This window comes from Hordeum vulgare, chromosome 6H (genome assembly GCF_904849725.1).
Source record: "Hordeum vulgare subsp. vulgare chromosome 6H, MorexV3_pseudomolecules_assembly, whole genome shotgun sequence".
NCBI lineage: Eukaryota > Viridiplantae > Streptophyta > Magnoliopsida > Poales > Poaceae > Hordeum > Hordeum vulgare.
In genome coordinates, this window is record NC_058523.1 from 228,496,862 (window position 1) to 228,568,950 (window position 72,089).

Genomic DNA, 72,089 nt, shown 5'->3' on the forward strand with positions numbered 1-72,089 from the left:
AGTGTAAGGCTGAAAATATGGTGTGGAGTAGACCCTCGGGGCCATAGTGTTCACTAGAGGCTTCACTCAAAATAGCAAGTGTTACGGTGGGCGAACAAATTAGTGCCGAGCAATTAATAGAACCGCGCAAAGTCATGACGACATCTAATGCAATGATCATACATATAGGCATCACGTCTGAGACAAGTAGACCGATACTTTCTGCATCTACTACTATTACTCCACACATCGACCGCTATCCAGCAAGCATCTAGTGTATTGATTTCATGATGAACAGAGTAACGCTTTAAGCAAGATGACATGATGTAGAGGGAAAATCTCAAACCAATGATGAAAACCCCATCTTTTTACCCTTCATGGCAACAACATGATGCGTGGCTCGCTACCCCTTCTGTCACTGGGTGAGGTCACCGCACGGTATGAACCCAAAACCAAGCACTTCTCCCATTACAAGAATCATAGATCTAGTTGGCCAGACAGAACCCACAACTCGAAGAGAATTGCAAGGATATGAAATCATGCATAAGAGAGATCACAAGAAACTCAAATAGGATTCATAGATAATCTGATCATAAATCCACAATTCATCGGATCTCGACAAACACACCGCAAAAGAAGATTACATCGGATAGATCTCCATGAACATCATGGAGAACTTTGTATTGAAGTTCCAAATGAGAGAAGAAGCCATCTAGTTACTAACTATGGACCCGTTGGTCTATGGTGAACTACTCATGCAACATCGGAGAGGTCATGGTGTTGATGGAGAAGCCCTCCGTGTCCGAATCCCCCCTCTGGCACGGCACGAGAACGTGCCCCAGATGGGATCTTGCGGAGACAGAAGCTTGCGGCGGCGGAAAAGCACGTTTGATGATCTCCTGATTTTTTCTGGAATTTATGGGAATATATAGGCGAAAGACCTAGGGCAAAGGGCGTCCAGGGGGCCCACAAGCCTGGATGGTGCGACCTCCCCCCTGGCCGCGGGGTGGGGGCTTGTGGGGCCCCTGAGGCTTCCCTGCCTTGGCTCCCAAGCTTCCCAATCTTCTTCCGTTCCAGAAAAAATGTTTTCGAGGATTTTCTTCCATTTGGACTCCGTTTCAAAATCTCCTGTGAAAGGGGTCAAAAACATGGAAAAAACAGGGACTGGCACTTGGCACTGAGTTAATAAGTTAGTCCCGAAAAATATAGAAAAGGCATACAAAACATCCAAAGTTTGACAAGATAATAGCATGAAACCATCAAAAATTATAGATACGTTGGAGACATATCGAGCATCCCCAAGCTTAACTCCTGCTCATCCTCGAGTAGGGAAGTGATAAAGAATGAATTTTTGATGTGGAATGCTACCTAGCATAGTTGTCCTTTGCAACTTCTTTCACGTGACATGAATGTTCAGATCCGTAAGATTCAAAACAATAGTTTGCTATCGACAAGAAAACAGTAATACTTCAAGCAAACTAGCAAAGCAATCTTGAACTTTCAAAATAAAAAGGCCAAAGAAAGTTATCCCTACAAAATCATATAGTCTGGCTATGCTCCATCATCCTCACACAACTAATGTAAATCATGCACAACCCCGGAATTGGCCAAGTAATTGTTTTCGCACTCTTACTTTCTCAAACTTTTTATAACTATCACGCAATACATGAGCGCAAGCCATGCACTACTGGAATCCAGTTCTTTGCTGTCAGCCGTGTCTTTGCCGTCTGCTGGCTTATGGCAAAGAAGCTCTTTGCCGTCAGTTGGCACAAGGCGGACGACAAAGGGCTGACTGATGGCAAAAATACTATTTGCCATGTGTCGGGCCTTTGCCGTCTGCCAGCGGACGGCAAAGGGACCAAGGGCAGACGGCAAGGAGCATGGGTGGGTCCCATGCCTGCCGTGTTCGACGGAAGGCTAACTTTGCCATGGGTCGGCCTTTGCCGTCTGCCGTGGGGCCCTTTGCCGTTGGGGGCGGACGACAAAGGGGTCGACCGTGTAACGGTCGTCTTCTCCCCCTCGCGCTCACTGTCTGTCTCTCCCCCCCCCCATAGTACTGTCTCTCTCTCCCCCTCGCGCTCACTGTTAGTCGCCGCCGCCCCGCCTTGCTCCCACCGGCGACCCCCTCCCCGCGGCGCTCCCCTCCCCACGGCGACCCCCTCCCCGCGGCGACCCCCTCCCCGCTGCCACCCCGGACCCTCTCCGCGGCCACCCCCTCCCCGCAGCTACACCCCACCCCACGGCGACCCCTCCCTGCGGCCACCCCCTCCCCGCGGCCACACCCCTCCCTGCGGCCACCCCCTCCCCGCGGTCACACCCCTCCCAGCGACCCCTCCCTGCGGCCACCCCCTCCCCGCAGCCACACCCCTCCCAGCGGCCACACCCCTACCTACGGCCACCCCCTCCCCGCGGCCACACCCCTCCCAGCGGCCACACCCCTACCTGCGGCCACCCCCTCCCCGCGGTCACACCCCTCCCGCGGCAACTTCCCTGGTGAGTTCATTTTCTTTCTTTTCTTTTTATTTTTTCATTTCAGTGCATCTGTTAGTTTAGGTTACTCTAAGTGTTAATTAGGTTAATGTTAGTTTAGGTTAATTAGGTTACTATTAGTTTAATGTTAATTATGTTATTGTTAGTTGAGGTTAATTACGTTACTATTAGTTTAGTGTTAATTAGGTTACTGTTAGAAGAGGAGGAGGAGGAGGAGAAAGAAGAAGAAGAAGAAGAAGAAGAAGAAGAAGAAGAAGAAGAGGAAGAGGAAGAGGAAGAGGAAGAGGAAGAGGAAGAGGAGAGAAGAAGAAGAAGAAGAAGAAGAAGAAAAAGAGGAGAGAGGAGAAGAAGAAAGAAAAGGACCCCGACCCCCGACCCCCCGCCCACGACCCCCGATGCCCGACGCCACGAACCCCCGAGGCCGGACGCCACCAACCCTGGACCCTCGACCCCCGACGCCACTAACACCCGACTCCCGACCCCCGACACGCGACACCACTGATCCCCGACACCCGACTCCAGACCCCCGACGCCCGACGCCACCAACCCTCGACGACCGACGCCACCAACCCCTGACACTCGACCCCCGAACCCCGACGCCACTGACACCCGACTCCCGACCCCCGACCCCCGACGCCCGATACCACTGACCCCCGACCCCCAACTCCCGACGCCCGACACCACTGACCCCCGACCCCCGACCCCCGACCCCCAACTCCTGACCCCCGACGCTCGACACCACTGACCCCCGACCCCCGACCCCCGACCCTCGACGCCACTGACCCTCAACCCCCGACCCCCGACCCCCTACCCCCGACCCCCGACGCCACTAACCCCCAACCCCGGGCCCCCGACACCTGTTTGGCCTCTTGTTGATCGAAAAGACCCCTACCCCCGACGCTAGTGACCCTCGACCCCCGACGACACTGACCCCCGACCATCGATGCATTTAACCCGACTCCCGACCACCGGCACCCGACACCACCGACCCTCAATGGCACTGACTCCCGACGCCACTAAGCCCCGACCCCCGACACCTCTTCTGCCTTCTTTTGAACGAGAAGGTGCTTTTCGGCCTTCCAGAGGCCCACAAGGTCATAGTTTTGTAAATTATGAGTTAGGTCACATATTTTCCGATTATGTTAATTATAAGAACATCGTATTTGTGTTGATCGTGTGAATTTCAATCTGCAGTTGTTCGATCACCTCCACGTGCGTTGGACGAGCTCCGCCCTTGCGTTTGTTGGTGAGCACAAATGACTTCTCCTCCTACCCCCTTAATTTGCTCTGTCCCGATCTTCGTGCCGATGAAACTTGCTAGCTATAGGTTTCTTCAATCATGAGTATGCGTGACCAGTATGCGTCTCCTGTTCGAAAGGGCGACATATATAAATATGCATTTCTTTGCATATTTATAACCGCATCCTTTCGAATTGTCCAACATTATCCATGGACAGCCCAAGTATGTGTAGATTGGGTTTGTTTTCCCATATGCTGTGCTCCGGATCCGATGCGGAATTTCGTCAGTGCCTCCCATGTTGTTCTCCGGGTACACATCCTCTCTGCTTATTGACGAGACGTGTATGAGGAGAACAGCGGGGAGGTGCTGCCGAAATTCTGCGTCGCATCTGGAGCAGAGCGTGGGAAAACGAACCCAGTCTACACATACTCGGGTGGGATTACGACCTATCTTTACCTATTAGCGTGTAGGTTGCATAGATGTAATAAAACTGACAAACTTGATTAGCGTATGAATATAGATGATGAATTATATATTTATTTCTTGTGCCCCCATAGGTAGCTAGAAAACATGAGTGATCGTGCTTGGATGTACACTGGTCACCCTAGTCAGAAAGACATGACCCATGAATGGTTAACAAAAACCAGGGGTTTTGTGAGAGCCGCATTTGCAAATGGCCAGCAAAAAACATGGTGCCCCTGTCCCAACTGTGACAACTGGAAAAAGAAGACAGAGTTTCAAATGGGTAAGCAACTACAGAAGTGGGGTTTTACGCCTAATTATACGGTGTGGACTTTTCATGGTGAGTCTGACCAACGTGCCAGAGCTGAGGTGATTCGTCGTCGCACCGACAAGCATGGTACCGCGATTGAAGAAATGGTGCAAGACTTTGATGATGCTCGGGATTCGGATGATGAGATGGAGGAATCTGCAAAGGCCTTCTATGAAATGTTGGAGTCTTCAAAACGTCCTCTCCACGAGCAGACTGAGCTTTGTCAGCTGGATGCCATCGTGCAAGTAATGGCTCTGAAGGCTCAATTCAACCTAGGCAGAGAATGCTACGACGTGATGATGACGATATTTGGATGATTTCTACCCAAAGGCAATGTACTGCCTGCAAACCTGTACCAATCAGAGAAAATCCTTCGTGTACTTAAGATGCCCTATGAGAAGATACATGCCTGTGAGAATGGATGTGCCTTATTTAGGCCTGAGTATGCGGCCTTGAACTATTGCCCCATTTGCAATTCTTCCAGGTATATTGTGGTAGACAACGGAATGGGTGAGAAGAATCACACCAAAATCCCCATTAGTGTTCTTCGGTATCTGCCAATCGTACCAAGACATCAACGTCTTTTCATGGTCGAAGAGACGGCCAGACAGATGACATGGCACAAATTGGGCAAAAGAACCGAACTAGATGCGAATGGGAACAAGATGCTGGTACACACTTCAGATGGTTTTGCGTGGAGGCACTTCGATGCATTACATAAGGATAAATCGGAAGACCCAAGGCAACCTAGAGTTGCCATCAGCACGGATGGGTTCAATGTGTATGGTATGACAACAGCACAATACAGTTGTTGGCCTGTATTTGTCATTCCACTAAATTTGCCACCCGGAGAGATTATGAAAAGAAAGAACATTTTCCTGACGTTGATAATTCCAGGGCCCAACTATCCGGGGAAGAATATGAATGTGTACATGGAGCCTCTTAAGGATGAGTTGCAAGAAGCCTGGGATAATGGGATCAAGACCTACGACGTGGCTACCGAAACAAATTTCAAAATGCATGTGTGGTACATGTACTCGACGCATGATTATCCGGCGTTTGCGCTATTCGCTGGCTGGTGTGTGCATGGAAGGTTCTCGTGCACCACATGCAAGGCAGCTCGTCAGTTCCGTTGGCTGCAGGCTGGTCGCAAGTATTCTTGCTTCGACATGCATAGACAATTCCTGGATCCTGACCATAAGTTCAGAAAAGACAAGAAGAATTTTATCAAAGGTAGAGTTGTCAAAAACACTACACCAGCTGCGTTGACAGGCCAATAGACCCTTGATCAGTTAAAAACTCTCGAGCCTGATCCTTTGCGTCCAGGATACTTCAAAGGGTATAATACGGAACACGCCTGGACTCTCAAGTCATGCTTATGGGATCTACCTTACTTCAAAGACCTCCTTTGCCCACACAACATTGACGTGATGCACACCAAAAAGAATATTGCAGAGGCCATTTTTGGTACATTGTTCGGCATAGAGGGGAAGTCAAAAGATAATCCTAAGGCTAGAATCGACCTGGAGGCTCTATGTGATAGACCGTTGCAAAACTTGCGACAACGGAAAGGAAAGCAAAGCATAGTGAAGCCAAAGGCATGGTTCAATCTTGAAAGGCTAGCTATGAGGGAAATGCTATTGTGTGTGAAAATGCGGTTGATGTTGCCCGATGGTTATGTTGCGAATCTAAAGAGGGGAGCGAGTCTTGAGAAATTGAAAATATTTGCGCTCAAGAGTCATGATTGGCACATATGGATTGAGTGGGTAATGTCGGTGATGTTGCGTGGCTTTATCCCTGAGGATGAATGTCTAGTACTGGCAGAGCTGAGCTATTTCTTCCATTCTCTTTGTGCGAAAGAACTATCGCCTGGCGTGCTAGATGAAATGGAAGAGTTGGCGCCGGAGTTGATCTGCAAATTAGAAAAGATCTTTCCACCGGGCTTCTTTAATCCAATGCAAAATTTGATTTTGCATCTCCCGACCGAGGCAAGAATGGGGGGGCCGTTCAAAATCAATGGTGCTACTCAACTGAGAGGATGCAGAAGACGCTTCGAGCTAAGTGTAAAAATAAACGTAGAATTGAAGCATCGATGGCCGAGGCATTCATTACTGAGGAGGCGGCAAACTTCGTGACAACACACTACGAAGCCAAAAATCATCATCTGCATAACCCGAAGCCTCGGTACAATGATGGCGATCGAAAAAAAGTTCGATCCAACCTCAACCTATTCAAAGGTAATCTCGCACCATCCGGTGCTTCGAAAGGGAAATCGTTGGATGTCGAAGAATGGCTGACCATTTCATTGTATATCTTCACCAACCTAACAGAAGTGCGGCCGTTCATCGAGTAAGTTCTCCGTAATTTATTGTTCCACAACTTCTAATTGCTTTGAACTACTCTTATTCCCGGATATTTGATATAGTCGATACGTCGCCGAATTCTCGGATGGATCGGTCATCGAAAAGGATTCCGTCGAAGAGTATGAGCTTCTCGCAAAGCATGGAGGCGACTATCCCGGTTTCATCTCTTGGTTCAAACAAAGGGTAATTAATTACCATTAAGGGCCCATTTGATTTCTTGGTCTAATTTGCATCTAATGCATCCATTATTTCATATTAAACTTGTAGGCTGATGCAGAGTCTATGGACGCCGAGTTGAGACAAGTCGCTAATGGTTTTGACTATAAGGTCCGTTCATTTGACAAATACAACATCAACGGGTATCACTTTCGTACCTTTGGTAAAGAGCTATCTATGCCCGACCTAAAGTCTACAAATTGTTCTGTCTCTGCTATCGGCGAAGGAGACACCGAGTATTATGGAAGAGTTGAAGCAATTTATGAACTTCTATTCTATGGTGAAAACCCACCGACCGTCGTAGTCTTCAAATGTTATTGGTTTGAGCCGAGGGAGACTAGGAGGACTTATGAACATATAGGACTAGTCGAAATCAACCAAAACACCCACTTAGATGTTCCCTATGTCTATATTACGGCTCAACAGGCGACACAAGTTTTCTACCTACCGTGGGCCTGCCAAACTGATCCAAATCTCAAAGGTTGGGATGTCATTTATGAAGTGCCACCACATTTTATACCACCTACCCTCAATGAAGAGGATTACAAACTTCACATTAACCCAGACACATATGAAGGAGAATTCTTCCAAGAAACACGTATGTCCAAGAAACGTTTCAAGAACCGCTCTAGTTCACCCCAGAACATTGAAGTAGATAGCGACAGTGAATCCGTCTTAACCCCTGAGCCCGAACAGGAAGAGCTGGAACAAGAAGAGGTTACTGCTGCGGATGACTTGTCACTTCTTGACCGATTACATAATGGTGGCCTTCCACATGTTCTTCGTGATAGTGATGATGATGATGCATTTATTGATGATAGTGACAATCATGATGCATTTATTGACCCCAAAGCATATATAGATGAGCACGATTGTTATTAGTTCATGTCAGGTATTCAACTATTATACTATATATAAATTTGAGTTCATGTTAGGTATTCAATTTTTATTAGTCATGTTGGTATTTATGACGATGATACACTTAAATTATATACATTTTATTAGTCCTGTTGGTATTTATGTTGTAGTACTTTCATTTACTCTTTGTCATGATAGGTGTTGAAAGATGGTGGGAAAGGGTCGAAAGCACTCCGCGGCTCCTTCTTCGTCGGCGGGTGATGGGATGGGTACTTCCATTCCTGCCTCGCGTCTTCGGAGAGTGTTTCTCTCTACTATGCAAGGAGTGCCCTCCGTGAGAGGAGGTCGAGCCCCCGCGAAGCCGAGAGGCACTAAAGGTACACGTTGTATTCATGTTGTACTCATGTTGTATGCATATTGGTATTTATATACATTTTATTACTCATGTTGGTATTTATGTTGTACTAAAGGTACACGTGGCCGCGGGAGAGGTTGGGCGGTGGCTGCCACGCCTTCTGAGGTGGCGGCTACACGGTCTCCACCACCACACCAAGCTGATTCACCTCAGCACATGACTTCTACGGTGGATTCGTCTGAGGTGGAGGCTACACGGTCTCCGGTTCACGAGCCTCGGGTCGACGAGCCTCAGGTCGACGAGCCTTCGACCCACGAGACTCGTGTCCCAGAGGCTTCCTTCCACGCGACTCCAGAGCAAAGCAGGGATGAGGGTACGTCCCAAGAGACCCAGTGGGATGCTGGTAGCGACAAGGAGCTGGGCGAGGGGGCTACTGTCTACCAGCGTGGTAGTTCGGGGCTCCCGCTCGTGTCAGCGACCCCCGAGAAGAGGTGGTCGATTAGGCCAAATGGGGACAAGTAAGTTAATTTACTCTTATTTAACCTTTTCCCTTCGCGTTTTCTCAAATATCTGATGTTTTGGCTTTAATTTGTCATACTGTAGGGGTTGGATTGTTGCCAAGGGTGTCCGCAAGCCCAACAGCGTCCTTGGTGTTCTTTGCCGTAAAAACTTCCCAGGGTTTGTTACGTTGCCCGGTCGGGAGCGAGAGGTAGGAATGACCTGGGAGCACTACTTGGGTGCCCCGGCCCCGCCGGAGGTGGAGATCGACGGTGTTTTGTGCGACACGAGGGTGGACATGGTGATCCGAAAGTTCTGGGTAATTTCTCCTTCACACAATTATAAATCAACCATATCTATTTATTGTATTAATCGGTGTTGTCTCGTTTGCAGACCTACTACAGGTGTGAGGAGGGATACGAGGAGGACGCGGCAAAGGTTATCGAAACCAAATGTCGCCGCCTACTTCAAAACTTTCGGCACGAGGCTCGGGTGCAGGTTGTTTGAGACTACTATGCCACGCGGCGTATTAGGATTGACAAGGCGAAGTGCCGTGATGCTAAGATGTGGAAGGAGCATTACATGAAGGTAATTACATATTATTAAGACTTTGTAGTTAGTTTCCTTTATTTGGTTCTTACGCGCTCAAATTTCTCTTTATTAACTTAGGTGCCCCTAAGATGGTGTGTGGATAAGATGGATTGTTGGGAGGCCTTGGTGGATCAGTGGTGCTCCGAAACGTGGGAGGCCAGCCACAACAACGCCAAGGAGAGGCGTGGCAAAATGGTTGGCGTGCCACACCATCAAGGGAGCGTCAACTTAATCCAATTTTGCGAGAACTGGGTATGTGGTTTGCTTCATGCCTCATGCAATTCATTCTTAATGCTATCTTGATCCCTTTAATAATACAATTTTCTTCTCTCTGTCTTTTAGGCGCGTCACAATAAGACGGAGGTGCCACAGATGTACGACCTGTATGCGATGGCCCATACTGCCTCGTACAAGAAGGTCAAGGCATTCTAAGAGTCTGACCTCGAGCATCCAGAAAACTTCACCAACATCTCCTCCCACCACAAGCTCGTGAAGTACAGAGATCACGGGAAGGTGAGGAAAGGGGAGGACTTTAACTCGAGCGAGGGGCCTATTGATCCAGAGCTGGTGATGATAGCTGGCAACGGGAGGCCCCATGGCTCGACCACCATTGGAGATGGGCTTATACGTTGTCCTAGCACTCTCCGGCAGATAAAGGCACGCCAAACGAGCTCTTGTCCGGAGATAACACGTTGTCCATGGCCAGTCGAGCTCGCCATCGAGGTTAGTTTAATGGACTCAGCTATCTTTCCGCATTATGTTGTGCGTTGGAACCAATATGATTACATTGCTAACAATGAGTTGTGTTGCAGGCTCCTATTCAGAAAGAGAGAGAGATGCAATGCAGGCGGCTATGGCGGAGAAGGATAAGGAAATTAGGGAGCTGGAGGAGAGGACGACTGCATTGGTGGAGGCGGAGAGGGCACGGAATGATGCGTCTAACAGGGCCATATACGAGCTCTTCGTGGTAAGTTTCTTCTTCATGTTATTTCAAATCTTGCATTTGAATGTCCGTTTCATTAATAAATAAAAAGTTTGACTTGTCGAAACTAATGTACAGTCTATGTGCGAGAAGAGCGGCCAAGTCCCTCCGCCGATGCCAGTCATTAACGTGGCGGGGACGGTGAGTTTCATTTCAGTGCAGTGATCTTAAGAGTGTCCTCATGCTAACTACACATTGCAAACGATGTTTCGTGCAGAATATCTCCCGAAACGCATCGCACGACCCTTCTACCGTCGAGCCTTCTCTAGGGCAGCCTTCTCTAGGTGAAACAAGCCAGAGCCACCGTGCTTCACCGCTGTGATGACGATAATGGTATGTTATTTCTAGTGTTTTTATAAAAAATAGCTAGACTTCCATCTAAATGACATAATTAGCTTAGTTAGCTCCAAGAAAGGCTAAATTGGCTAATTATCCTACAAAATGATATAATTAGCTTAGTTAGCTCCAAAATGACCTATTTAATAAAAAAATGACCTATAGTTAGCTAAGTTCTCTCCTAAATGACATAATAAGGCTTGCGTAGCTGCAAGATGACCTATTCCCCCTAACTTAGGTATTAAATGGCCTATAATTAGCCTAGCTAGATCCAAAATGGCTTAATAAGCATAGTTTGCTCCGGAATGACCTATTTTACCCAAGTTAGCTCCGAAACGACGTATAGTTAGCTAGGGTTCCACCTAGATGACATAATTAGCTTAGTTAGCTCCTAAATGGTCTATTTAATAAAACATGACCTATACTTAGCTAATTATCCTCGAAATGACATAATTAGCTCCAAAAAGGCATTCTTAGCCAATTTAGCCCGAAGAAGGGGACAAGAGGAGAAGAAAGAGGAAAAATGAAAGGAAGGAAGAAGAAGAAGAAGAGAAGAAGAAGACAAGAAGAAGAAGGAGAAGGAGGAGGATAAGAAGAAGGAGAAGAAGGAGGAGAAGAAGGAGAAGGAGCTCCTCCTTCTCCTTCTTCTTCCTCCTTCTTCCTCCTTCTCCTTCTCCTTATTATTTTCTTCTTCTCCTCCTCTTCCTTCTCCTTTTCCTCCTCCTCCTCCTCCTCCTCCTCCTTCTTTTACTTCTTCTTCTCTTTCTCTTCTTCTACGTAGCTTAGACTCATCCAAGAAAGGCTAAATTGGCTAATTATCCTAGGAAATGAAATAATTAGCTTAGTTAGCTCCAAAATGACCTATTTAATAAAAAATGACCTACAGTTAGCTAAGTTCTCTCCTAAATGACATAATAAGGCTTACGTAGCTGCAAGATGACCTATTCCCCCTAACTTAGGTATTAAATGGCCTATAATTAGCCTAGCTAGATCCAAAATGGCTTAATAAGCATAGTTTGCTCCGGAATGACCTATTTTACCCAAGTTACCTCCGAAACAACGTATAGTTAGCTAGGGTTCCACCTAAATGACATAATTAGCTTAGTTAGCTCCTAAATGGTCTATTTAATAAAACATGACATATACTTAGCTAATTATCCTCGAAATGACATAATTAGCTCCAAAAAGGCATTCTTAGCCAATTGAGCCCGAAGAAGGGGACAAGAGGAGAAGAAATAGGAAAAATGAAAGGAAGGAAGAAGAAGAAGAAGAGAAGAAGAAGAAAGAGAAGGATAAGAAGAAGGAGAAGAAGGAGGAGAAGAAGGAGAAGGAGCTCCTCCTTCTCCTTCTTCTTCCTCCTTCTCCTTCTCCTTCTTCTTTTCTTCTTCTTATCCTCTTCCTTCTCCTTCTCCTCCTCCTCCTCCTCCTTCTTTTACTTCTTCTTCTCTTTCTCTTCTTCTACGTAGCTTAGACTCATCCAAGAAAGGCTAAATTGGCTAATTATCCTACGAAATGGCATAATTAGCTTAGTTAGCTCCAAAATGACCTATTTAATAAAAAATGACCTACAATTAGCTAAGTTCTCTCCTAAATGACATAATAAGGCTTACGTAGCTGCAAGATGACCTATTCCCCCTAACTTAGGTATAAAATGGCCTATTATTAGCCTAGCTAGATCCAAAATGGCTTAATAAGCATAGTTTGCTCCGGAATGACCTAATTTACCCAAGTTAGCTCCGAAACGACCTATAGTTAGCTAGGGTTCCATCTAAATGACATAATTAGCTTAGTTATCTCCTAAATGGTCTATACTCAGCTAATTTCTCTCCGAAATAACCTATATATACACTTCTTCATCTAGTATTATTCTTCTAACTTTCTTATTTTCATTTTGCAGATTACCTTCACTTCACGGGAAGCTTGGATTATATTGATGGAATGCTTGAAGATGATTTCTTGTACCATGGCTTGTATTGAAACTATTGTAGTATATGGATATATATGAAACTTTGTATGCATGTGGATGAAACTGGTGTAATATATGGTTTGGTACGGATGCAACTTGCATAATATGTATGCACGATGGATAAGAGTTATTTTAATATGGTTATGAGTACAGAAAGAAATTTATTTATGTCAAATATATATATATATATTGATTATTGTTAAAAATGCTCGATATAATTAAAAATAAATTAAAATGGGGCTGGTTCCCCCCTTTGCCGTCTGCCCCCACATGGCAAAGGGGGGTGGCAGACGGCAAAGGGGGGAATCTGCCCCCTCTCTCTCCCCTCTTTGCCGTCTGCCCCCACATGGCAAAGGGGTGTAGGCAGATGGCAAAGGGGGGAATCTGTCCCCTCTCTCTCCCCTCTTTGCCGTTTGCCCCCACATGGCAAAGGGGGGACGGCAGACGACAAAGGGGTGAATCATCCCCCTCTCTATCGCCTCTTTGCCGTGTGCCCCCACATGGCAAAGGGGGATGGCAGACGACAAAGAGAGGAGGCCTGCCGTTAACACTTAACGGGGCCGTTGCAGTATTTGTCGTCCAAGTTAATTTGCCGTCTGCCCCCTCATGGCAAAGGTTCTTTGCCGTCCGCTTTACAAAAGCAGACGGCCAAGAACCTCTTCACCGGATTTTTTTATCGTCTAGTTTGCCGTCCGTGGTTCCCCCCTTTGCCGTCTGTCGTGGTGGTTGTGAGACAAAAAGGAGGAGATGGTCACACTGACTCGGCGTATCTTTAGGCTATCGAGATGCCCATTAATAGATATCAATGTGAATGAGTAGGGATTGCCATACAAAGAATGCACAAGAGCTATAAGTATGTGAAAGCTCAAAAGGAAAACTAGTGGGTGTGCATCCAACTTGCTTGCTCACGAAGACCTAGGGCAATTTTGAGGAAGCCCATCATTGGAATATACAAGCCAAGTTATAAAATGAAGATTCCCACTAGCATATGGTAGTGACAAAGCAAGAAGCTCTCAATCATGAAGAACATGGTGCTAACATGAAGCACAAGTGTGGAAAAAGATAGTAGCATTGTCCCTTCTCACTTTTTCTCTTTTTTTCATTTGGGCTCTTAGGCCTCTTTTTTTTCTTTTTTTTCTCTTTTTTTTTGTTTTTGGGCTCTTTGGCCTCTCTTTTTATTACTTCCTCACATGGGACAATGCTCTAATAATTATTTACTCACAGCTCAAAGATCACAAAGATGATGACTCCATAGGAAATGCCTCCGGCAGTGTACCGGGATGTGCAACGATCTAGCATGGCGTATGACGTTGAAACATCTCGCTAGCTATCTTACAATCGTGCAATGGCAATATGAGAGTGACGGCACAAGTCATGAGACGAAACGGTGGGAGTTGCATGGCAATATATCTCGGAATGGCTATGAAAATGCCATAGTAGGTAGGTATGGTGGTTGTTTTGAGGAAGGAATTTGGTGGGTTTGTGCACCGGCGAGAATTGCGTGGCACTAGAGAGGCTAGCAATGGTGGAAGGTGAAAGTGCATCTATACCATGGGCTCACATTAGTCATGAAGAACTCACATACTTATTGGGAAAGTTTTTATTAGTAATCGAAACAAAGTGCTAAACGCATACTCTGAGGGGATGGGTTGGTAGGTGTAAACCATCGCGCGATCCCGACCTCAACACAAAGGATGACAATCAAAGATAAAATATGCTCCTACTTCCTAACATAGCGGTTCACCATACGTGCATGCTACGGGAATCACTAATTCCAACACAAGTATCTCTAGATTCACAACACCCTACTAACATAACTCTCAATATTACCGAATCCACGTCTCAAAACTAATTGAGAGGAATCGAAACTTCTCTTTCTACTCAATGCACATGAAGATGGAGGTTTTTGCATCCTCTTTGGGTACCTAACACATTTGGGACTACTTTCATAGCATAAGCCAACAACCAAATCATGCACCGCCGTGCTCTAAAGATATAAGTGAAGCACAAGAGCAAAAGTATCTAGCTCAAAAGATATAAGTGAAGCATTATGAGCATTCTAGCAAAATCACGATGAGTGCATGTCTCTCTCTCTCAAAAAGGTGTGCAGCAAGGATGATTGTGACACAACAAAAATAAAAGACTCCTAAGTTACAAGATGCTCCAAGCAAAACACATATCATGTGGTGAATAAAAATATAGCTCCAAGTAATGTTACCGATGGATTGAAGACGAAAGAGGGGATGCCTTCCCGGGGCATCCCCAAGCTTAGGATTTTTGGTGTCCTTGAATTTGGCTTGGGATGCCTTGGGTATCCCCAAGCTTCAGATGTTTCCACTCCTTATCTCTTTGTCCATGAGAACATCACCCAAAACTTGAAAACTTCACAACACAAAACTTAAACAAAAACTTGTGATAACATTAGTACAAGAAAACAAACGATCACTTCTTTTGGTACTGTAGGAAACTTGAATTCCATCTATATTGATCATGGGCTACTGTATTATCACTTTTCCATGGCGAGTACCCCCTGATACTAACCATAGTTTCATCAAAAGAAGCAACCAACTCAACAAAAACAGAATGTGTCAAAAACAGACCAGTCTGTAGCAATCTGTATACTTCGTATACTTATGATACCTAAAAAAATCTGAAAAATTACGACGGCCTGGGAAAAAGCATATCAATGAGAAGAAAAAAGAATCAACTCAAAATCTCTTTCTGAATAAAAATGAAAAATCATCTCGTGAGCGAAAAGTTTCTGTCTTTTTCCAGTAGGATCAAACAACCATTACCAAGACTAGTCATAAAGGTTTTGCTTGGCTCAAACACAAAAAGAAACACACAAAAAACACAATCACAACAGAATTGTGATGGCGTAAACGCAACAAAACAGAAATAAAAAGATAAATTCATTGGGTTGCCTCCCAACAAGCGCTATTGTTTAACGCCCTTAGTTAGGCATTCAATGATGCTCTCACAAAAGACAAGAATTGAAGCACAATGAGAGCATACTAAAGCATGTGAAAATCACATCTTAGTCTAACATACTTTCTATGCATAGGCATTTTATAGGAAAATAGATTGTCAAGACAACCAATAGTTACCATATGCAAGGAAGAAGAAAGAGACAATAACAATCTCAACATAACGAGAGGTGATTTAGTGATATGAAAGTTTCTACCACCATATTTTCCTCTCTCATAATAATTACATGTGGGATCATATTCGAATTCAACAATGTAACTATCACAAAGGATATTCTTTTCATGATCCACATGCATGCAAAGTTAACGCTCTTCAAAAATAGTGGGATTATCATCAACTAAAGTCATGACTTCTCCAAACCCACTTTCAATATTATTGCAAATATCATTGAAACAAGTAGTGGACATAGCAAAACTAGCATCCCCAAGCTTAGGGTTTTGCATATTTTTAGCATGATTGACACTAATAGGATCTATAGTGAAACCATTGCAATCATGCTTTTCATTCAAGGAGCCCTCGTGAATCACTTCATAAATTTCTTCATCACGATTTTCAGATTCACGCATCTCAAGCAAAGCTCCATAAATATAGTCAAGTGCACTCAACTCACTAGCAATTGGATCAACATAATTCGATCTCTTAAAGAGATTAGCAAGTGGATAAGGATCCATATCACTAAATTTTCAGCAAGCGAAGATGCAAGCATATTGAAGGCACATAGCACACATGCAAAGGAAAGGCAAGCGAAAGAAAAGGGAGAACGAAAAAGGCAAATTGGTGAAGTGGGGGAGAGGAAAACGAGAGGCAACTGGCACACAAAGTAAATGCAAGAGATGAGTTTGCGACACCTACTTGGATGAGTTCCTGACTTGATCTTCCTCCCCGGAAACGGCGCCGGAAATTCTTGTGCTATCCCACAGACAACAACGCCAGAAATTGACACGTTGACAGAGGCTGGGCTTGCGTTGGTTTTTTCCCTTGAAGAGGAAAGGGTGATGCAGCACAGGAGCAGTAAGTATTTCCCTCAGTTTGAGAACCAAGGTATCGATCCAGAAGGAGGGTCTCGTCAAGTCCAGAGTACCTGCACAAACACAAACAAGCTTGCACCCAACGCTTCAAAGGGGTTGTCAATCCCTTCAAGATTGTTTGCAAAGTGAGATCCGAAGGCGGAAAGTGCAACGAAGTAAAAAGTGTAAGGCTGAAAACATGGTGTGGAGTAGACCCTGGGGGCCATAGTGTTCACTAGAGGCTACACTCAAAATAGCAAGTGTTACTGTGGGTGAACAAATTACTGTCGAGCAATTGATAGAACCGCGCAAAGTCATGACAATATCTAAGGCAATGATCATACATATAGGCATCACGTCCAAGACAAGTAGACCGATACTTTCTGCATCTACTACTATTACTCCACACATCGACCGCTATCCAGCATGCATCTAGTGTATTGAGTTCATGACAAACGGAGTAAAGCTTTAAGCAAGATGACATGATGTAGAGGGATAATATCAAACCAATGATGAAAACCCCATCTTTTTTCCCTTGATGGCAACAACACGATGCGTGGCTCGCTACCCCTTCTGTCACTGGGTGAGGTCACCACACGGTATGAACCCAAAACCAAGCATTTCTCCCATTGCAAGATTCATAGATCTAGTTGGACAGACAAAACCCACAACTCGAAGAGAATTACAAGGATATGAAATCATGCATAAGAGAGATCAGAGGAAACTCAAATAAGATTCATAGATAATCTGATCATAAATCCACAATTCATCAGGTCTCGAAAAACACACCGAAAAGAAGATTACATCGGATAGATCTCCATGAAGATCATGGAGAACTTTGTATTGAAGATCCAAGAGAGAGAAGAAGACATCTAGTTACTAACTATGGACCCGTAGGTCTATGGTGAACTACTCACGCATCATCAGAGAGGTCATGGTGTTGAGGGAGAAGCCCTCCGTGTCCGAATCCCCCATCCGGCAGGGCACCAGAACGTGCCCCGGATGGGATCTTGCGGAGAGAGAAGCTTGCGGCGGCAGAAAAGTACTTTCGATGTTCTCCTGATTTTTTCTGGAATATATGGCAATATATAGGCGAAAGACCTAGGGCAAAGGGCGTCCAGGGGGCCCACAAGCCTGGATGGCGCGGCCTCCCCCTGGCCGGGGGGTGGGGGCTTGTGGGGCCCCTGAGGCTCCCCTCCCTTGGCTCCCAAGCTTCCCGATCTTCTTCCATTCCAGAAAAAATCTTTTCGGGGATTTTCTTCCGTTTGGACTCCGTTTCAAAATCTCCTCTGAATGGGGTCAAAAACATGGAAAAAACAGGGACTGGCACTTGGCACTGAGTTAATAAGTTAGTCCCAAAAAATATATAAAATGCATACAAAACATCCAAAGTTTGACAAGATAATAGCATGAAACCATCAAAAATTATATATACGTTGGGGACGTATGAGTATCACACTCCGAGTATCTTGATTTCAATAGTGATGAGGATGACTTTTTAGGAGAAGATGACTTGCTCTTTGAAAAAACTAGTGATTGCACTTAAAATGAAGTTGCTAATTATCATGCTAGTCAAGAGAAATCAAATGATGATGATAAGAAAGAGATTGAACTACTAACTCAAGAATTGAACACTCTTATGTTACCTCATCAGACTACGATAGAAGATCATAGAGACCTTGCAAGAACTCATGAGAAGATACCCTTTGAGAAGCTCAATTTGGAGCAAGAGCATGAGTTCCTAAAAGCGAGCAATGATGATCTTCGAAAGAAGTGTTCTTCTTATCTAGCCAAACAATTACTCTTGCCTACTTTTGTTCCACAAGTTAAACCTAGGAACACTAGTAACAAAGGCAAGAAAGTTTCTTCATCTAATAATAACAATGTTAAAGCTAAATCCAATAATGTTGTTGCTAGTAGCTCTATTGATTCCACTAATGATTCTTTTAGCCAAGTTACACTTGAGCAAGAAAATAATTTATTGAAAGGTATTATAGATAAATTTGTCTTCAAGAATCTTGCCGAAAGTAAGAAATTCGTGGAAATTTTCCTCGAACAAGGAGGACATCAGAAGAAGCAAGGTGTTGGCTACTTCCACGTCAACGGAGACGATTGGGAAGAAGGTCCATACCCCATTCCTAAGTTCGTTCCCCCAGAGGAGAAGTATGATCCTATTCCTCTACAGGGAACAAGCTCACAAGATGGCCTTCTACCACAAGACCACAAAGGCAAGGGAAAGCTTCAAGATGACATTGATCTATTTGAAGAAGATCCCAAGTCAAGGCCAAGTGGATTTCCAAGGACACTAGTAGCTCTACCTCATCTAGTGCTACCACAACTCCAAGATTCCCCATCAAGTTGATGTCGATTCCCAAGAGGAAGAACTAGAAAGTTCTTGAGGGGTGACTCCGCCAATGAAATTCACTCTTATTCATATTGGCAAGAACTATTTGCAATCAACCTCAACCATATGCATTAGTTGAAGGAGTCACACATTCCCTCAAAGGTAAGCAATGAACAAGGTAATTAATGCATCTTTGGACATCATCCGATTTCTGTTTCACTCCATGTCCATAGATATTCTTGCATATGTTACTCGTGCTTTGGGACTAACCCATATAGGCGAGAAGAGAAGAAAACAACAAGGATTGCTCCCAACTCAAGATGATCTTCATCAACTTTGATCATCCACTACTACTTCACTTAATTGAAGTCTTATTCGACAAAACCCAAGGTTAGTTGATCCCTCTTAGGGGGTGTCATATCATGGGGAAGCTTTACTCTAAGACTTGAGTATAAGCATCTCCTAAGGATATGAACACATTAATGCTTATGTAAAAGTGGTAACCCGCCTTGTCCTTAATGATGAGTATGAGCTATGATCAAGTATTCTTACTTGGCTCCTATGTCAATATACTCATATATAGATGACTTTTGTCATCGCCCAAGTGCTTGATAGATGCTAGGATGTTTGTGCATGTCCACCATGTTTTATTTGTCATTCTTATTGTGTGAGCATGTTGGTGTGCATGTGTTTGATAATTCGAGGACATCCAATTGTTTATATTTGGCTCTTGATTTATCTTTTGCCAATTGGATGGACAAGAATGCCTAGGACCCTTCTCTAGCTATCCATGCTATCTCATCTCAAGTTCTATTCATGCTTCATTACAAAACTTTAACAACAACTTGTCGATCCCACTATGTGAGGTGCACTCGGAGTTTAGTATCGTCAATTGCTGACTTCCAAAACCCGTTTGAAAATCTCAGTGAGACGAATTCACAAAATCGGTTCCATCGAATTTACACAGATGATATGGTTTTCCATCAAGGTACCACAAAAATCACAAACTCGGTTACACCGAGTTTCCCTATCAATAGACAGTAGAGGAACTCGGTGACGCCAATTTCGTCATCTTGGTGACACCGACAACGCGAGGGTATATATTCCAGTGGACCAAATCTTTGATTTCCAATCGTAAAATATGTTTCTCCTCAAGCCCTATGCTGCCTCTCCTAACCCCTGGTCGTAGCACTTGACTCCCCGTGCATCTCCGCTGCTGGGAATCACCTCCGTTGACGGATTCATCACCACCATCACCGCCGTAGCCGAACCGCCGCTGAATTAGGGTATGGTTAAGATCTCCTTTTGCGTTCCCCTATCCAAATCTTACGCATTGGGAAGTTTTATCTACAAGCCACCTCGTGCAAACCCCTCTCCCACCAGAAGTTTTTAGGTTTAGCTGTGCGTTGACCTCATCTTGGTGACACCGATTTGCAAAAGTCGGTTCTACCGATTTGATCCTAGGGTTCCTGAGAATGAACTCGGTGAAACCGAGTTGTCAATTTCGGTTCCACCAAAATGATGACCAAGTGTCTCGAAAGGAGCTCATGTGTCTTGGTGACTCCGAAAGTTCAAACTCGATGCTACCGAAATGTGATGTGCGGAAAGCTAAAACTAAGGATTTCTTTGTTCAAATTTTTCAAAAACATCTGAATTTTGTGATGCTCAACCCTTATATCTTTCCTATATCAACTTCACGGGTTCTACTATTTTCTGCATAATTTCTTCTTGTTTGTCAAAGATGTCTGGTTCGGAAGATAGTTAGAATGATTTCGGAGAACCAAGTGTTGAGATGGACTCACACACTAGTCTAGAGAAGTCTGACTCTGACCCTGGATCCTACAACTCCCATGGCTTGCCCAAGGCAGCCACCAGGCAGAGGAAGAAGCTGAATTCTAATGAAGATAACTCAAACTTTGTGCCGGAGGAACCTTCAGCTCCTCCAAGGGCTCCAAGGAAGACAGTCAGGAAGGTAACTGTTGATCCTGCTGATCTAAGAGCACCTGCTTATGTAAGGAGAAGCACATCACTTTCCATTGATGTACCCATCAAGAAGGCTCGAGTGAAGAGAGCAAGGAAAAGGATAGTTCGTGTTGTGGGGAGACCTACTTCTATGTATGAAGACCATGAAGAAGCTGCTAAAGAAGATGTTCCTGATGAGAACCCAGTTCCTCCTAAGAAGAAGAAGCTCATGGCAGATGCCATGAAATCTGGTCCTATGACTCCATTCAAGGAAAAGAAGGAAGTAGCTCCCAAGAGGACTACAAAGGACATTCCGGCAATTGCTAAGGAGAAAGGTCCTGCTTCGAGTACCTTTGCTGCAGAGGAGGAAGAAGATGAGAATGCACCCATTCTCAGGAAGCTCCCGACCAACACTTCTAGTACACAATGCTGCTCACCTCGCAGCAGAAGATATGAGGAAGGGAAATGATGTTGGATTGAGAAAGTGGAGAGCTGTTGACCCATATGGTGTCACAAGAAGAACTGCTATTAATCCAAGGTTTCACACTAAGGAACAACAAGATTTTTATGAGACTGTCTTGTTTGACAAGAGTCCTTCTGTCAGTGATATGAGGTATGTTGACTGGGAATATATCAAGAAGAATGAAGACTACTTTCCGCATGTCCGAGAAAATTTCAGGTTAGTGGACATTGAAGATTTCGTTGGAAAGGAGATGCCCCCATGGAATGATGAGCTGATCATGCAAATTTACGCAATTGTTCATCTCTATGGAGATGGTTCTTTGGTGTGGACGACTAATGGTCACAAGTACGAGTCTACGATTGATGAGTGGGACACTATCATTAGTGCCCCAAAGAAGGAAGATCGAGATGTTGATGTGTATTGTGAAGCAAAGAAGAGCCACAACTCTATGGCCAATATGTACAAGCCAATTCCTCACAAGTATTTGTCTAGTCACAAGATGGGCTCAGTGTACTTTTTGCAAGCAGGAATACCCACTACTAACACTATTCTGAGACACACCTTGATGCCTAAATTCGGTGATGATAAGATGATCAGAGGACACTCCATCAACCTACTGCTCCTTTTCGACACCCACACCAGATTCATCGTGATGGACTTGATATTCGAGACAATCTGTGGAACTGCTGCTGATCAGAAGAGATCATGTGGATATGTCCCTTACATTCAGATACTTATCAATGCCAAGCTAGGCAAATATGTATATCAACTTGATCTTCCCCATCTACCTCTTCAGCTATAGTTTGAAGACACTGAAGTGGTGATGGATGACAATGATCCCAGCTCAGCTGCAACAACCATGGCAGCAGAGACAGCAAAAGCTGAGGCTGCTAGAAATAGGACACCACGAGTTCCACAGCTCCTAACTCAAGCTCATAAAATGGAATTTATATATAGCTATATCTAACGCATGGAGAAAAACATCCAGGTTATACTACAAACTCAGAAAAGCCTTGAGAGAGTCCTGGAAACAAAGTTTCATGACATGGATGTGAAGGTTACTGAGCTGACCACTATAGTCAAACAGCTTCAACATGAAGTTAACTTAGCGGAGATCCAGCGCTCAGATGATGAAGGTGCTGAAGATGATGATGATGAAGAATTTCCTCCTCCCACTACCACACGGTTCAACACTCAGCTTAGATCACCTGTTGTTCCTGCTTAGGAGACAAGACATACATCTTCAGCTCAAGCATCAGCACCTTCAGTCCCAGCTCCAGCTCAAGTACCTCCAGTATCAAGTCCTCCAGCTCCAGGACACTCAATAGATGCCACCGTGGATTCTCTTCTGTCAACTCTGTCATCAGCTTCCCACAGAGACGAGTAGTTCTATAGTTTTTGAACTTTTTGTTAACTTGTTGCCAAAGGGGGAGAAATGTATAGATCATAGACTTCGAGGGAGAGAGAGAGAGAGAGCTTTTGATTTTATTTGCTCTTATTTGGTTTCAAAAACTTTGGTCTTTTGGATGACTTTATCCTATTCCCTGTGTTTGATGATACGCTTTTCCTTGATTGATGCTACACTATTATCTTTTAGCTATCTATGCGATGATCATCCACTTATCTTGTTGGTGTCTCGTGCATTCCTATTCATTATTATCTTGTATGTGCACCACCAGGATGTATGTGACATGGAAGAGTGACCCATGATCCTAATCGATTGTGCATTTGCATTCAAACACAAATGTTAAATAATGCACAAATTTAGGGGGAGCTCTTGCTTTTCACATACTTCTCAAAGCGTCGATGGTAATCATTGATTATATCTTTTGTCGAAGCTTTGATCTATATGTTGTCATCAATTACCAAAAAGGGGGAGATTGAATGCAGAATTGCTCCCTAGGGTGGTTTTGAGAATTGATCACAACATATGCATTATTAGACTAATATGTTTTCCAAGTATATATCAGAAAAGTTCAAAAGATGCTATAGCTAAAGGCTTATGTGGAGATGCCCCTTGATGCAATAAGGAATAATATTGTTTTAAGCTTTGGGCTAGAAGATTCTTCATGTTATATTTGAGAGAAATCTCTTTTGAGTCCATAGGAAAGCCAATACTATTAAAAGGGGGTGAGGTAGTAAAATGAACTGATTGCTCAAAATGCTCAAAGTTAGCCATCAAAATACTCAGTCATTTTCCCACATATCCACTCTATCAAATTCAATATACACAAATTCGGTGTCACCAACTTTCACATTTTGGACCCACCGAGTTTGACCTCAGACACAAACCCTAGACAATCCCACCAAATCAGTGCAACCAAATCCATATCGGTGCTACCGAGTTTGGGTGACCAACTTTTAGGTGCCTCGGTACACAAAATCAGAATTTATGAGTTTTAGTATTGGTGCCACCGAGTTTGGCCATCTGACCGTTAGGCACCTTTTTCGTGTCACCGAGTTTCATATATCGGTCTCACCAATATTCAAAAGTTGCTACCTTTCTGCTAATTGGTACCACCGAGTTTTTCACTTTGGTGTCATGTGGTTTGCCACTTTGTGCTGCCTATATATACCCCTTCACCCACCTCTCATTCGTGGGAGAAGCACTTGGAACACACACTTCATTGCCAGATCCATTTTCTGAGAGAGAACCACCTAATCATGTGTTGAGACCAAGATATTCCAATCCAATCATTTGAAACATGATCTCTAGCCTCCCCAAACAGCTTTCCACCAAATGAATCTCTCCTACCCATGCATATTCTGTGAGAGAGTGATTTTGTGTTGAGGATACTATCTTTAGAAGCACAAGAGCAAGGAGTTCATTGATCTACCACATCCATTACATTTTGGAGGGTGGTGCCTCTTGGGAGCCTCCTATTTAGTGTTGTGGACTTGAACCAAGATGTTTGTAAGGGCAAGGATATCGCCTACTTCATGAAGATCTACCGTGAGTAAGGCTAGTCCTCTATGGACAAAAGCCGTGCTGGAATAGACAAGGCCGCTTCTTTGTGGACCCTACGTTGGTGGAGCCCTCCGTGGATTCTCACAGCCATTACCCTCTGTGGGTTGAAGTGTCCACTAACATGGACGTACGATAGTGCCACCTATCGGAACCATGCCAAAAATCATCGTGTCAACCTCATGCATTTGAGATCCCTACCTTACTCCTGTACTTTACACTTGCATGTTTTACATTCTGCAGCTATACTCTTAGAACTCCATGTGTAGGGTCTATTTGACTTGCTATAACTCCCATGTCTGCCCCTCAACTAAAATTGGGAAAAGGCAAACAAAATTACCTTGTCAAGTAGTCTAATCACCCCCCTCTAGCCATAATTTCGATCCTGCAATGATCTACGTCACCCATAGCACCAAAATATAACCCATGGTCGGCCTGCCCGATCACTTTCCACCACAGGGATCATCCGACCAGCATCCATCATGGAGGGTCGGCCGCCCTCGTCCTTGATCCCATCGTCGATGGATACCACCTCACTAGAGTCCTCATGGACGAAGGAATTAGCCTTAATCTGATCTATTCAAATACAGTGAAAAAGATGGGCATAGACCCATGAAGAGTCAAACTAAGTCGCCCTACCTTTAAGGAGGTTATTCCGGGCATCGAAGCCTGCTACTCGGTATGATAACATTGGAGATTGTGCTCGGATCGCCCGAGAACTTCCGCAATGAGGACTTGATCTTTGACATCGTCCCCTTTCGAAGTGGATACCATGCACTGCTCGGCCGCATAGCTTTTGCGTGCTTCAACATTATATCCCACTACGCCTACATGAAGGTCAAAATGTCCGGACCCAAGGGAGTCATCAACGTCAACAACAATAGAGAGTGTTCTCTCGGGAACGAGGTGCACACGGTTGCACTGGCAGCTGAGTGGCAACATGACAGGGAGACATCAAGCCACAAGCCAGTAATAAAGGCATGGAAGGAAGGCAAGCGAGCTCGAGCTCAACCAGATCAGCCCGAGACTTCTTCGGCTCAGAGTACATAGGGATACACCTCCCACGACACGGCCAGAACACCTTGAAGGTATGTCCCCCGTAGACACAATTTCATCCTTAAAATTCCATGGGCAGTCGTGGGAAGAACCCGCCAGGGATTATGTGATCGGGCCAACCGATCCATGGTTCAACACACCTCTACAGACAAAAGACAGGGTATCATGAAGAACCCCAACCATCAAGCTCCTCCGTTTCATCAGCAGCTTCGAAAGACCCTTTACTCAAGGTCCACATGCTGACATCAACAACCTGTAAAGGATAGTACCTCCACCCCTAGGAGGGGCTTCTGACCTGCCCGCAGATTTAAACTCGTAAGGATAAGTCAAAGTGATACAACCGCATGTTTGATTGCCTCGTTTCTGCCGCACATTACCACCTTAGGGCACCGACTCATCGGCTAAGGGTAAATTACGAATGATGAAACACCCCGAGTAGTCTCTACCTGGGGGCTAAAGCCGGCGACTGGTAACTTTCAAATTAAAGCAGCGAGACGACCGGAGTCAAAATAATACACAAGCACAAATACTAAACATTATAAATATAAGTTGTTCAGAGGCACATGACAGTACAATCACTCAAAGAGTACATCTTTCGAGCATTGGGATTCTATAACCCGAGCACCCTCTGTTGTGGAGGGAAAATACAACTCAGGGCGTGTGTGCTCCTTCCCGACTGGTGGAGGTGCGGTGCCCATCGTCAGGGGCTTGATCCTCGGATAATGCACGAGGGTCTTCGCAAAGGCCATCTGAGCACCTTCTATGCAGACAGAACGCTTCAGGACCTCAATCTGGGGCACAACATCAACCAACTTCTGCACTAAGCCGAAGTAGTTGCTCGGCAAAGGCTCTATAGGCCATAATTGGAAATGTAGATCCTTCATGGCCTGCTCCGCCATCCTATGCAGCTCCATGAGCTGTTTCATTTGATAACTCGTACTGGGTTGGCTCGAGAGTCCGAAACTGAGCCGAGAAGAACCTCCGCTCAACATCCTCGTTAGGGGCCGATTAGTTCTTGGTTCCTTCCGCCACACTCCTCAGGAGGTCCATGAAGGCTCCTGAGGAATGCCACATACGCGTAAGAAATGCATACATGTTTCCACCAAAGGCACATTTGACATCTGCTTGGCCTGGTGCACCTCTTCATCAAAGAACCTCCGTTCCACCTACTCTGATTTAAGATCGGCGGACATCTTGGAGAGCTCGGTCATCTGATCCCGAGATTTCTGCTCCAAAGCCTCACACTTAGAGCTGACTTCATACATCTCTTGTTAAACTTCTCCCACGCTGGCCTCATGCTTGTTGCTGTCAACCTTGAGGTAGACCAGTTTGGTAGTTACTCGTTCTGCTGCCACTTTGTGAGCATTGGCCTCCTTCTTGGCCTGCTCCAATTCGGCCTTGAGTTTTTCGAACTCTTCATCTTGTGTTGCTCACCAAATAGACATAACAGGGTCAGAAGCTAAAAATCAAGACAGGCCTTCTGTATTAAAAGGCAATGTCACTTTTTACGACACTACTTGCAACTTATCTTGTTTCTCATCAAGCCGAACATTCACGTGACTGAGCTCCTCATCGGAAACCTTCAGTCTCTTGTTCAGCTCGGCTATCTCCAGTGTGTTGGCATCAACACTAGAGCATGAAGCATGCACGACGGAATTATGAATTTCAACAACTAAGAGTTATCGACATACAAGACATTTCATCGGAATTACTTCAGTATGCTGTTATAATTGAAAAATCTCAAGATTACTCTTCGTGCCTACGAGTTATTCTGAGCCAAAGATAAGCTTGTCAAACTTACCCCTGGCTAGGGGGCTATTATACCCATAAAGGCATATATATAATCTTCTAAATAAAATTTAAAACACTACACGACTTATCTTATTACCGCGAGCAAGCCATTGCAGGCTTCATTTAGTCCACTGCTAACAAACTGAATATTCTTTAAAAGTGCACCCATAAGGGTGCGATGTTCTTCTGGAATAGAGGAGCCGGTCAAGGCGTGCTCCATCATGGCCGGACACCCAGGCATAGCGTGCTTTGCTGCAGGCGGCACTGGGGGTGGCGCCGAAGAAATCGGAGCATCAAGGGCCCCGGAAGATTTCTATGGGCAAACCTTGGCAGGAATCTGGATCCCCCTCCACTTGTGGGGAGGGAACAGATCCCCTGGGTCCCATTGATTGAGGTATGAACCTCGTCCTGGATCTCATGCTCTACGGCGACCGGTATATCTACACCAACCGAGACCTCCTGGTCTTCGGAGACCAGTGTACCCACTTCGGCCAGGACCTCCCGGTCCTCGACGTTCGTTGTATCCACCTCTGCGATCACCACATCGGCAGTGGTTGGCATGGATAGATGGGACATCACCTCGTCTGGCTCATTCGAGGTCCGGGGAGGGGTATTGTGAGACGCGTTCCCACTCTCAGCTAGCTCGGCAGACAACGAGCCCTACTGTGACAATTGATCTGTCGGAAGATCTCTTACAGGGATGTAATAGGAAATGGCTCTTTTCTCATTATCAATAAAAATACGATGTAATTATGTTAATTTAAGGATTGGATTCTGTATCATCGGGTCAGGGGCTTGACCCTAGGGGTTCAGCGAGGGATCATCCGGAATGCTCCAATCTCATCATCGGAGTCCGGTCCAGCACAGAGAAGGGTGACCTTGATCTTGCAAGGTTTCTTCGGAGCCCGAGGAGGTAGTCCCTCCTCGGCCCCTCCGGTGCTTCCCTCTTCCTCGCCTGAAGAGACTCCTTCTCTTCCTCATCATATGCATCCTCCCCCTCGTGGGTGGAAGAGGCACGGGTGTCCCCGGACTTGGTATCTGGAGGGCCCCTCAAACGGAGACCCCCACGGTTCTCCTTCTTCTTATTTCCTGGCGCCACGTACGGTGCCCCAACTAGTTTCGGGTTCAGCAGAGGAGTCTAGGGTTCCTCGGGCAGGTAGTCGGGCCGTCTATTTTCTTGTCCAGTTCTAGCCAATCCTGCAAAGAAGGAGGGAAAGTAAGACCTTCAATAAAACAAGGACTTCGAGTGAGTATATGAGCTCGGACAGACCTCCAAGGGGGGAGTATAATCATCAAAGCCTGTGTTTCATCCTTGGTCGGCCACTCCAGCTATGGTTTGAGCAGTATCCGCCACAAGTTTTCATGGGTGGTGCGGTAGAACTCAAGAACCGTACAGGGGTCAACGGTCTTGTGAGACCACATTGGGTTATCCCGATGATGGCAGGGAAGGATGTGGAGATGGAGCATGACCTGAACTACATTGGTCAGCTGGATGTTTCACGCCACCATCTGCTTGATGGGTTTTTGTAGCAGCTTAACATCCGAAGTCTAGCCCCAGTCCAAGCCCTTCTTGATCCATGAGGTCAGCCTCACAAGGGGTGCGTTCCTGAACTCGTCAGGCATGACCCAGTTTTCTTCTCGTGGCTCTGTAGTGTAGAACCACTCCTTCTGCTAACCCTTGATGGTGTCGATCATTGTTCCCTCCATCCATGGCACATGACAAATCTTGCTTATCATAGCCCCGCCATAGTTAGCGTGATGATTGTTGGCCAACTTTGGGTTGACATTGAAGACTTTGAGATAAAGACCGAAGTGGGGATGAACCCGTAAGAAGGCCTCACAAACGGTGACGAAGATGGACATGTGCATAATGGAATTCGGGGGAGATCATGGAAGTCTAACCCAGAATAAAAAAGCTGAATCATGATAAAGGGGTGAAGCGGGAAGCCCGGTCCCTGGATTAAGTGGGGGACGAACACCACCCGCTCACCGGGCATTGGCGTAGGTACCACCTGGCCCTTTTCCGGTGCTCGACGGGCGATGCTCGCCGTAGTATAGCCACAATGCTTTAGTTCCTGGAAGTCCTCTTTGGAGACACAGGAAATCTCCCATTTACCCTAAGAGGCCGAGCCAGCCGTTTGAGAGCTTGGAACGAAGGGTGGCTGGAAAGGGTGGGAGATGGAATGGATCTGGGAGCTGGAGCATGGAAGGAGAAGGAGTAGGATTTGGAATGCCTCTGGTGGGCTTTGGATCTTTTTTCCCTTTTAAGGGAGGTCGTGAAGACAAGGGTTTCCGTTTACTGCGCCAACAGCTCCGCCACTTCCCAAAGTGACCGCACTGTTGAACGTGCGTAGGTTGGCCAGGATCATTAATTCGAATCCCCTTAAATACGGTACATGATCTCTTTCGTTGATAGAACGTGCCCCGGGGAAAGTGGCCTCCAGCCGCGGTTCGAGTTTTTCTCATTGTTTTTAATCATGAATTTTTGTCAGAAGAATTGTCATATAATGACTATTCACCTATGGGCCTTTAAAACCTTTAGATTTAATGACATAAGCTTTGGGAACGCGATTTCACTGGAGCGACTAAACCTATAACAACCAAATATAGGAGGAACTCGCTGTGCAAGCCGATTGTTCTATGTGTCCGGCTGCCGAAGACCATACACATCAGCGTTGAAGGCTAGTTCGAGGGCTACTAAGGGAGTTCCGGATTAAGGGGCCCTCGGTCAGTCCGGTTATCCCTTATGGACGGATCATATGGGCTGCATCTTTGAACACTGTATTATCTGACAACCACATAGTCAAGATGGAAAGCTCTCAGGACTAGGTGTGCGCTCTAAGTCAGGAGGACCAATTCCGCCCGTCTATCCCCGATTAAGGTCGGTAACATGTAACCCTAGGGGCCCTGGTGTATATACAAACCAGAGGTTCTTATGCGTACAGGCAGGTTATCTCATCTAGGGTTTAGCTCGTACAATCTCGAAGTAGATCAACTCTGTAACCATCGTTCCCCATCAATATAATCAAGGAGGACGTAAGGTTTTACCTCCTCAAGAGGGCCCGAACCTAGGTAAACATTGTCTCCCCCTCTTTCCTACAACCCATCGATCTAAGGTCCACAGTTCGGGACCCCTACCCAAGATCTACTGGTTTTCACATCGACACTAGGGGCACCACACATGTTTAAAAAGTGAAAGTTTTGCATGAAGGAATTAGTAAGGAGATAGTACTGGTCACACTCAGCTGCGAGGAAGTTGGTTAGCTCGGCATTGGAAACAAATTGCATGAATTCTTCATAAAAACCAGCTTCACGCATGAATGGCATATGAGGCCATTCACAAGGCATGAACTATTCATAAAAACCAGCTTCACTCATGAATGGCGCATTGCGGAAAAGCTTGACATTGTGATCTTGAGACCTTCCAGCAGCTCCCTTATGGCTATGGCTAGAGGAACCTCTCCTTAAGAAATTCATTCTCCTAAGCACAAATTTCTGAAATGTTTGAGCCACAAATTTATGTCAAAAAAACTTTATGAGAATGATAGAAAGAACTCATAAGGATACTTAGAGGCTATATCAAGCATTCAAACTACTTGGAACTTCAAAGAATTTGAAATGCAAGCTCATTTCTTGTAGCACCAAGTGCAGAAAATTACGCAAAATATAAAACACTAAGGAAAAACTAATTGGAGGGATGGAGGAGTCACATACGAAGGAACAAATTCCTCAAAACAGTTTTGGAAACGAAATTCCGAGTGAACAGATCAAAATTTTCAGTTTCTACGGGCAGAACATAAGAGAGAGAGAGAGAGAGAGCTAGGGAATTTTTTTTGGAGGTAGAGGATGATGCAAACTAAAGGGGTCAGTCAAGGGGCCTCTGGCCCCACGAGCCATCACGGCATGGCCTAGGGGCACACCCTGTTGGCTTGTGGCCCATAGGTGTGTCTTCGTGCTATCATTTTTATGGCAGAAAATTCTAATTTAGTCCATAAAAATCATGTTAACATTTTGAGGCATTCTTAGACTATTTATTTTTGGATCATTTTTCTATGGTACGGAAAACTTAGAAAATAGGATAATCATGGCATTTTATTTTTCTTTAACTAAGAGAATAGAGAATAAACTTGGGGTATAGAGAGTTGTGAATACTCACTTCATCAATCACATGTCTTTCGACAAAGAACCATTAATAAGGTTGATCAAGTCTTATTAATGATTGTTTTTGATTAACACGAAACCAAAGAATTTTTGTTTATCTCTAGGTTCCCTCAAAGGGGATTTGTAGCTCCCCAATAATAAAATTATAGTATTTATTTTTCTTAACGATAGTTAGAGGGATTGTAAAATCTCCAATGATGACCATGGGAATAACCTCAATGACATTAATATTGTCAACCAATGCTTGCTTGTTTGAAAAATGCACAATATGTTGCTTGTCATTAACATGAAAAGTAACCTAGCTTTTGTTGCAATCAATAACAGACGTGCAGTATTTAGAAAGGGTCTACCAAGGATGATCAACATATTATCGTCCTCGGCCATGTCAAGAATAACAAAGTGTGAAAAGATAGTAACATTTGAAACCACAACAGGGACGTCCTCGCAAATTCCAATAGGTAAAGGAGTCGATTTATCAGCCATTTGCAAAGATATCTGAGGAGGTGTAAGCTTATCCAATTCAAGTATTTTATAAAGGGAGAAATTCATAACACTAACACTGGCTCCAAATTCATATAAAGCACTTTTAACATATTTCTTTTAATAGATCAAGGTATTGTGGGTATACCCGGATCTCCCGGCTTCTTAGGTATTCCACCATCGAAAGAGTAATTAGCAAGCATGTTGAAATTTCATTTTTGGATGTCTTTCTTTTATTGGTATTAATATCCTTCATGTAACTAGTATACGGGGGCATTTTCAATATACCCGTGAAGCGAGTGTGCGAAAATACGATGTCGGTGCACTAGATACTGGGGTCCCTTCACAACTGGAATTGAGAAATTTGCCGTCTGCCATGCCTTTGACGTCTATTAACGCATCGCAAAGATCCTCTTTGTCGTCAGCTGGTACAAAGCAGACGACAAAGAGGTTGCTGATGGCAAAGGTTTTATTTGTCGTCGGCCAACTCTTTGCCGTCTGCTGACGCATGGCAAAGGCCCCACAGGCGGATGGCAAAGAGCACGCAGGCGGCAAAGGGGCGCCACCCTAACGGCCGAAGTCCGCCCCACCCCACCCACCCCTTTGCCGTCTGCCTCCCAGCCTTTGCAGACGACAAAGGGGCGCTCCCGCTAATGGCGCCCAACCCCCAACCCCGCTCCCCTAATGGCACACTCCACCCCCGCTCCCCTCGATCTCCTGCCTCTTTCGCACGCGCCCCGTGCCCACTCGAGCGCCGCCACCACGACCACCTGAACCGCTCCGTCCCACAACCGCCGCCCATGGCCGGAGCTCCTCGCGCCCCTCCTCCCCGCGCCCCTCCTTCCCGCGCCCCACCTCCACGCGCCCTGCCCACTACCGCCGCCCACGACCGGAGCTCGCCCTCCCCTCCTCCCCGCGCACCTCCTCCCCACGCCCCTCCTCCCCGCCGCCCAAGGCCGGAGCTCACCCTCCCCTCCTCCCACTGCCCTCCTCTCTGGTAATGTAAAATGCTAATGTACACTTTTTATAATTTGAATAATAGTGCATATTGTTTTCTCTCAATTCTCTCTAGCTCGAGCTAGATCATTGTAAGCAACTCTAGGGAACTTCTTACCAAAAGAAAGAAAAATTGTAAGGAACTCTAGGGAAGTTTTTAGACCACTCATGGATCTGATTAAGTTAACCTATTATCGAAGGTTTCCGAAAGAACCCTAAATCATTAACTCAAGTTGCTTACTACTCTACTTTTCCGAAAGAACCTGTTATCTTGAAGGTTTCCGAAATAACTCAGAATTTGGCCTATAAGATTGTTATTATATGATAAATATATCATGCATAGGAATGAAGAATTGCCTATGGAGGAAGGGATTTTACCCTCAAACCCCCGACCCCCGACGCCACGAACACCCGACCCCCGACCCCCGACCCCCGACGCCTGACTCCACTGACCCCCGACCCCCCGACCCCCGACCCCCGGCTCCCGACCCCCGACGCCACTGATCCTCGACTCCCGACGCCACTGAACCTCGACCCCCGACACCCGACCCCCTACCACCGACCCCAACGCCACTGACCCCAACCCCCGACCCCCGACACCTCTTCGGCCTCTTGTTGACCGAAAAGACCCCCGACCCCCAATGCCATCGACCCTCGACACCCGACGACACTGACCCCCGATGCCACTGACCCTCGACCCCCGATGACACAGACCCCTGAGCACCACGCCACTAACCCCCGACCCCCGACGCCACCGACACCCAACACCACGTTCTAGAGGCTTCGTTCTAGGCGACTCTAGAGCAAAGCAGGGATGAGGGTATGTCCCCAGAGACCCAGTAGGATACCTGGGCTGATCTGGGTCAGCCTGAGCCAAGTGGTCATGCTGATAGCGACGAGTTGGGTGAGGGGGCTACCGTCTACCAGCGTGGTAGTTCGGGGCTCCCGCTCGTGCCGGCAACCCACGAGCAGAGGTGGTCGATTAAGCCAAATGGGGACAAGTAAGTTAATTTACACTTATTTAACCTTTTGCCTTCTCATTTTCTCAAATATCTAATGTTTTGGCCTTAATTTGTCATACTGCAGGGGTTGGACTATTGCCAATGGTGTCCGCAAGCCCAACAACATCCTTGGTGTGCTTTGCCGTCAAAACTTCCCGGGGTTTATTATGTTGCCCGGCCGGGAGCGAGAGGTAGGAATGACCTAGGAGCACTTCTTGTGTGCCCCGGCCCCGTCGGAGGTGGAGATCGACGATGTTTTGTGCCACACGAGGGCAGACATGGTGATCTGACAGTTTTGGGTAATTTCTCCTTTACACAATTATAAATCAACGATAGCTAGTTATTGTACTAATCGGTGTTGTCTCGTTTGCGGACCTACTACATGTGTGAGCTGGGATACGAGGAGGATACGACAAAGGTTATCGAAACCGAATGTCGCCGCCTACTTTAAAACTTTCGGCACGAGGCTCGGGTGCAGGCTGTTCGAGACTACTATGCCTTGCGGCGTATTAGGAAGGACAAGGCGAAGTGCCATGATTCTAAGATGGAGAAGGAGCATTACATGAAGGTAATTACATATTATTAAGGCTTTGTAGTTAGTTTCCTTGATTTGGTTCTTACACGCTCAAATTTCTCTTTATTTACTTAGGTGCCCCCGAGATGGTGTGCGGATAAGATGGATTGTTGGGAGGCCTTGGTGGATCAGTGGTGCTCCGAAACGTGGGAAGCCAGCCACAACAACGCCAAGGAGAGGCGTGGCAAAATGGTTGGTGTGCCACACATCACAGGAGCATCAAGTTAATCCAATTTGGCGAGAACTGGGTATGTGGTTTGCTTCATGCATCAAGCAATTCATTCTTAATGCTATCTTGAGCCCTTTACTAATACAATTTTCCTCTCTCTCTCTCTCTATTAGGCGCATCACAATAAGACGGAGGTGCCATAGATGTACGACCTGTATGCGATGGCCCATACTGCCTCGTACAAGAAGGTCAAGGCATTCTCTGAGTCTGACCTCGACCATCCAGAAAACTTCACCAACATCTCCTCCAACCACAAGCTCGTGAAGTACAGAGATCACGGGAAGGCAAGGAAAGGGGATGACTTTAACCCAAGCGAGGGGCCTACTGATCCAGAGCCGGTGATGATAGCTAGCAACGGGAGGCCCCATGGCTCGATCGCCATTGAAGACAGCCTTATACAATGTCCTAGCACTCTCCAGCAGATAAAGGTATGCCAAACGAGCTCCTGTCCTGAGATAACACCTCGTCCACGGCCAGTCGAGCTCGCCATCGAGGTTAGTTTAATGGACTCAACTATCTTTCCGCATTATGTTGTGCGTGGGAACCAATATGATTACAATGCTAACAATGAGTTCTGTTGCAGACTGCTATTCTGAAAGAGAGAGAGGCAATGTAGGCGGTTTCGGCGGAGAAGGATAAGGAGATGAAGGAGTTGGAGGAGAGGACGACTCCATTGGTGGAAGCGGAGAGGGCACAGAATGATGCGTCTAACAGGGCCATATACGAGCTCTTCGTGGTAAGTTTATTCTTCATATTATTTCAAATCTTGCATTTTAATGTTCGTTTCATTAATAACTAAAAAGTTTGACTTGTCGAAACCAAATGTACAGTCTACGTGCGAGAAGACCGGCCAAGTCCCTCCGATGATGCCAGTCAGTAACATGGCGGGGACAGTGAGTTTCATTTCAATGCAGTGATCTTAAGAGTGTCATCATGCTAACGATACATTGCAAACGATGTTTGGTGCAGAATATCTCCCGAAACGCATCGCACGACCCTTCTATAGTGGAGCCTTCTCGAGGTGAAACAAGCTAGAGCCACCGTACTTCACCGCCGTGATGACGATAATGGTATGTTATTTCTAGCGTTTTGCTTAACAACCGCATAATGGTCCAATATGGTTTATTAAGCATACTTAGCTCCAAAATGACATATTTAACCCAAGTTAGCTCCATAATTGTCTCCTTCTCCTTCTCCTCCTCCTCCTCCTCCTCCTTCTTCTTCTTCTTTTTCTTCTCCTTCTTCTTCTCTTCTTGCTTCTTATCTTTCTTCTTCTACGTAGCTTAGACTCATACAACAAAGACATACTTAGCTAATTATCCTACAAAATGACATAATTAGCTTAGTAAGGTAAAAACATCATAAGAACCTTGGTTATGTCATTAAAACGACTAATTTAGCTCCAAAATGAAATAATAAGCTCAAAATGGCATAAGAACCTTGGTTAGCTCATGAATATTATATACTTAGCTTGGCTTCCACCTAAATGACATAATTAGCCAATTTAGATCGAAAATGCCTTAATAATCATAGTTGGCTCTAAAATGACATATTTTACCCAAGTTAGCACTAGAATGGCCTATACTTAGCTTGGCTTCCACCTAAATGACATAATTAGCTTAGTTAGCTCGAAAATGGCCTATTTAATAAAAAATGACCTATACTTATCTAATTATCCTCCAAAATGACATAATTGGCTCCAAAAAGGCATAATTAGCTAATTTAGCTTGAAGAAGAGGACAAGAGGAGAAGATAGAGGAAAAATGAAAAGTTGGAAGAAGAAGAAGAAGAGAAGGAGAAGAGAAGAAGAAGGAGGAAGAAGAAGGAGAAGAAGGAGAAGAAGGAGGAAAGAAGCTCCTTCTCCTTCTTCTCCTCCTTCTTCTCCTTCTTTTTGTCCTTCTTCTTTTCTTCTTCTTCTCCTCTTCCTTCTCCTTTTCCTTCTCCTTCTCCTGATCCTCCTCCTCCTCCTTCTTCTTCTTTTTCTTCTCCTTCTTCTTCTCTTCTTGCTTCCTCTCTTTCTTCTTCTACGTAGTTTAGACTCATACAACAAAGACATACTTAGCTAATTATCCTACAAAATGACATAATTAGCTTAGTTAGATAAAAACATCATAAGAACCTTGGTTATCTCATTAAAACGACTAATTTAGCTCCAAAATGAAATAATAAGCTCAAAATGGCATAAGAACCTTAGTTAGCTCATGAATATTATATACTTAGCTTGGCTTCCACCTAAATGACATAATTAGCCAATTTAGCTCGAAAATGCCTTAATAATCATAGTTGGCTCCAAAATGACATATTTTACCCAAGTTAGCTCTAGAATGGCCTATACTTAGCTTGGCTTCCACCTAAATGACATAATTAGCTTAGTTAGCTCGAAAATGGCCTATTTAATAAAAAATGACGTATACTTACCTAATTATCCTGCAAAATGACATAATTAGCTCCAAAAAGGCATAATTAGCTAATTTAGCTTGAAGAAGAGGACAAGAGGAGAAGATAGAGGAAAAATGAAAAGTTGGAAGAAGAAGAAGAAGAGAAGAAGAAGATAAGAAGAAGGAGAAGGAGAAGGAGGAAGAAGAATTCTCCTCCTTCTTCTCCTTCTTCTCCTTCTTCTTCCTCCTTCTCCTTGTCCTTCTTCTTTTCTTCTTCTTCTCCTCTTCCTTCTCCTTTTCCTTCTCCTTCTCCTTCTCCTCCTCCTCCTCCTTCTTCTTGTTCTTTTTCTTCTCCTTCTTCTTCTCTTCTTGCTTCTTCTCTTTCTTCTTCTACGTAGCTTAGACTCATCCAACAAAGACATACCTAGCTAATTATCCTACAAAATGAGATAATTAGCTTAGTTAGGTAAAAACAGCATACGAACCTTCGTTACCTCATTAAAATGACTAATTTAGCTCCAAAATGAAATAAAAAGCTCAAAATGGCATAAGAACCTTGGTTAGCTCATGAATATTATATACTTAGCTTGGCTTCCACCTAAATGACATAATTTGCCAATTTAGCTCGAAAATGCCTTAATAATCATTGTTGGCTCCAAAATGACATATTTTACCCAAGTTAGCTCTAGAATGGCCTATACTTAGCTTGGCTTCCACCTAAATGACATAATTAGCTCAGTTAGCTCGAAAATAGCCTATTTAATAAAAAATGACCTATACTTACCTAATTATCCTTAAAATGACATAATTAGCTCCGAAAAGGCATAATTAGCTAATTTAGCTTGAAGAAGAGGACAAGAGGAGAAGATAGATGAAAAATGGAAAGTTGGAAGAAGAAGAAGAAGAGAAGAAGAAGGAGAAGGAGAAGGAGGAAGAAGAAGGAGAAGAAGGAGAAGGAGGAGAGAAGCTCCTTCTCCTTCTTCTCCTCCTTCTTCTCCTTCTTCTTTTCCTTCTTCTTTTATTCTTCTTCTCCTCTTCCTTCTCATTTTCCTTCTCCTTCTCCTGCTCCTCCTCCTCCTCCTTCTTCTTCTTTTTCTTCTCCTTCTTCTTCTCTTCTTGCTTCTTCTCTTTCTTCTTCTACGTAGCTTAGACTCATCCAACAAAGACATACTTAGCTAGTTATCCTACAAAATGACATAATTAGCTTAGTTAGGTGAAAACATCATAAGAAGCTTGGTTAGCTCATTAAAATGACTAATTTAGCTGCAAAATGAAATAATAAACTCAAAATGGCATAAGAACCTCGGTTAGCTCATGGACATTATATGCTTAGCTTGGCTTCCACCTAAATAACATAATTAGCCAATTTAGCACCAATATGCCTTAATAATCATAGTTGGTTCCAAAATGACATATTTTACCAAAGTTAGCTCTAGAATGGCCTATACTTAGCTTGGCTTCCACCTAAATGACATAATTAGCTAAGTTAGCTCGAAAAGGCCTATTTAATAAAAATGACATCTAATTAGCTAATTATCCTCCAAAATGACATAATTTGAATCCAAAAAGGCATAATTAGCTAATTTAGCCCGAAGAAGAGGACAAGAGGAGAAGAAAGAGGAAAAATGAAAAGAAGGAAGAAGAAGAAGAGAAGAAGAAGGAGAAGGAGGAAGAAGAAGGAGAAGAAGGAGCAGAGAAGCTCCTTCTCCTTCTTCTCCTCCTTATTCTCCTTATTATTTTCTTCTTCTTCTCCTCTTCCTTATCCTTCTCATTCTCCTCCTCCTCCTTCTTCTTCTTTTTCTTCTCCTTCTTCTTCTCTTCTTCTTATCTTCTTGCCTCTTCTCTTTCTTCTTCTACGTAGCTTATTTTCCCCAACAAAGACATACTTAGCTAATTATCGTCCAAAATGACATAATTAGCTTAGTTAGGTAAAAACATCATAAGAACCTTGGTTAGCTCATTAAAATGACTAATTTAGCTCCAAAATGACATAATAAGCTCATAATGGCTTAATAATCATAGTTGGCTACAAAATGACATATTTTATCAAAGTTAGCTCTAGAATGGCCTATACTTAGCTAAGTTCTCTCCTAAATGACATAATAAGGCTATGTCGCTCCAAGATGACCTATTGCACCTAACTTAGCTATTAAATGGCCTATACTTAGCTAAGTTCTCTCCAAAATAACCTATACTTCTCTTCTTCATCTAGTCTTCCTCTTCTAAGTTTCTTATTTGCCATTTTGCAGATTACATTCACTTCACGGGAAGCGTGGATTATATTGATGGAATGCTTGAATATGGTTTCTTCTACCATGGCTTCACCGAAACTTGGATTGAAACTATTGTAGTATATGTATATATATGAAACTTTGTATGCATGGATGAAACTGGTGTAATATATGGTTTGCTACGGATGCAACTTGCATAATATGTATGTATTATGGATGAAATTTATTTTAATATGGTTATGAGTATGAAAACAAAATTATTTCTATCAAATATATATGTATCCTGATTATTGTGAAAATTGCTGCATATAATAGAAAATAAAATAAACAGGGGCTGTTTTGAGCCTTTGTCGTCCGCCCACCGACGGCAAAGGCCTTGCGGCAGACGGCAAAGGCTCCACAGCCTGGATGAAACACGCTCGGAGTGCCCCCTTTGCCGTCGGCCTCAAACACGGCTGACGGCAATGGGGGGAGGGGCTGACGACAAAGGTGGGAGGGGCTAACGGCAAAGGTGGAGTGGGTAGAGGGGCTGGGTGCCCCCCTTTGCCGTCGGCCTCAAACATGGCTGACGGCAAAGAGGGGAGGGCAGACGGCAAAGGGGGGAGGGCAGACGTCAAAGAAAAGGTGGGCCTAGCAGCCTGCCGTTAGCACTTAATGGGGGCGTTTGCGGATCTGCCGTCCCATTTTATTTGCCGTCTGCCCCCCATGGCAAAGATTCTTTGTCGTCCGCCTTCGAAAAGCAGACGGCAAAAAACCTCTTCACCGGATATTTTTTTGCCGTCTAGTTTGCCGTCAGCTGACGGCGGCAAATACTTTGCCGTTCTGGGTTCCCCCCTTTGCCGTCAGCCATGGCAAACGACAAAGTTTTAGATTCTTGTAGTGCTTGTGCCCCAGACTTTTGCACGGGCACCGACAACGCCCGTGGCAGCAGCACATGAAGAAGACCGGCAGGAAGACAAACCAAGACCCACCAAAGCCACGCCCCCTCTCCGAGCGCGTACACTACAAGAGCTCTAGATATAAGGCAACGACAAGCCCCCCCCCCCTTGTCGGGAAGATCCGCAAGGCCCCGACAAGCCCTCCTTGTCGGGAAGACTCCCGAAGACTCGCAAGACCCTGACAAGCCCTCCTTGCCGGGAAGACTCTCAAAGACTGGCAAAGCCCCGGCAAGCCCTCCTTGCTGGGAAGATGTTGAAGCCCCCGGCAAGCCCTCCTTGCCGGGAAGATAATCTGGTCCTACGACAGGGACGCCAGGCCAGCGAGCCCCTTTTCGCTCACTAGGTGTCTTCCCCTATTTCTACCATAGTCCAACCACTCCAGCGCATCCCTCATGCACTAGCGCAAGACCTAGGTGTCGATCCACGTGGGTACGTGTCGCGGCCTCCTCGCTGTAGGTCAGGGGTCAGACAAGGCATTTACTGCCCATGACACCACCGTAGAAGATGAGCGGTGAACCCTGTTCACTATGCAACCCGTGAGCACACTTTTGATGACCCCTTGCCTATAAAAGGAGGCCCATGGCTCATTTTATAGAGGTTAGACTTTTTGGGATTTGAGACTCCCTAATTAGTAGCTAAGTTACTATAGAAAATCACCCTACAATAAGCACCCAATACAAACTAAGCAGGAGTAGGGTTTTACGCGTCAAGCAGTCAAACCTGGGTAATCGACCTTGCCGGTGTTGATTACTAGCTCCCCTCTCGGCGCCACCTCTCTCCCTCCACTGAACGATCAAGGGACTATTAGAGCTTCCAATAGGTGTCGATTTCTCTGACATCTTTGGCGCGCTCGGTAGGGGGAGGTGGTTGAGAGCTTTTTCCCAGATTCTAGCAAGCTCCGCACCAGATCTTGGGAGGTTGAGCGCACCACTATGGTTCCCCAAAGCAGAGCGCAGCGGTGGTCGTTCTACTTTGCCATGGCCTCCTAACGCATGCGCGAGCGCCCCAGTGCGTGAGCACGGGCCAGGGAGGTGGAGACCCCGAACCCAAGAGCGTTAGGTCGATGTGCCTCTCCAGGACAGTGCGCCGCTGTCGAGGGTGTTCCTGGGCGCTTCGGCGAGTCCTCTGATGCATACTCCGGCCGACGCACCTCCACGGAGTGATGCATAGCCATCGAGGATGCGCCAACAGGCCCCGAAGCCCAGACACGCACTCTAGCGGAAACGCTTGCCCCCTTGGAAGCGTCGCATCACCGCCAAAGATATGCTCGGGGGCTCCGCCAGCACGGCCTGGCAAAACAGGAAAAGGATATACTCCGACACCCCCTTCTATACGATTGTCAAGGACTATCGGCAAGGACCTTGCCCGAGGGGAAGTTGCCGGGATTGTGTAACCTCCTACTTGCTGGGGATCTGAGGCCCCGGCCAAGGACCCAAACCCCGTGGGAAGAAGTGTCGCGGCACAACAGATAAGTGATAGATGTTCTAGATGAAATTTCAGAGTAGATAGGTTGCTTCCTTTCTGGAGATCCCAAATTTTGTTTGAGAAACTAGCACGTAGATGGAACCTTGTCAGGATCAGTGCACCTTGTCTCTATTTCAAACTAGTTCAACGACCTAGGTGGCCACAGAGTGCCTTCACACTGTATTGAACCTGTCCAACAAACCAAGTGGCTATGCAGCACCTTATTTCGCCTCGAGCCACACTCGATGATCTAATGGTTGCACTGAGTGTGGCAAGGAGCCTTGCTAGTAATGACCCCTCCGACGAACTTCTAAGGACCCGTTGCTCAAAGCACTAACAGCAGGACCAGTCATGCCGGCAAGCTTCCGGAAAATGCAAATGGTGTATCATGCAAAGAGAAGGATCGGACGCAAAGGAAACAACATTTCAATCATCTGTTTCAGACAAACTCACACATATTACATGGATGATTTTTACTACTCTCTTTTGACGAGGGACATGCTTGCCAGACAGAAGTTCAAGAAGACAAAAAGCAGGGCTCGCGGCACAACCCAAGCTAGCTCCTCCAAGACCAGCACTGTGCCAACGAGAGCGGGGCCAGCCCCGACAAGCACCACCCGACCCCTCTGGTTTGATACCAGACGGTAGGGCCACAGGAAGGGGCAAAGGATCCGGAGCCCGCGAGCGCGCCTCCTCTTGGGAGACAGGGCACCGACACTAGCTCCGGTGAGGTGGCCCATGCAGCAGGGATGGAGTACTCAGATCTTGCAGAGGTGCCTCCTTTTGGGACACGAGGCATCGACGCCATCTCTGGCAAGATAACCTCGTCGGGCGGGGGAGAGGCGTGAGGGGGCCTCGGCAGCATGGCCGGCGATCAGTCAGAGCTGGGGGAGTCGTACTCCAACTTGACCCCCTGAGAGCCTGACCTACCAAGAGCGCCACTCCCACCGCTATCCTGCTTGTCGCTATCGCTCGAGGAGGGACATTCGTCGCCGCTCGAGCTCTCTTTGTAGCAGTCGAGAAACACACCTGACCGCCCATAAAACTTGACAGATAGCATATTATCCTTCGCTAGCTTGAAGCAGAGGACATGCCCATCCTCAAGGCTGTGGGTGCGGGAGAAGGATTCCCAGCCCCACACAAGCAACATGGAGCGCCGTATTGGGTACTCCACGTGCACCTGCATAGCACCATGGGAGTAACCGTATGCCTGCAACCATAAGATGGAGGCTTGGCGGCCTCCATCGCCCTAGCAAAAGGGCGAGGGAGGTGCAGGTGGCCCCCCGAGACGTTGTGCAGTTCCACGACGAACTCCAGTGCCATCCCGTCCGAGTTGCTGCCCCACAAAGGAGAAGCTGGCACTTGGGGAGAAGACAGAGGTGTTGGAGTAGCACTCTGCCTTCCCCGGCCACAGCCTCCTCAGCGACCGCGACCCCTCGCCCCTCCGCCACATTGAGCACTCGTGACGCCCTCCGCAGTTGCGGCCCCTGAAGCTGTGGCATGATCCGAATGGGATCCTCTTGCCGCCCTGGCGGCCAATGGTGGTCGCCCTCGTCCCCTAGCTATGGTTAGGGGCAAGCGCCACCTCGAACTAGAGAAGACTCCGGAGACGCAAGCTGGGGATGCCGGATGTCCCGGGAGTTGGATGGATGAGCAAAACTCTCTCGCAAACTTCCTAATTCATAGCTCTCCCCACTTCAGAAACCGCCGCCCCTCTCGCCCAATCACCCACGATCACGAGCGAACAGGGAACCACCCTCCTGCACCAATGCATGCGGGGGCGGGCCCTTCCATGATTGCGGCCTTTAAGGACACAAACCCCACTTGCCTGACCGTTAATGTGCATGCCTTACGCGTGGCAGTAATGCTTCGGGAGGTGGGGAGTCCACTATGCGCACACTTCTCCACATCACACGCTCGATGCGTGACGTGGGGAAGTGCCGCTCACAACGGCTCCAAAGTTACAGAGTACCCTGTCATGGAAGCCCGTGCACCACTTTGGGCCTGGCCCAGCAACGCCATGTGCGCGTGTGTGGCCCAGGCCCGGGGGCTCCTGTCGGTGCACTAGAGACTGGGGTCCCTTGTGCCCCAGACTTGTGCACGGGCACCGGCAACGCCAGTGGCAGCACACCATGAGGAAGACTGACAGGAAGACAAACCAAGACCTGCCGAAGCCATGCCCCCTCTTCGAGGGCGTAGAGTACAAGAGCTCTAGATACAAGGCACTCGCAAGCCCCCCTTGCCGGGAAGATCCGCAAGGCCCCGACAAGCCCTCCTTGCCGGGAAGACTCCCTAAAACTCGCAAGACCCCGAAAAGCCCTCCTTGCCGAGAAGACTCGCAAAGACTGGCAATGTCCCGGCAAGCCCTCCTTGCCAGGAAGATGTTCAAGCCCTCGGTAAGCTCTCCTTGCCGGGAAGATAATCAGGTTGTACGACAGGGACGCCAGGCCAGCGAGCCCCTTTTCGCTCGCGAGGTGTCGTCCTCCTGTTTCTACCACATTCCAACCGCTCCAGTGCATCCCTCATGCGCCAGCGCAAGACCCAGGTTTCAATCCACCTGGGTACATGTCGTGACCTCCTCGCTGCTGGTCAGGGGTCAGACAAGGCATTTACTGCCCTGACACCACCGTAGAAGATGAGAGGTGAACCCTATTCACTATGCAACCCGTGATCACACTGTTGGTGAACCCTTGCCTATAAAAGGAGGCCCATGGCTCATTCTCTAGAGGTTAGACTTTTTGGAATTTGAGACTCCCTCATCACCAGCTAAGTTACTGTAGCAAATCACCCTACAGTAAGCACCCAATACAAACTAAGTAGGAGTAGGGTTTTACGCGCCAAGCGGCCGGAACCTGGGTAAACGACCTTGCCGGTGTTGATTGGTAGCTCCGCTCTCGGCGCCACCTCTCTCCCACCCGCCGAACTATCAAGGGACTCTTCGAGCTTCCCATAGGTGTCGATTTCCCCGACACACGGGTCTATTCATTTTTGCCCCTGTTCATGAATTCATTCGATTCACCAGTTAACTTGCCGATTAATCCCTACTCATAGGGTCACCGAGTAGCCTATTAACTGTTAAATCGCTCGATTAATGTATTAAATGGCTGATTAACTTGCTGATTAGCCAATTAATCCCCTATTCGCCAGCCCACCGAGCAGTTACCAGTTAAAGATTTCTTGAACAATGATTTTAGCAAAGCGTTCAAAACCATCATCGTCCCTACTTTTAGAAAGCTATTGAGGGAATGACATTGGTTTTTTAACCCATGGTTCTCTTTCCTTTCCGTATTTTCTAGAAACAAAGTCGATGTTATCATAACGTTTAATTTTAGGAGGTGGGCTATCAAGGCCCTCAGCAGGTTCTATCTCAACATCATTATTAGGTTCCTTATTACTACCTGGTGGATCTTCTACATGAACATCATTATTATCATTATCATTATCATTAAGTTCATGTTCACTACTAGATTATGTCTTAGCATCACTAATAGAAACATCATTATGATTCGCAGCAGGTTTCTCGATATGACGTTCACTATGTGCATGCAAAGTCCTTCCATTTTTTTTATTTTTCTTCTTGGTGGGACTAGGTGTATCATCATCAATTCTCTGAGAATCATGCTCTATTCTTTTAGGGTGACCTTCAGGATAAAGAGGTTCCTGAGTCATTCTACCTCCTCTAGTCATTACTCTGACAGCATGATCATTAATATTATTCATTTCAGCAAGTAAATCAAGTTGTGAAGTAGCTACTTGATTTAGTTGGGTGTGAACCACACACGCATGTTTACCTTGACCTTTCACATCATTAACAATTCTAAACATCAAGGCACTTAAGCGGTCTATCATCATGGCATTGTTTTTCAATTGATCCTTAACATAGTTATTCAAGTGCTCTTGCTTAACAATGTAATTATCAAATTCATCTATGCATTGATCCAGAGACTTACCATAAAGTATATAATTTTTAGTAAAAGAACATAGAGAGTTTACCACTACTACATGTGTGGGGATATTAAGTCCATGTATTTCTTCAATCAGTGGTAATTTCTTGACATCCTTAATTATAATACCTTTCCCTTTTGTAGATTGCTTCTTGCATATCTTCAGGGCTAAGGAATAGAATACCTTTCTTCTTTTGAATAGGTTCCCGTGGTGGTTCACGAAGTATCCAATAATCAGCATTTTGTAATATATTATTTAGTAACTGCTCTACTTGTGCAACAATTTTTTCCCTAAAAACACAACCAACACAACTATCTAGGAAGTCCTTAGAAGCATCGGTTAGTCCATTATAAAAGATATCAGGAATTTCATTCTTCTCAAGAGGACAATCAAGCAAAGCTCTAAGTAGCTAAACAAGCCTCCCCCAAGCTTGAGGGAGATTCTCTTCTTTCATTTTCACAAAGTTAAATATTTCTTGTATAGCAACTTGTTTCTTATGAGCAGGAAAACATTTTTAGAGAAATAATAAAACATATGTTGGGGACTACACATACAACTAGGAGCAGGAAAAAGGAACCATGCCTTAGCCTCGACTTTTAGAGAGAAAGGGAAAAGCTTAAGGATATAATAGTAGTGTATCTTTTCAACATTGGTGAACAAGGCAGCAATATAAGGTGTTCAACCACAGTTTCATTTTCATAGCCATGGAAAGGACCAGAGTCTACTATACGAATTAGTTCTGGGTATATAGAAAATTCATTGTTTTTATCCATGAAAAGATAGGAGAAGTAGCAAATTTAGGATCATGTTTCATTTCCCCCCTCATAGTTTTTTATTTTAGTTTGCATAATAATCTCTTCACATCTCTATTTTCATAAGCAAGAAAATCCCTAGCTACCTAACCATCCATGACATAACCTTCATGTACATAAGGGAATTGATATCTATTAGGAGGACGAGGTGTAATAGGTGATTCAAAGGTTTCATCAGTTTCAACATTTTCAAGTTCACTAGATCTAGCAATACGAGCATCAAGTAGATCACTCAGTGGCAAACTTTCAGTTTCAACATGTGTAGCAATAGTATCATGATTAATTTCAGAAGTAGCATCATCAAGTTCATGTGACAATGAGGACGATCAATAGGTGGTGGTGTAACAAGCTGCTTGAAAATAGTAGCTGAATCAAAAGCAGAGCTAGATGGTACTTCCTTAGCTCCTCTTGTGCGAGAGGGGACGATCTTAGTTTGATTATCTTTCAGATTCTTCATAGTGCCAATTGTATATCCTTAAGTCCACACAATAAATAGAGTTATGCTCCCCGACAACAGCGCCAGAAAAAGCTCTTGATAACCCACAAGTATAGGGGATCACAAGAGTCTTCTGGAGTAGTATTTCACCCTAATTTATTGATTCGACACAAGGGGAGAAAAATAATATTTATTTGCCTTGACAGTTGAGTTGTCAATTCAACCACACTTGGGCTATCTCTCTGCGGCAAAGATTTAGTAGAACAACAAATGGTAGTAGGGCGATATAGAACTAGCTCCAATTCATCAATATAATGTAGGCATGTATTATGTATATAGTCATACGTGCTTGCGATAAGAACTTGATGACATATTTTGTCCTACCCTCCCATGGCAGCAGGGTCCTATCGGAAACTAAGGGATATTAAGGCCTCCTTTTAATAGATAATCAGAACAATGCATTAACACATGGTAAATACATGAACTCCTCAAATATGGCAATCACCGGAAAGATTCCCAGTTATTGTCACCTTGGGGTATGCGGATCAAGCCACGTAATAGGTAAGTACAACTTGAAACATAGGATCCAAATCACTCTTATATTCGTGACAACATAATAGGTTGAGGTATGAAATCATGGCAGTCGGGCCCTAGTAACAAGCATTAAGCATAGCAAAGTCATAGTAACATCAATCTCATAACATAGGGATACTAGGGATAAAGCACTATCAAACATAACTCAATTACATGATTTGTCTCATCCAATACCACCACCGTACATCAATCCTCCAAAGGAATTACTGACTCTTGGTGGTGAGCATCATGGTGGTGTTGATGGACAAGGGTTGGTGAAGATGACGACGACGAATCCCCTTCTCCGGACGCCCAAACGGACTCCGGATCAGTCCTCCGGAGGAAGAACACGAGGCGGCGGTAGCTTCGTCTCGTGAAACATGATGAAAACTTCTCTCTGAATTTCTTCCGAAGATGTGAATTTATAGGACTGGAATTAGGGTCATAGGAGCCACGTGGGCCTCACAAGTCATCATGGCGCGACCTAGGGGAGCGGCGCCCTCTTGGCTTGTGCCCCCCTAGCAGCGTTTCTCCGGCAGGTATTTGCTCCATATTTCACCATAAATCCCAGAAATTATTCATAAAAAGTTATGTTAGATTCCAAGAACTTTTATTTCTGCACAAAAATGACACCAAGGTAGTTGTGATGAAAAAACATCAGTCCGGGTTAGTTTCATTCAAATCATGCAAATTTGAGGTCAAAACCAGCGCAAAGGTGTTTGGAGAAGTAGATACGTTGGAGATGTATCAGGGACAATACGCGTCTTTTTGTTGTTGTGACTAAGGATAACACGATGGAGTTTGTTCGTATTGCTTGAGTTTACTTTGTCTACATCATGTCGTCGTTCTCCATGCATTACTCTGTTTTACTTAATACTCTAAATGCATGTTGGATATCGGTCGATGAGTGGATTAATAGTAATCGATGCAAGAAGGAGTCAGCCTATTTTTTTATGAACGTGATGCCTATATACACATGATCATTTCTGTGAATATAGCATAACTATTCTGTTTTCTATCAATACCCCAACAGTAATTTGTTTACCCACCGCATGTTGTTTTCATGAGAGATGCCACTAGGGAAACTATGGCACCCCGAGTTTATTCACCATCTATTTTCAAAACCTTCAATACCTTGCTGCCATTTATTGTTTTCATTTTATTTTGCAATCTAAAATAATCTACAAATATCACATGCTTGCAAATAGCGAGACTCAGGGGATTGACAACCCTCTTCCCCACGTTGGGTGCAATTTGTTTGTTCTTTTGTGTGTAGTCGCTGAAGATGATTGTTGCTTATATTCCTACTGGTTCGATAAAACTTGTTTTCGTAAATGAGGAAATTACTTAACCACATTGTGTTGCGATAACCCGTTCCTCTTCATGGAGAACCCAACGCAGATCAGAAGTATCATGAAGGATTTCTGGCACCGTTGTCGGGGAATATCATCACGAACTACCAAGTAAATTCACACAATTTTTCATTCATTTGTTCCTCTTTTTATTTTTGTTACATTTAGTTTGTCTCAAAAAATAATAAAAAATAAAAATTTATCTTTGCTTGTCACTAGTTTACTTCTTTGCTTGCTTTACTCTCTAGTTTACTTGTCCTACTTTTTACTTTGCTTGCTCGATCATCATGTCTCAAGATACTATAAGTTTTGTGACATCTCAAATAATAATAACAATGATTTTATTATTATTCCTATACCACCCGTCACTAGTGTGCAGGCTTTTGATATTAATACTGCATTGCTAAATCTTGTCATGAAAGATCAATTTTCGGGAAGTTCTAATGAGGATCCCACTTCACATCTTAATACCTCTGTTGAACTTTGTGATATTCAAAAGAAAAATCATATGGATAATGATATTGCAAAATTAAAATTGTTTTGTTTTCACTAAGAGATAAAGCTAAAAATATAGGAATCTGAGAATTTGCCGTCTGCCAAGGCTGACGGCAAAGGGGGAAACCCCGGACGGCAAAGGCTTTGTCGTCCGTCAGCTGACGACAAACTAGACGGCAAAAAAATATCTGGTGAAGAGGTTATTTGCCGTCTACTTTTGTAAAGCGGACGAGAAAGAATCTTTGCCATGAGGGGTCAGACGGCAAATAAAATAGGACGGCAGATCCACAGACGCTCCCGTCAAGTGCTAACGGCAAGCTTCTCCTCTTTGCCGTTTACCCTACCCTCTTTGCCGTCAGCCATGTTTGAGGCCGACGGCAAAGGGGGAACCGAGCCCCTCTCTCCCTCCCCCTTTGCACCCAGCCCCTCCCCCTTCGCCGCCTGCCCTATGGCCTTTGCCGTCGGTGGGCGGACGACAAAGGCTCAAAACAGCCCCTGTTTATTTTATTTTCTAGTATATCCAGCAATTTTCACAATAATCAGGATATATATATATATATATATATATATATATATATATATATATATTTGACAGAAATAAATTTTTTTCCATACTCATAACCATATTCAAATAACTTTCATCCATAGTACATACATATTATGCAAGTTGCATCCGTACCAAACCGTATATTACACGAGTTTCATCCATGCATATACAAAGTTTCAGATACATCCATATACTACAATAGTTTCAATACAAGCTTCCGTGAAGCCATGGTACAAGAAACCATATTCAAGCATTCCATCAATATAATCCAAGCTTCTCGTGAAGTGAATGTAATCTGCAAAATGACAAATAAGAGGGTTAGAAGAAGAATACTAGATGAAGAAGAGAAGTATAGGTTATTTTGGAGAGAACTTAGCTAAGTATAGGCCATTTAATATCTAAGTTAGGTGGAATAGGTCATCTTGGAGCTACATAGCATTATTATGTCATTTAGGAGAGAACTTAGCTAAGTATAGGTCATTCTAGAGCTAACTTGGATAAAATATGTCATTTTGTGGCCAACTATGATTATTAATCCATTTTGACCTTATTATGTCATTTTGGAGCTAAATTAGTCCTTTTAATGAGCTAACCAAGGTTCTTATGATGTTTTTACCTAAATAAGCTAATTATGTCATTTTGGAGGATAATTAGCTAAATATGTCTTTGTTGGAGAAAATAAGCTACATAGAAGAAGAAAGAGAAGAAGCAAGAAGAGAAGAAGGAAGAAGAGAAGAAAAAGAAGAAGAAGAAGAAGAAGGAGGAGGAGGAGGAGGAGGAGAAGTAGAAGGAAGAGGAGAAGAAGAACAAAAGAATAAGGACATAAAGAAGGAGAAGAAGGAGAAGGAGCTTCTCTCCTGCTTCTCCTTCTTCTCCTTCTTCTTCTTCCTTCTCCTTCTCCTTCTTCTTCTCTTCTTCTTCTTCTCTTCTTCTTCTTCTTCTTTCTTTTCATTTTTCCTGTTTCTTCTCCTCTTGTCCTCTTCTTCGGGCTAAATTAGCTAATTATACCTTTTTGGAGCTAATTATGTCATTTTGGTGGATAATTATCTAAGTATAGGTCATTTTTTATCAAATAGGCCATTTTAGAGCTAACTAAGCTAATTATGTCATTTAGGTGGTAGCCAAGCTAAGTATAGGCCATTCTAGAGATAACTTGGGTAAAATATGTCATTTTGGAGCCAACTATGATTATTAAGGCATTTTGGAGATAAATTGGCTAATTATGTCATTTAGGTGGAAGCCAAGCTAAGTATATCATATTCATGAGCTAACCAAGGTTCTTATGCCATTTTGAGCTTATTATTTCATTTTGGAGCTAAATTAGTCATTTTAATGAGCTAACCGAGGTTCTTATGATGTTTTCACCTAACTAAGCTAAGTATGTCATTTTGTAGGATAATTAGCCAATTTATTCTGTGTTGGATGAGTCTAAGCTACATAGAAGAAGAGAAAGAGAAGAAGCAAGAAGAGAAGAAGAAGGATAAGTAAAATAAGGAGAGGAGGAGGAGGAGGAGAAGGAGAAGGAGAAGGAGAAGGAAGAGGAGAAGAAGAAGAAAAGAAGAAGGAGAAGAAGGGAAAGAAGGAGGAGAGAAGAAGAAGGAGGGCTAGCTCCTTCTCCTTCTTCTTCTCTTCTTCTTCTCTTCCTCTTCTTCCTTCTTTTCATTTTCCTCTTTCTTCTCCTCTTGTCCTCTTCTTCGAGCTAAATTAGCTAATTATGCCTTTTTGGACCTAATTATGTCATTTTGGAGGATAATTAGGTAAGTATAGGTCATTTTTTATTAAATAGGCCATTATGAGCTAATTATGTCATTTTGGAGCTAAATTAGTCATTTTAATGAGCTAACCAAGGTTCTTATGATGTTTTTACCTAACTAAGCTAATTAGGTCATTTTGGAGGACAATTAGCGAAGTATGTCTATGTTGGGGAAAATAAGCTACGTAGAAGAAGAAAGAGAAGAAGCGAGAAGAGAAGAAGAAGGAGAAGAAAAAGAAGAAGAAGGAGGAGGAGGAGGAGAGGGAGAAGGAGAGGGAAGAGGAGAAGAAGAATAAAAGAAGAAGGAGAAGAAGGAGGAGAGAAGAAGAAGGAGGGCTAGCTCCTTCTCGTTCTTCTCCTTCTCCTTCTTCTTCTCTTCTTCTTCTCTTCTTATTCTTCTTCCTTCTTTTCATTTTACCTCTTTCTTCTCCTCTTGTCTTCTTCTTCGAGCTAAATTAGCTAGTTATGCGTTTTTGGAGGTAATTATGTCATTTTGGAGGAGAATTAGGTAAGTATAGGTCATTTTTTATTAAGTAGGCCATTGTGAGCTTATTATGTCATTTTGGAGCTAAATTAGTCATTTTAATGAGATAACCAAGGTTCTTATGATGTTTTTACCTAACTAAGCTAATTATGTCATTTTGGAGGACAATTAGCTAAGTATGTCTATGTTGGGGAAAATAAGCTACGTAGAAGAAGAAAGAGAAGAAGCAAGAAGAGAAGAAGAAGGAGAAGAAAAATAAGAAGGAGGAGGAGGAGGAGAAGGAGAAGGAGAAGGAAGAGGAGAAGAAGAAGAAAAGAAGAAGGAGAATAAGAAGGAAAAGAAGGAGGAGAGAAGAAGAAGGAGGATAACATACCATTATCGTCATCATGGCGGTGAAGCACGGTGGCTCTGGCTTGTTTCACCTGGAGAACGCTACCCTGGAGAAGGCTCCACTGTAGAAGGGTCGTGCGATGTGTTTCGGGAGATATTCTGCACCAAACATCGATTGCAATGTGTCGTTAGCATGATGAGACTCTTAAGATCACTGCATTGAAATGAAATTCACCGTCCCCGCCATGTTAATGAGTGGCATCGCCGGAGGGACTTGGCCGGTCTTCTCGCACATAGACTGTACATTTGGTTTCGACCAGTCAAACTTTTTAGTTACTAATGAAACGGACATTAAAATGCTAGAGTTGAAATAATATGAAGAAGAAACTTACCACCAAGAGCTCGTATATGGCCCTGTTAGACGCATCATTCCATGCCCTCTCCACCTCCACCAATGCAGTCGTCCTCTCCTCTAGCTCCTTCATCTCCTTATCCTTCTCCGCCAAAACTGCCTGCATTGCCTCTCTCTCTTTCAGAATAGCAGCCTGCAACACAACTCATTGTTAGCATTGTAATCATATTGGTTCCAATGCACAACATAATGCGGAAATACAATTGAGTCCATTAAACTAACCTCGATGGCGAGCTCGACTGGCCGTGGACGAGGTGTTATCTCAGGACAGGAGCTCATTTGGCGTGCCTTTATCTGCCGGACAGTTCCAGGACAATGTATAAGGTCGTCTCCAATGGTGATCGAGCCATGGGGCCTCCCGTTGCCAGCTATCATCACCAGCTCAGGATCAATAGGCCCATCGCGTAGGTTAAAGTACAACTCCGCCGCCAACTCTTCCATTTCATATAGCACGCCAGGCGATAGTTCTTTCGCATAAAGAGAACGGAAGAAATAGCTCAGCTCTGCCAGTACTATTCATTCTCACGGATAAAGCCACGCAACATCACCGGCATTACCCGCTCAATCCATATTTGCCAATCATGACTCTTGTGACCAAATATTTTCAATTTATCAAGACTCGCTCCCCTCTTTAGATTCGCAGCATACCCATCGGGGAGCACCAACCGCATTTTCACCCACAATAGCATTTCCCTCATAGCTGGCTTTTCAAGATTGAACCATGCCTTTGGCTTCGCTATGCTTGCTTTCCTTTCCTTTGTCGCAAGTTTTGTAACGGTCTATCACATAGAGCCTCCAGGTCGATTCTAGCCTTAGGATTATCTTTTGACTTCCCCTCTATGCCGAACAATGTACCAAAAATGGCCTCCACAATATTCTTTTCAGTGTGCATCACGTCGATGTTGTGTGGGAAAAGGAGGTCTTTGAAGTAAGGAAGATCCCATAAGCATGACTTGTGAGTCCAGGCATGTTCCGTATTATACCCTTTGAAGTATCTTGGACGCAAAGGATCCGGCTTGAGAGCGTTTAACTGATCAAGGGTCTGTTGGCGTGTCAACGCAGCTAGTGCGGTGTTTTTGACAACTCTACCTTTGATGAAATTCTTTTTTTCTTTTCCAAACTTATGGTCATGATCCAGGAATTGTCTATGCATGTTGAAGCAAGAAAACATGCGACCACCCTGCAGCCAACGGAACTGAAGAGCTACCTTGCATGTGGTGCACGGGAACCTTCCATGCACACACCAGCCAGCTAATAGCGCAAACGCCGGATAATCATGCGTCGATTACATGTACCACACATGCATTTTGTAATATTTTTGGTAGCGGCGTCGTAGGTCTTCATCCCATTATCCCAGGCTTCTTGCAACTCATCCTTATGCAGCTCCATGTACACATTCATATTCTTCCCCGGATAGTTGGGCCCTGGAATTATCAACGTCGGGAAAATGTTCTTTCTTTTCATAATCTCTTCGGGTGGGAAATTGAGTGGACTGACAAATACATGCCAACAACTATATTGTGGTGCCGTCATACCATACACATTGAACCCATCCGTGCTGATGGCAACTCTAGGATGCCTTGGATCTTCCGATTTATCCTTATGTAATGCATCGAAGTGCCTCCACGCAAAACCATCTGAAGTGTGTACAAGCATCTTGTTCCCATTCACATCTAGTTCGGTTCTTTTTCCCAATTTGTGCCATGTCATCTGTCTGGCCGTCTCTTCGACCATGAAAAGACATTTAAGTCTTGGTACGATTGGCAGATACCGAAGAACACCAATGGGGATTTTGGTCTGATTCTTCTCACCCATACCGTTGTCTACCACAATATACCTCGAAGAATTGCAAATGGGGCAATAGTTTAAGGCCGCATACTGAAGCCTAAATAAGACACATCCATTCTCACAGGCATGTATCTTCTCATAGGGCATCTTAAGGACACGAAGGATTTTCTCTGACTGGTACATGTTTGCAAGCAGTACATGGCCTTTGGGTAGAAAGCGTCCAAATATCATCATCATCGCGTCGTAGCATTCTCTGCCTAGGTTGAATTGAGCCTTCAGAGCCATTACTTGCACGATGGCATCCAGCTGACAAAGCTCAGTCTGCTCGTGGAGAGGACGTTTTGAGGACTCCCACATTTCATAGAAGGCCTTTGCAGATTCCTCCATCTCATCATCCGAATCCCGAGCATCATCAAAGTCTTGCACCATGTCTTCGATCCCTTTACCATGCTCGTCGGTGCGACAACGAATCACCTCAGCTCTGGCACGTTGGTCAGACTCACCATGAAAAGTCCACACCATATAATTAGGCGTAAAACCCCACTTCTGCAGGTGTTTACCCATTTCAAACTCTGTCTGCTTTTTCCAATTGTCGCAGTTGGGATAGGGGCACCATGTTTTTTGCTGGCCATTTGCAAATACGTCTCTCACAAACCCCATGGTTTTTGTTAACCATTCATTGGTCATTTATTTCTGACTAGGGTGGCCAGTGTACATCCAAGCACGATCACTCATGTTGCCTAGCTACCTATGGGCGCACAAGAAATAAATATATAATTCATCGTCTATATTCATCCGCTAATCAAGTTTGTCAGTTTTATTACGTCCATGCAACCTACACGCTAATAGGTAAAGATAGGTCCTAATCCCACCCGAGTATGTGTAGATTGGCTTCGTTTTCCCATGCTCTCCTCCAGATGCGACGCAGAATTTTGGCAGCACCTCCCCACTATTCTCCTGATACACATCTCGGTCAATAAGAGGCCGAAGAGCTGTCGGAGGCCGGTGGTTGGGGGTCAGTGGCGTCGGGGGCGGTGTATTAACAACTGCTCGGAGTTTTTTGCCAGGGTGTCGTTAGGATGTCGTGTCGTGGTTTCGGGCATCGTGCCGGGGTGTCGGGGTATCATGGTGTCATTTTCTTCTTCATCATCTTCTTTGTTTCCTCCTCTTCCTTTTCTTCTTCTTCTTCTTCCTTCTTTCCTTTTGTTTTTCTTCTTCTTCTTCTTCCTTCTTTTCCATTTCCCTCTTCTTCTTCTTCTTCCTTCTTTTCCTTTTTCGTCTTCTTTATTCTTCTCCTCTCTCCTCTTTTTTCTTCTTCTTCTTCTTCTTCTTTTTATCCTCCTCCTCCTCCTCTTCTTATTCTTATTCCCTTATCTACTTATTCTTCTTATATTCTTCATCTTTTTTCTACTTATTTCAGTTATGACTATGTAGAATCTAAACCTATCACTAAACCTATCGCTAAACCTATATAGCACTAAATAGCAAAAAAATAACAAAAACAGAATCTACCAATCATTAACTAAAAAAGAATCTACCACTAATTAACAAAATATAATCTACCTCTAAATTAACAAATAACAAATAACCTAGCACTAATTAACTAAACCTGGGACTAAATCTACTATTTAACTAAATCAAGCAACTAAACTACCACTAAATCATATAACTAAATCAACTAACTAAATCTAATCGAATAACAAAAAACAAACTGACCTATTAGCTTGAACTGGAGAGGAGGGCAGTGGGCAGCCGGGGAGGAGGGGCAGCCGGGGCAGTGGGCAGGCGGGACGGTGGGCAGCCGGGGAGGAGGGGCAGCCCGGGCAGCGGGGCGGTGGGCAATTGGGGCGGTGGACAGCCGGGGAGGAGGGGCGCGGGGAGGAGGGGAGGCCGAGCTCCGGGGAGGAGGGGTGGCAACGGTGCTGGGGCGGGCGGAGGGGGCTGGGAGGAGGGGTGGCGACGACGCTGGGGCGGGCGGAGGGGAGGCGGCGCTGGGGCGGTCAGAGAGAGGGCGTGAGAGAGACAAAGAGAGGGGTTGAGGGCGATGCACAGTAATCTGTCAGAGATAGGGGGCGCGGGGTGAGGGAGACGGCCGTTACGGGGGCCCTCTCTTTGTTGTGCGCCAGCAAACGGCAAAGACAAGACTGATGGCAAAGAGTATCTTTGCCATCAGTGTTCTCTTTGTCGTCCGTTTTTTGGTGACTGACGGCAAATAGGGTCTTTGCCATCAGCCAGCAGACGACAAAGAAGAGGCTCACGGCAAATAACTGAATTCCAGTAGTGTAAAGCTTGGTTTTCATCTTTACCACATAATACTATTAGAACATGGGATAAGTGTAAATATGCTTTTATTGCCAAGTATTTTCCTCCTGCTTAGATCATCTCCCTTAGTAATGAAATAACGAATTTTAAACAGCATGATCAAGAACATGTTGCACAAGCTTGGTAGAAAATGCAATTGATGATAAGGAATTGCCCCACTCAAGGTTTAAACTTGTGGATGGTTATCCAAAACTTTTATGCTCGACTAAACTTTGTGTCTAGAAATATTCTAGATTCTGCTGTAGGTGGAACCTTTATGGATGTGACCTTAGAAGAAGCCAGAAAACTTCTGGCCAACATCATCACTAATTATTCTCAATGGCATACTAAGAGAGCTCCAACTAGTAAGAAGGTAAATTCTATTAAGGAAATCGCAACTCCAAGTGAAAAAGTGGATGCTCTTATGAATTTGGTTGCTAATAAAAATATGCATGTTGATCCCAATGATATGCCCTTGTCTACATTCATTGAGAAAAATAATTATGCTATTGATGTGAACTTTGTCTCGAGAAATAATTTCAACAACTATGCTTATAGAGGTAATTTTAATTCTAGGCCGTATCCCGGTAATTGCTCTAACAACTATTGAAATTATTATGGTAATTCTCATGGAAATTCTTCTACAAATTCTAATATGATACCTTCTTATCTTTATAACACAATTAAGGAATTCATTAATTCTCAAAAGGTTTTCAATACTATGGTAGAAGAAAATTTTCATCTTGTTGATACTTAGGCTGAAAACATGGATAGAATTGCTCCTGATGTAGAAACTCTTAGAAGTAAAACTGTGCCTCCTAAGTATTATTTTAATGAGACTATTAAATCTATCGAGGTTTTTATTAATTAAAGTAAGAATAGGACTTCTAAGTTGAAAGCTAAGCGGGAATTCCTAGAAAAAACTCTTTCACCCGTTTTTTACCGGAATCATGATGAAGATCTTAAAATGATTGGTACTTATCCTATTGAAAATTTGTTTACTTCTCTTAATATTAATGATAAAGGGACTGGCTATGGGTCAACTCTAGTTAAGGAGTGTCTCGTTTGATTGGTGGGTGATGATTTGATGCAAAAACTGAAAAGGTGGGTTTGGAGACTTCAAGGCTTTAAATAGTGATGTGCCCACTATCTTGGATTACAAGGACTTTAATTATGATAATTTCTATTTAGTATAATGTATTTCCTTGCTTCAATCCATTATTAGCTCACTCAATGCGTAAGAACAAAACAAAGCTTTTACTCAACATATAGTAGAAGCTATGGTAAAAGCTTATGATAAGAAACTTGATCTTGAAGTTTCTATTCCTCGAAAGGTGCATGACGAGTAGGAATACATTATCAAAGTTAAGATAAATAAATATGAATGCAATGCTTTGTGTGACCTTGGTGCTAGTATTTCAACTTTATATACCTAAATCTTAATGTGATGTTCTTGGTCTCACTAATATTGAAGAGTGTTCCCTAAACTTGCATCTTGCGGATTGTACCATTAATAAATCCTTAGGTAGAATTAAGTTTGCGGTTATCATTGCAAATTAAAATTATGTGCGTGTAGATTTCCTTGTGCTTGATATTGACTGCAATCCTACTTGTCCCATTATACTTGGTAGACCCTTCCTACGAACTATAGGTGCAATCATTGACATGAAGGAAGGAAACATAGGGTTCCAATTCCCATTAAAGAAAGGAATGGAACACTTCCCTAGAAATATAATTAGACCACCTTATGAATCAATCATGAGATCTACATATGGGTGGAGTGTCAAAGATGAAAACACTTGAAACTATGCAATATGCCTAGCTAGGTGCATAAAACAATAGCGCTTGTTGGGAGGCAATCCAATCGTTATTTTTATTTTTTATTTTACTTTTTGTTTGTTTGTGATAACATGATAGTTTATAATGTAATGATTGTGTTTATGTTTCAATTAGTGTTTGTGCCTAGTAAAGCCTTTGGGATAACTTGTATGATGAGTAGAATTGATACTGTGCAGAAACAGAAATTTTAACGTCCAGTGTAGAATTTTTAACGTCTTATTAGGCTGAATTTTAACAAAGTACTGATATACAAATTATTTAGGTCATCCTAATTTTCAGAATTCTATGAGTTACAAATGTATGGCAATTAATATCTTTACAGACTGTTGTGTTTTAGGCAGATTCTGATTTTGCATGCATAGCTTGCTTGTTTTGATTATGCTATGGATTGTATCGAGTATATAAGCCATGGAGAAGTTCAAATACAGTACATTATGCAAAAATAAAATTAGATTCAACTTATAATAGTACCTAAAGTATTTGATATGTTGCTTATACAAACGGATCTCACCAAGTTTTGTTGACTTTTATGTGATTGAAGTTTTCATGTTTTGGGTGTTATCCCCATGGACAAAGGGATGAGGAGCAGCAAAGACCTAAACTTGGGAATGCCCAAGGCACCCCAAGGTAATATTCTAGGAATACTCAAGCTTCTAAGCTTGGGTATCCCCCAGAAGGCACCCCCTCTTTCGTCTTGATCCATTGGTATGTCACTCGGAGCGACATTTGTATTCATCACATGATACGAGTTTTGCTTGGAGCATCGTGAGACAAACCGGCGTGCGCAGAAGGTCAACACCATCATCCCTCCGGTCCCATGATACATGCACTGGTGAGACAAACCCATCAGTTAGGGACATGAGGACCAGCCGGCCGTGATGCCCACGCCGGGCGGCTACGTGCTGGTCCTCGACCCCACCTTCGTCTCCAAGCGGAGCACCTGCCGTTTCACGCGAGTGCTCATTGATGGCGGTAGTAGCATCAACATCCTCTATCATGACACCATGGACAAGCTCGGCATTTTGGACTCCGAGCTCGAGCCGCCCCATATGGTGTTCCATGGCATCTTTCCCGATCAGTCTTGCTCCCTGATCAACAAAGTTCGGCTGGACGTGCTATTCATCTCGACGAAGAACTTTAGCCGCGAGCCCATGTGGTTCGAGGTTGTTGACCTCTCCAGCCCCTACCAGGACCTCCTGGGCAAGCCCGCCTTGGCCTAGTTCATGGCGGTCCCCATTATGCCTACCTGCATATCAAGCTGTCGGGTCCACACGATGTCATCACCAACATCGATGACTACAAGAAGTCAACCGAGTGCGCTCTGGCCAGTGCTAAGTTGGCCGATTCCCTGGTCATCATCGAGGAGCAGTGACAGATCGACCGGCTCGTAGCGCTCGCATACGAGCCAATGGCCATGCCCAAGGCCATACTAAAACGGTCAGCTTGGGAGTCCCAGTTTCAGTCGGCCACCGACAAGGACACCAAGAGGGTCCTTCTCGACCCGGTTGACCCCGCCGGCAAGTAAGTCATGGTGGGGGCCGTCCTCAGTGACAAATAGGAAAGTGAGCGCGTTGACTTTCTCTAAGAGAATCGAGATATCTTCGCATGGATCCCAAAAGACATGTTGGGAGTCCGAGTAAGTACGTCGACCATTTCCTACACGTTCGCCCGAATGCAAAGCTGGTCAAGCAACCGCTACGTCACTTCTCCAAGGAGAAGTTGAAAAACCATTGGTGAAGAAATCACACGGCTTCTGGCGGCCGGCTTCATCATGGAAGTCTTCCACCCAGACTGGTTGGTGAACCCGGTCCTGGTGCTGAAGAAAAACAGGACTTGGCACATGTGTATCAACTACACGAGCCTAAACAAGGCATGCCCCAAACACCCATTCGCTCTACACTGTATCGATCAAGTGATCGACTCTACGGTTGGCTGCGAGTTGCTGCCCTTCCTGGACGTCTACTCAGGATATCACCAATTTAACCTTCATCCGACCGACCGGATCAAAACAACTTTCATCACCCCCTTCGGGGCATTCTGCTATATCACCATCGTGTTTGGTCTAAAAAATGGCGGTGCCACCTTCCAGCGCTGCATGAACTGATGCCTTTACACGCAGCTTGGCCGCAACATGCACGTCTACGTGGATGACGTTGTGGTCAATACCAAAAAGAGTTGCACTCTCTTGGACGATCTCAAAGAGATGTTCGCAAGCGTGTGCGATTTTGAAATTCGGATAAACCCGAAGAAGTGTTGGTTCGGCATCCCCACCGACCAGCTCCCCGATTTCCTCATTTCCGAGTGAGGGATCAAGGCCAATCCGGAGAAGATCCGGGCCATCGAGTGCATTGCATAACCGACCAACCTGGCCAGCGTCCAAAAGAATAACTGGCTGCCTCGCCTCGCTCAACCACTTCTTTAGCCAGCTGGGCGAGAAGGCCCTCCCTCTCTACAGACTTCTCAAGAAGGCGGACAACTTTTTCTAGAGCGACCAGGCGGACCAAGCGTTGCGCGGCCTCAAGCGTGCACTTTCCAGTGCACCTGTGTGGGTCGCACTGGCTGACAAGGAGCTGATGTTGCTATACATAATGGTGACTAGCCAGGTGGTCAACATCATCATGGCCGTTAAGAGCTCGTAGGCGGGTCGAGCCCAGCCGGTCCAACAGTCGTCCAACTACCTGAGCTAGGTGTTGTCCGCCTCCAAACAGAACTACCCTCACTACCAAAAGATGTGTTATGGTGTGTTCCTAGCAGCCTGGAAGCTCAAGCCCTACTTCTAGAAGCACCCGATTACAGTGGTGGCCACTGCTCGCCTCGGAGAAATCCTGGGCAACCGTGATGCGGTCGGCTAGATCGCCAAATGGGCCGTCCAACTGGCCGACCACCACATCACCTACGAGTCCTGCACGACCGTCAAGTCCCAGGCCTTGGTGGATTTCCTCATTGGCTTGGCAGAAACGGAGTACCTCACTACTAGAAAAAAGCCTATAGCTAATATGGACACTAATGGCGCACCATGCATGCGGTGCGCCACTGCTATATAGAAGTGGCGCACCAGATACAGGTGCGCCATTAGTGTCCATAACACTAATGGTGCACCCTGTGTGTGGTGCACCATTACTATCTTTGACCTGGCCCCCCACCCTTTCCTACACTTACCAGTGGCACACCGTGGGAAGTGCACCATTACTAGTTTTAACTAGTAATGGTGCACCACGTCCACGGTGCACCACTACTAATATTATTATTTTCAGTTTTTTTAAAACTACTAATGGTGCATTCTTCCCAGGAGCGCCATTAGAAATCCTGGTTACCAATGGCGCATTCTTATGCGGGTGCGCCATTGATAACCAGAAGTGAAAAATAACTCCCGCTCCCCTCCCCTCGTGGCTCTCCCTCCCGATCCAAATCCAAAAACTCCCGCTCTCCTCCCTCCGGCCGCCCCTCCCACCGGCCGCCCCTCCCACCGCACCTGCCGCCGTCGGCTGACCCTCCGACCGCCTCCCCCACCGCACCTGCCGCCAGCGGCTGAACCCCCTGCTCCCCCCTCTCCGCTGCGCCACCGTCCGCCTCGCACCGCGCCCTCCCCGCTCCCTGCCTCTCCCCACTGCTGCCAGGAACCCCCGATGATGGGCGCCGACAAGGGCGCCGCCGCCTCCCCCTCCGCCTCTGTCGCGCTCCCCTCCTTCGGGTGCGAGGTTTACCCCGAGGTTCGCCCCCTCCCTCCCCCGCATTTTTGAACATAGATTGAACATAGATGGTGGTCTTGTTCATGTGTTAGCTAATCTAGAACTTCCAGCCTCCACTGCCGAGAGAAATATCAGGTGCCAGAACTAGGACAACCAACCAATTCAGCATAGCACAGCTAGTAATCAGGCTTGGTGGAGTAATAGGATTCCAGCTGAGCCCATTAAGGGTTGTTGGTGATGGTTTTCACATCACCCCTTGGGTAAATGGACATATAATCTGTCTTGAACTAGTTTATAATCAGCGAAGACTCGCTTGTAAAGTTTGTGACTGTCATCTACAATAGCTTGAACTAGATGGTCAATCTCCTTTGCAATCTTAAGATCAAGCAGATCAGAGCAACAGGGCTTCCTTTGCTTTCCATCAACGAATTCAGTAATTCCCCTTCTGTAGCCCATGTCAGTCTTGTTGTGCATGTGCAAGACAGTCTTTTTTCCTTGAGATCTCATTCACTTGTGATGATAGAGCAAAACATACAACACTCCAATACATGACACGTTGGTACTTGCACATCCTTCCCGTTGCACGACTTAGGAGCACCAAACTTCCATCCAAACTAATGGTATTCCTACCATGCATAACCAGAAAAGGTACATCAATTTTCTTGCCACTAGCCCCTTTCTCAATATAAAATGAACTGTATTTTTTACATGTCAAGGTGAACACCATAAAGTGCACTACATGTATGTAACTACAAACCCACAATCGAATTTTCTTTTCTCACTTTATCGGTCCTTCAGAATGTGCATCCAGCACAGTTTAGCTTCATCATGTCCAGATGATTATTAGCGTAAAGCCTCTGTTCCTGCCACTTCACAAAGGAATTAACTTTACAGTCATGACCAAAGTGCAGGGCATGTGATCCCATAGTTTAAGAGATGCTGGTGACAGAAGCTCACGCGTCATGTGAAGGAACATTGATTGTTGTCCCTGGAAGACTTGAACTGATGATTATATTTGGTGTGTTTTAGTGTTTTTGAACAATGATTGTATTTGGTGTGCCTTAAGATGAACCTTGCTATTTTGATGCTATTTTAAGTGACATGATTATATTTGAACTGCATCAGAATAGCTTCAAATAGCAAAAACACACCAAACATCAGTTTAAAACAGCATAACTAGAAGCTATTTGAAATGACATGATTATATTTGATGTGCTTTAGTGTTTTTGAACTGTTTATTCTAGTTATTCTGTTTGGTTGCCTTAAGATGAACCATGACACTTTAGTTTGAATCATGGTTACCAGGCAAAAGACAGTTAAGATGTAGCTGAATCGTTTCATCTTTGTTACTCATGTGTCGACGATATGAAACAAATGCATTTTCTGGTTGATGTAGATAACTAAGTAGCTGTTGTTGTTAACTTGTGATGGTGTTGTTTAATCCTCACATTCTCCTCCTATGATATGATGTTTGCCAATTATTATCCGAACCAATTATTATCTGACAAAGATGAAAGTAGAATGCTGATGTTCTTTATTCTTGTTCATTCATGCTTTTCCTTTTTGATACTTCCCTTGCACCGAAAGAGTGCTCTTCATGTTTGGTAGCTTTGCTTGTTTTGCCGGAATGTTGATTCATTTCTGTTTCGGCAAATTTCAGGCGCTCCATATGTCCACTTTTTACTAAATGTCATGCCCAAATTTTCTCTGTTTTAGGAATTGTCGTCTGACGATGAATATTTTATGTGCAAATATTGCCAAGACAAGCACGGCCTTTGCGACACGCCTTTCCTAGTTGATGATAGGCGCTTCAGCATCATGCTGGATGGGGACTTCGTAGTGGATGCAGTAAGTCACAACGACAAGTCTTTTTTCGTAATTAAGCATGACTTCTTTTGCTTCAACTTATAATTTTTATTTTTTACTATTCTACTAGCGTATCCCCTACCATGCAAGACATTATGTGTTGGATAAGATTGGTTTCAGTACTGAAGAAACTAGGGAGGTAAAGATAGTTCACTTGAGGACCGAGCATGGTTATACTTTTTCCGTAAAATTGTACAATGCAGACACCTACTCCTATTTTGAATGCAAAACTCGGGTAGCACTATGCAAGGCTTATGCATTTGAGCCTAATATTCGTCCGGAAGATGAAATTGAAGGTAATATCGACATCTGGGTCGATGTGCAGACGCCTCCAGTTCTACCATTATGTGAGTTTCTCAACCACATTTATTAAGTAATTTATATTGTTTATTTAAAATAGTTGACAACTTATTTCCATTGATAGCTTATTTTTATTCTTTAAAAAATGTACGGAAAATGGTAGACAGGACCTATTACTATAATGATGAAGTAGAATTACCTTGTCAGGAGATACATCATCTTGTCCATTTTAGCATTGATCTTGAGAAGTACAATACCAATCAGCAAACTTCCCCACATTATGGTCAATATGTGCCACTAGTGCACGTGGTGAACTACGGTACATGCATGGAGATTGCATGGTAAGATTTTCTACTCATACGAGATCCATGCATCTTTTGCATAAATTCTTGTAAAACTAAACTACATTACTAGCTACAAAGCTAATACTATGTTTTTCAACAGAAAATCCTGGAAGATTGTGTGCCTCATCTGATGTTACCAAGAGGCACCGTTCATGTTATGATGATACGACCAGCGCGGCCAGGTCAGCCTAGGTATCTGATGTACACCTGTCCATACCGGATTTCTAAAACCGATGAAGTCATGACAATCAAAGATTGGAAAAAAAATGTATGGTCTATCCTAGAGAGCTACTTGGAAGCAACATTGTGCGTAGGCCAAGAATTGGAGACAAGATGATCTCCATTCTCCATAATGGAGAGTCAGGGCCTATCTTGTTTTTTGATATTCTACCTAAGCAGAGGAGTAGGTCCTAGGTTCAATGTGTTATTATGTGCTACAATGTGATGATGTGATGATGTGCTACAATGTATTAAATAGTATTGGTGGTAATGACTATGATGATTATTAGCTATTTCCGAGATGATGTGATGATGTGCTACAATGTGTTAGAGTTGACGATGATGATGATGATGTGCTACAATGATGATGATGATGATGTGCTACAATGATGATGATGTATTTTGTAACCTGTGCGCCATCTAAAAGTGCACAGGTTACAATGATGATGATGATGACGATGATGATGATGATGTGCTACAATGTGCTAAAAAAATCCTAATATTCATAGTAGTGGCGCACCATCTACAAGTGCGCCATTAGTAAACCCGCAGTAGTGGCGCACTTCTGTGCCTACTAATGGCGCACCAGGTGGTGCGCCACTGTTATGTATATTAACAGTGGCACACCAGGGGTGCGCCATTACTACTTATTAGTAGTGGCATGATAATAGTGGCGCACCTATAGTGCGCCATTAATAGGCAAAATAGGTGCGCCACTAATAGCCTTTTTTCTAGTAGTGTCTCCTGCCACCTCCCAACTGCACCCATTGGCGCATGCACTTCAACAGATCAAAGATGTGAAGCGGTCTTGGGGCCGACATCATCTTCACCTCCCTGAAGGGGCGCCAACTGTAGTACGTCCTACAAATCCACTTCGTCACCTCACACTACGTGGCGGAATATGAAGCGCTCACCCACGGCCTTCGGCTGGCCAGGGAGATTGGAGTCCGGCGCATCCTGTGCTTCGGCAACTCCAACCTGGTGGTGCAGCAAGTCACTAGTGAGTGTGACACCGGGGATGCGAACATGGACAGATACCACTTTCTGGTCTAGCAGCTGACCGGTGGCTTCAAAGGCTGCGAGTTCCATCACGTACTTCGAGATGGTAATGAGGCCGTCGACACGCTTGCGAAGGCTGGCTCCACCCTGCAACCCATCCTAGCCGGCTTGTCCATCGAGCACCTGAGTAAACACTCTATTATGCCATCTCCGGAATCCGAGTCCATCCTTATACTGGTAGACCCGGGGCCTGCCCCACCTGTCCTGGGGGCTGTCGATGCCGACTCGGGGGCCGCTCCGCCTGGCCTGGCGCCTGCTGCCGGCTCACCAGACGTGGCCCCAACAAATTGTCGGCTGCCCAGGTCGACCGTGGGACTGCTTCTCACAGTCCAAGTGTTGCTGGCCTTGACTCGGGGACTAATGACCCACAAGTATAGGGGATCAATCATAGTCCTTTCGATAAGTCAGAGTGTCGAACCCAACGAGGAGCAGAAGGATCTGACAAGTGGTTTTCAGCAAGGTAAAATCTGCAGGCACTGAAATTGTCGGTAACAAGTGATTGTGTGGTGAGATGATTCGTACCAAGCAACAAGTAACAAAAGGAGCAACGATGCAGCAAAGTGGCCCAATCCCTTTTGTAGCAAGGGACAAGCCTGGACAAAGTCTTATAGGAGGAAAAACGCTCCCGAGGACACACGGGGATTTCTGTCATGCTAGTTTTCATCATGTTCATATGATTCACGTTTGTTACTTTGATCGTTTGATATGTGGGTGGACCGGTGCATGGGTACTGCCCTTACTTGGACAAGCATCCCACTTATGATTAACCCCTCTCGCAAGCATCCGCAACTACGAAAGAAGAATTAAGACAAAGTCTAACCATAGCGTTAAACTAGTGGATCCAAATCAGCCCCTTACGAAGCAACACATAAACTAGGGTTTAAGCTTCTGTCACTCTAGCAACCCATCATCTACTTACTACTTCCCAATGCCTTCCTCTAGGCCCAAATAATGGTGAAGTGTTATGTAGTCGACGTTCACATAACACCACTAGAGGAAAAACAACATACAACATATCAAATTACCGAACGAATACCAAATTCACATGACTACTATTAGAATGACTTATCCCATGTCCTCAGGAACAAAAGTAACTACTCACAAAGCATAATCATATTCATGATCAGAGAGGTAATGAGTAGCATCAAGGATCTGAACATAATCTCTTCCACCAAATAATCCAACTAGCATCAACTACAAAGAGTAATCAACACTACTAACAACCTTACAAGTACCAATCAGAGTCGCGAGACGGAGATTGTTTACAAGAGATGAACTAGGGTTTGGAGATGAGATGGTGCTGATGAAGATGTTGATGGCGACGAGTCCCCTCCGATGAGAGGAGTGTTGGTGATGACGATGGCGACGATTTCCCCCTCTGGGAGGGAAGTTTCCCCGTCAGGATCGTCTTGCTGGAGCTCTAGATTGGTTCTGCTCAAGTTCCGCCTCGTGGCGGTGGCGAAACCACGAAAAAGCTCCTCTCTGATTTTTTCCTAGATGAAAACCTCCATATAGCAAAAGAGCGGGGCTAGTGGGCCAGTGGGCTGCCCACAAGCCCCCATGGCGCGGCCTAGGGGGTGGCCGCGCCGTGCAGGCTTGTGGGCACCCCCTGGTGCCCCTCGGGCACTTCTTCAGCCCAGTATTTTTGATCAATTGGGAAAAAAATCCCCGTTGATTTTCACGGCGTTTGGAGTTGCGCTGAATAGGTATCTCAACTTTGCTTCACTTTCAGGCCAGAATTCCAGTTGCCGCTATTCTCCCTCTTCATGTAAACCTTGCAAAATAAGAGAGAAAAGGCATAAGATTAGTACCGTGAAGTGAAATAACAGCCAAAGAAGCGATAAATATCAACATGAAAACATGATTCAAAATGGACGTATCAACTCCCCCAAGCTTAGACCTCGCTTGTCCTCAAGTGAAAGTCGAGCTCAATAAATATGTCCACATGTTTAGGGAGAGTGGTGTCGAAAAACAAGATACGAACATGCATGCATCATGATCATGCCCAGAACAGCAATACCAACATATAATCTCTGATGCTAAAGTGATAATTCCTTCACAAAGTAAAGCATGGATCAAGAACCTTACCGAGAAGTAACAACCGATAGCCTTTAGTCATTGAAGCAATTGCAATTTATCACAACATCAGAAACAGTCAAATAAGAGCTTGTAAAGCAAATCCACATACTCAATCATTCTTTCGTTCTCTACAATTGCTACAACTCACGTGGTACTCATGAGATCAAAGTTTCAGCTGGACACGGAGAAAGATAGGGGCTTATAGTTTTTCCTCCCAACTGCTTACCTCAAGGGTAATGTCAACAATAATAATTCATGAATGCCTACCTCCAAGTTGACATATGAATATAGATCTTTCCCAAGCATATGACGATAGCCAAGACAAAGGCAAAACAAGGAATTGGTGAAGATCTCCATGACTCTTTCAAGATCAAAAAGTAAAGGTACAAGATAGGCCCTTCGCAGAGGGAATCAGTGGTTGTCATGCGCTTTTGAGGTTTGGATGCGGGTCCTCTTAGTACGGAGGAACGTCACTTTATATTGCCCCCTGTGATAAAGAACTTTATTATGCAGTCTGTCGTTTTATGTCTTCCTCATCACAGGTTTGTATAAAGCTTATTTTCTACACACTAATAGATCATACATATTAGAGAGCAATTTTTATTGCTTGCACCGATGACAACTTACTTGAGGGATCTTATTCAATCCCTAGGTAGGTATGGTGGAAACTCATGGCAAAACTGGTTTGAAGGTTTATGGATGCACAAGTAGTGTCTCTACTTGGTGCGGGAGTTTTGGCTAATGTGAGGTGGAAGCAATCGTCAGATCCTAAGGGATCTCTAATCATATAACATTGTTCAGAGCCAAGAAAACACAATTCATTATGTTGTCTTCCTTGTCCAACATCTACTTCTAGGCATGCAATAGTTTAGTGAGTGTTCACAATCATAGATGGTGTCAGAGATGATATATTTATATGTGAACCTCTCCTTCTTTATCACTTCCTATTAATTGCAACAATGACCAAGGTCTACGTTTGCCTAACCTCAACAAGTTTCAATCCTCATTCTTTTTATATGTGAAGCCATCACTTCCCATAAGATCATTACATGATCTTTCATGCTTTTGTGATGTTCTCACTCTTTTGATCATGGCAAGAGGCAAAGCCCTTCAACTAAGACACTCTTTATTATATGGCTCACGAGAAAGAATACATCGGGGGTGACACAAAGAAAAACTCAAGACTAAAACACTAAGACTTTTAAACTACTAGAGAAAAAGAAAACTGAAAAGGAAAACTAAAACAAAGGTAAAGGAAAAAGATGTGATGTTGATACGATACCGGGGCAACTCCCCCAAGCTTGGCAGAAGCCAAGGGGATTGCCGATACCAATGCTCAGTTGTCTTCCTTTGGTGGTGATGGTGGAGTTGCTGCAACATGAGTTTGATCCTCCGTCTTCCAAGGCATAGGTTCTCCATCATGGAAAGATGAACGAGTCTCCGGAATCCTCAAATCTGCAGCTAACCGTATTGATTTAAATCTATACTCATACTCACAGTTTTGGTTCTGCAGGTCATAGATCTGGCCCTGGAGTTGATCAATCCTGTCATAGAGCCTGGAGAGATGCTTCCCAATGTCATTGGCATCAATCCTGTGCTTGTTGGTGAACTCCATGATCATCATGTGGTTGGTGTTGAGTCCACGCTCCACCATCCCTTGGCACTTGAAGACCTGTTGCTACATTGCTTCGAGCCTCGTCACCATGCTTCCGGTCTTCTTAGGCCCCTCAACATCGCGGATGTGCAACATCCCCTCACGCATCTCGATAGATTGAGGGTGTTGCAGCACTTTCGTGAGGTAGGGAATGATGAGGTTCTCGAAGATCTTGTCCTTCGGAGCTTTGGGGGAAGTCATGGTGATCTAGATCTGCAACAGAAACAGGCTCGAAACGAAAAACAAAGGAAATTTGCATGATGCAGGGGTCATACCAAACGGAAGTACATGTAATGATTTTTTTTCATACCAGAAGGAGTACCCCGCACGAAAACGGAGTCCGGGAGGCGCACGAGGTGGCCACAAGCCCTCACGACGTGGCTAGGGGGTGGGCCCGCGCCGTGCAGGCTTGTCGCCTCCTCGCGCACTTTCCGGACTACTTCCAATTTTTGTATTTTTTCAAATATTCCAAAATGGAGAAAATTCCTACTGGAAAAGTTTTGGACTCTGTTTTCTTACCGAATCACATACCTCTTCGTTTTCGGAGTCTGAAACAGGCTGATAAATGTCCCTTAGGTATTCTTCCGGAGTTATGGTATTGATAATATTGCTTTCAACATTTATGGGGGTACGTGAGATATAATGCTTGATTCTCTGCCCATTTACCACTCTCGGACAATTACCTTCCGTGTTGTTGATCTTGATAGCACCGGAACATTATACTTCCTCAAAAACATAGGGACCTTCCCAATTAGAGAGAAGCTTGCCTGCAAAGAATCTTAAACGAGAGTTATATAGCAAGACATAATCACCTACATTGAACACACGCTTTTGTATCCTCTTATCATGCCACCTCTCAACCTTCTCTTTGAAAAGCTTGGCATTCTCATATGCCTGAGTTCTCCACTCATCAAGCGAGCTAATGTCAAATAACCTCTTCTCACCGGCAAGTTTCAAATCAAAGTTGAGCTCTTTGATTGCCCAATAAGCTTTATGCCTAGCTCAAGAGGTAAATGACATGCTTTACCGTACACCATTTTGTACGGAGACATGCCCATGGGATTCTTATAGGCAGTTCTATAAGCCCACAGTGCATCATCGAGCTTCTTAGAGCAATTCTTTCTAGATCTGTTAACAGTCTTTTGCAGAATCAGTTTAATCTCTCTATTAGTTAGCTCTACTTGACCACTAGACTAAGGGTGATAGGGAGACGCAATTCTATGGTTGACATCGTACTTGGCAAGCGTTTTACGGAAAGCACCATGAATGAAGTGTGAACCACCGTCGGTCATTAGGTATCTAGGGACTCCAAATCTAGGGAAGATAACTTCTTTCAACATCTTGATAGAGGTGTTGTGATCAGCACTACTAGTGGGGATAGCTTCTACCCACTTAGTGACGTAATCAACAGCAACTAAGATGTGAGTATACCCATTGGATTTTGGAAAAGGTCCCATATAATCAAAGCCCCAAACACCAAATGGTTCAATGACAAGTGAATAGTTCATAGGCATTTCCTGAAGTTTGCTAATATTACCTATTCTCTGACTTTCGTCACAAGACAGGACAAACTTATGGGCATCCTTCAAGAGAGTGGGCCAATAGAAACCTGATTGCAATACCTTGTGTGCAGTTCTATCTCCCGCATGGTGTACCCCGTAGGCCTCGGGGTGACACTTCTGTAGGATATGTCCCTGTTCATGTTCAGGTACACAACATCTAATAACACCATCTACTCCTTCCTTCTAAAGGTGAGGATCATCCCAAAAGTAGTGTCTCAAGTCAAAGAAGAATTTCTTCTTTTGCTCGTACGTGAAACTAGGTGCTATGTATTTGGCAACGATATAGTTTGCATAATCAGCATACCACGGTGCACTATGTGAAGCATTGATGACATTCAATTGCTCATCGGGAAAGCTATCATCAATACGTTGTGGGTCATCAAGAACGTTCTCCAACCTAGACAAGTTATCTGCTACTGGGTTATCAGCACCCTTTCTGTCGACAACGTGCAAATCAAATTCTTGTAGCAAGAGAACCCATCTGATAAGTCTAGTTTTAGCGTCTTTCTACTCCATAAGGTACTTAATAGCAGCATGATGAGTGTGAATAGTGACTTTGGAATCAACAATGTAAGA